At 47.2% G+C, this 60,948-nt stretch overlaps 3 protein-coding genes across 4 annotated transcripts in view; all 3 read left to right on the top strand.

Moving 5' to 3' along the window:
• TAF6 (TATA-box binding protein associated factor 6) overlaps positions 1–6,446 on the top strand; it is a 10,394-nt gene extending 3,948 nt beyond the window's left edge. The window contains exons 5-15 of one of the 2 annotated variants that reach the window (XM_088446154.1): positions 1–13; positions 158–274; positions 358–500; positions 591–668; positions 2,373–2,474; positions 2,608–2,790; positions 3,571–3,645; positions 3,735–3,860; positions 4,910–5,083; positions 5,247–5,450; positions 6,121–6,446. The exon at positions 1–13 is cut by the window's left edge and continues 44 nt beyond it. In XM_088446154.1, the coding sequence (XP_088302280.1) occupies positions 1–13; positions 158–274; positions 358–500; positions 591–668; positions 2,373–2,474; positions 2,608–2,790; positions 3,571–3,645; positions 3,735–3,860; positions 4,910–5,083; positions 5,247–5,450; positions 6,121–6,345 (1,440 nt within the window). In that variant the 3' untranslated portion in view covers positions 6,346–6,446. The remainder of the gene's footprint in view (positions 14–157; positions 275–357; positions 501–590; positions 669–2,372; positions 2,475–2,607; positions 2,791–3,570; positions 3,646–3,734; positions 3,861–4,909; positions 5,084–5,246; positions 5,451–6,120) is intronic. The other variant, XM_088446155.1, reaches the window with a different exon arrangement.
• A 22,022-nt stretch (positions 6,447–28,468) lies between these two features.
• On the top strand, positions 28,469–41,744 carry LOC148507462 (calpain-5-like). Its single transcript, XM_088446156.1, has 12 exons — positions 28,469–28,852; positions 33,142–33,276; positions 34,694–34,905; positions 35,015–35,204; positions 35,363–35,556; positions 35,693–35,770; positions 36,024–36,219; positions 36,492–36,614; positions 38,087–38,283; positions 39,642–39,763; positions 39,839–39,972; positions 41,574–41,744. The coding sequence occupies exons 1-12, from the start codon at positions 28,697–28,699 to the stop codon at positions 41,742–41,744; spliced, it is 1,908 nt and encodes a 635-aa protein (XP_088302282.1). The 5' UTR covers positions 28,469–28,696.
• Positions 41,745–41,885: 141 nt separating this feature from the next.
• LOC148507463 (uncharacterized) lies at positions 41,886–59,551 on the top strand. The gene is made up of 4 exons (XM_088446158.1): positions 41,886–41,960; positions 44,525–44,863; positions 46,672–46,783; positions 56,447–59,551. The coding sequence occupies exons 1-4, from the start codon at positions 41,909–41,911 to the stop codon at positions 57,108–57,110; spliced, it is 1,167 nt and encodes a 388-aa protein (XP_088302284.1). The 5' UTR covers positions 41,886–41,908; the 3' UTR covers positions 57,111–59,551.
• The last annotated feature ends 1,397 nt before the right edge of the window (positions 59,552–60,948 follow it).

A 60,948-nucleotide genomic window follows, 5' to 3' on the forward strand; every position in this document is an offset into this window, starting at 1 on the left:
AACCCTCCTCCAGGTAACGTCCTCTGCAAACAACGCCATGTCATCCTTCTTTTTTGTACTGTTTCTTGTAAAATAGAAAGCGATCTCTTTGATCCCTTCCCGTCTGCATTTCCCTTATCTATCCTACGTTCTTGTAACCATGTTCTTTTCCATGTAGTTCCCAAGGAACAGCAGAAGATCGAAGCCACAGAGCCGCTGAAGGCTGCGAAACCAGGCCAGGAGGAAGGGGGGCTGAAAGGAAAAGGACAGGGGGCGAACTCCGTAGAGGGTAAAGGTCAGCGTTGTGTGTACATGTATCACGGATATCCCATGTTAGCAGATCTCTTATATTTGCCTTGGTCTCACTCTACCACCCAGGCAAGGAGAAGAAGAACTCCATTCTGGAGGGGGCCCCGCTGAAGCTGAAGCCCCGCAGCATCCACGAGCTGTCCGTGGAACAGCAGCTGTACTACAAGGAGATCACGGAGGCCTGCGTCGGCTCCTGCGAAGCCAAGAGAGCTGTATGTAGACACGCAAACGTACACCTCCCACACGCGCGTGCGCCGCGTCATTGCACATCCTTATGCACTGATCCCTTCCGGCTCTTACAGGAAGCTCTGCAGAGCATCGCTACCGACCCGGGCCTGTACCAGATGCTGCCGCGATTTAGCACTTTCATATCAGAGGGGGTGAGTAGGGGGCGAGAGGGCATGACGGGGCGTCATTTCATCACCTCCAATGGCATCATCAATGTTGCACTTTTAAAGAAATATAATTGTCATTTATTTTTATTGACGACCTTTTAGTAGTAGTATTTTAAATTTTTTTTTTTTTTTAATAGAAACGGGTTATGTTTTAAACTATGAAAAAGCGTGTAAAGATGGCAGCGCACACTCGCTAATGCGACATTTTCATGGAAGACTGTAGAGAGAGGGGGTTAGAGGGTATGCAGTCGGGAAGCCGGCGGACCTAATCCCGACAGCCGGCTTCCCACTGCTTTATCCCGGCGAGGGTTAAATGACAAACATCCAAATCTAGACACCTGTCATTTTACCGAGACCGGCGCCCGGCATCCCGATCGAAGTGATGCCGGGCGCGGACAGCCGCAAGGGGGGGAGGGTTAGGTTTAGGGCTCCCGGGGGGACTTAGGGTTAAGCACCTCCCCCAGGAGGTTAGGGTTAGGCTAGGGGGAAGGAGGGTTAGGGTTAGGCACCCCTGGGGGGGACTTAGGTTTAGGCCGGCAGGGAGGGGGGAATTAGGGTAAGGCACTGGGGGGGGAAGATTAGGGTTAGGCACTTAGAGGGGGGGTTAGGCTTAGGCACCCCTAAGGAGGGTTAGGGGAGGGAATTAGGCTAGTGAATACTTATCTTAGGGACGATCGGGACTTTCACCCATATCGGACAGCCGCTGTCGGGATTCCTAACCGATTCCGGTTAGACATGTTGTTTCAGTCCTTTTCCCGTCCTGATTAGCCTCGCCTGCTACACTCTGAATGGAGACCTCTTTCTAGTCCTGTGCTTAATGGTGGGAGGATTCAGTAGGGAAGGAAGTTGGCAACATCAAAACTGTTAAACCCTCGTCACTGCCAGTCACTCATCATTGCCCTAATGTGTCTTTTTTTTTCTGCTTAACTTAATTTTTATACGGATATTGAAAGCAGAATATTCCGACCCGCTCGTCTATATTTCTGAAGCAGTTTTTTTTTTGTTATCTTGGGGGAGATGTACTAAGCTGCAGAGAGAGAGAAAGTACCAACCAATCACCTCCTAACTTTTATTTTTTTAAACACGGACTGTAAAGTGACAGTTAGGAGCTGATTGGCTGGTACTTTATCTCTCTTCACTTTATCTCTCTCCAAGGCTTATGCTGGGTACGCCATGGCCGATATCTCGGCCGTTCATTTGAGCGGCCGATATATCATGCTCGTATCGGCGGCTGTGTACCAGCGATATGTCCGTGAACGGCGTCGTTCACAGAAATATCGTGTCGGCTGTGCAGCGCAGCCGATGTCCGATCTGCAGATGTGTACGGGCAGCCAGCCCGACTGCTCGTACATTTGCGGCAGAGGCCGCCGGTGACGGACATCACAACTGGGTGGGCACATGTAAATGCCCGCCCAGCTGCGCTATCGGGTGCGGCACATCGGGGCCGACAGTTGGTAAGTGTGTATGCACTTACCAATCGTCAGATAGGGGTCGACAATTGTACCCAGCTTAAGTACGTAGACCCCAAACTACCAACCAATCAGCTCCTAACTGTCATTTTGCAAACACCGCCTGTAACATGATAGTTAGGAGCTGATTGGTTAGTACTTTATCTCTCAAAGGCTTGATACATCTCTCCCCTTTGCCTCCTGACTTTCCATTTTTCTCTCTCTTGTTCCGTCCTGTCAGGTGCGAGTGAACGTTGTGCAGAATAACCTGGCGCTGCTCATTTATCTCATGCGCATGGTGAAGGCCCTCATGGACAACCCAACCCTCTACCTGGAGAAATACGTAAGTGCCCCCCCCCCCCCTGGTGTGCAGTCTGCCTCCCGTGTGCACTGCGATGGAGGAGACCTCTTCTGATTGTGCAGCGCTGAGGAAGCTGACGCTGTATTAATGATGACCTCATTCCCCTCCCCTCCAGTTACACGAGTTGATCCCAGCAGTGATGACCTGTATCGTCAGCCGCCAGCTGTGCCTCCGGCCAGACGTGGACAATCACTGGGCTCTGAGGGACTTTGCTGCCCGGCTCATCGCACAGATCTGCAAGAACTTCAGCACCACGACCAACAACATCCAGTCGCGGATAACCAAGACGTTCACCAAGGTCAGGCAGGCGGGGGGGAGGTACCTTATTGCTCATCCTAGCCCATTTCACAAACAGAATAAAAACAAATCCAACAGTGACTTCTATTAATTTAGAAACTTGGAGGAAATGAGGGTTTTATGGAAATGGCAGCGATGTGTCATTTTCTATTGGGAAACCCGTCTCCCAGTTCACAGCCGTCTTATTAGCTGCATCTGATACTCTGTACTGAAAGCAAATTACATTAGACCACCGGACATCAGGAAATTGAGGTGGGTGGGCATCCAGGACATGGGACCCCCCCTCCTGGTAGCGCTAATTGCTTGTGGCTGGTCTCTCTAGTAATTGCCCCCTGGGTGCCATTTCTTTACTCACAGAATTGTCGGTTTAGATAAGATGCGGATGCCGGAGTTGTATTTTTGCAGATAATGGGGGCACTTTAATACATTAAATTGAATGTACCCTGTTGATGATGGCCGTCTCTGAATCTGAAATCTCCTTCTCCCTTGAGCTCCCATTAGTCTCCTGATGCAGCTGCGAGGCCGTAATCACTAATAATTTGAGCTCAGTAGTTGCTATGTGGGAGATGTTGTTGCCCGTCACATGAGAGCAGGAAGACACGGAACACAACATCCTCCAGAGCTTTATCGCTGTCACGCGACACGGGACGAACATTCCACCTTCACTACAACCTTTCACAGAAAGACATTTGCATTTTTCTAACTCAACTGTCAGATGCCCATTGCTGTATTCTCTGCTCCCACCCCCCACCCAATATCTCTTGCTGTCTCTTTATCACAGAGTTGGGTTGATGACCGTACGCCTTGGACCACACGATATGGATCCATCGCCGGCCTGGCAGAACTAGGACCGGATGTGAGTTTTTAGGGGTATTTTTGGAATAGCAAAAAAAAAAATTTGTGTGTACGTTGGTTGTGGCTGATATCTCTGTTCCCTTAACTCAGGTTATCAAAACTGTGATCGTCCCACACTTGGCGGTGGAGGGAGAGCGGCTCCGGGCCATTCTGGAGGGGCCGGTGATATCCAACATTGATAAGATCGGAGCTGACCATGTACAGAGCCTCCTGCTGGTAATGTCCTGCATTGCGCTTTGTATCGGCGTTTGTGTGAGCTCGCAGTGTGCGCATTTGTGTCATCGGTATCTGTGTGTACAGGGCCACCCATTTTGGGTGCCTGTCACTGTTATTTCAAAGATTTACAGTATGAGGAAACATTGGAAAAAAAGGGTCATAGTGTGTAATCAGCAATTATTATTCTAATCTTCGGTAATAAAATTAACGATGCAATATGACCTTTTTCAACCTCCTCTCTCAAGGGAACGTGGCACGGGATCAAAAAGTGACAATTTTTATGTGTGATAGTGGGTGCGTGTTATGTGACAGCATTCCATCACCAGCAAAGATCTATGTTCAGTGTACATCAGTGTTTCCCAGCCCCAGTCCTCAGGGGCCCCTAACAGTGCATGTTTTACAGATCTCCTCAGTGAAATAATTTTCCCCACTTGTGTGGGTCTTTTTTAAAATGTGTCAGACAGTAATGGCTACAGCTGTGCACCAATTAGGAGATCTGGAAAACATGCACTGCAGGGGGGGGGGGGGGCTTGGGGAGACACTGGTGTACATAATACAAATCTAATAAACCGCATCTATTATTTGCCTTTTTTTTTGCAGAACTTTAACTTGCTTTTATGCACTTTGAGTCCTATTTGGAGAATAGTGCTATAAAAATAACATTTATTATTATTATTATTATATAATATATGAAATAAAATAAAGATGAATTGTTGTAGATTATAAATGATCCTTGATCCTTTTTTTTTTTTTACTTGATCCAAGCAGTCAAAGAAATATGACACTGAGAAAGGCTTAGTAAAGAGATATGCTCTGATAACACAGGGCAGGCAGTAAGCGCCTATCAAGGTATTCTTCCAGGGTTCTCCAACTTTATAATGTCACAGCACTTTGCCCTATCGATAATAGTGTCCTCTGGTATTAACTGTGTGTGTCTGTGTGTGAGTTCACGATTGTTGTGCTGACCTTAGTTTGGGTTGTGTGTGTGTGTGTGTGTGTGTTGTTACTGTACAGGAGTGATGTGTATTTTAATTATTCTCGTCTTATAGAAACACACAGCTCCGGTGCTCGTCAAGCAGCGCGCTGCCCCGGACATACCCGAAGCGTACCGGGCGGATTACGGCTTTCTGGGTGCTACGCTCTGCTCTCACGTGTTAAAGGCCAGAGCGCAGAGCGCTCTGCAGGGGCCACAGGTGAACCGGACAACGCTGACGGTCACTCAGGTAACACCCTGCGTCATCTCACGTGGTCTAGTGCATGTAGTGTAACCTTCGGGGAGGGGGGGGGGCTGTGTTAGTAGCCATGATGGCGTTGTGTCATATGTTATCGTGTCTCTTCTCAATCCCCAATACTCACCATGTTCTTTTTTGTCTTCTCCTCTCCCAGCCTCGTCCCACTCTCACCCTCTCCCAGACGCCCTCCGGCTCCATCACACCATCCCCTCGCCCATCGGGAATAATTAAGGTGACAGGGTCCTTAACTTTGCCGGTACAGACCTTAGTAAGTGCCCGTCCTGCAACTCCAACCCAGCCTTCGCCACCGCCCACCAAGTACATCGTGGTGTCTTCAGCCGGGAGCACCGGGACCCAGGTAACTGTACATTTTCTCCCCCATGAAACACTTCTGTTTCCTTACAAACCTCAGCTACTTTTCTCCCCGACCCTCCACCTTGAATTGTGTTCCTGTACCCTTTTATGCCAATAATCCCCCCTTTTTTTTATGCAGGACCCTCTTCATCTTGTGTGATCTTCCCTTTTCTTGTATTATGCACTTTTGAGCTTAGCCTGGGCGCCCCATCTTGCTCTCGCTTTATCCTAGGCACCCCACGCGCGCTTAGCCAGAACGCTCTACAACTAGCTCGCGCTTTGGGCTCCCGGGCCCGGCACAAGCTTTGCCTGCATGCTCCACAGCTAGCTCACGCTTGGCCTAGGCTTCCCGCGCCCAGCTCGTTTCCTCTGTGCTGCGTTACTAATCTTTCTCTAATCTTCATTCTAGCGCCCCGCACCTGTCACGACCCATGCAGTTCCCCTCGCCGCCTGCGGGTGTCGCTCTCTGATCTTGTGTTTCTAGCGCACACTGGTCTGTATCTTAGTAGTTTGTTGCTTCAGCTGAGCGTGCTAGAAGCACCAAAGCAGAGAGTGACACCCCCAGGCAGGAAACGGGTACTGCACGGAGTGTGACGGGTGCAGTGGGCTAGAATGAATACTGTTTCTCGTTGCATCACCCGCAGCCTTTGATCTCTCGTTCTCTGTTCTTCTAGGTGCTAACGCCCACCGGAGGCCCTTCCTCCTCCACTTCCTGCCCGCCAGGAGTCCAGCCCATTGTGAAGCTTGTGTCAGGTGGTCAGACCAGCGGTGTGGGGGGATCCGCAGCAGGGGGCAGCAGCGGGATGCAGAAATATATTGTCGTGTCGCTTCCACCCGCTGGAGAAAGCAAGACCCCGCAGCCATCTCCCCCCTCCACTACAGATGCCTCCAAGTTGTGACAGAGACCCCTGTGATGTGTGCGTGCTGCGCGTGTGTGTACGAATGTGTCCGGGTGCAAAACAGTAAATATAAACATTTTATTAATAAAATATAGAAAATATTTTTTTTCCGTCTTTTAAAATGTATAATAACAGAATTGGCAAATGCACTTTACATGGGGTTTGGCTGGCAAGATGGTTTTGTAGGAAATCCGTACAAAGGGCCTGATTCAGAGCCGCTCGTAAGCGGTCGCTCGTTCTTTCCGACCGATGTTCGCCCAACTGCGCATGCGTACGGATTTTAATATGCATGCGTGAACCAGTCAGTGCGGCCGAAAATCGTGTGCTCGCTAAATAGTGAATGCCTGCTATTTTGAGTGACAGAATGAGGCGTATGTGGGTGGTAACAGGGGAAGGTGCTTGAAAACGGGGAGTGGAGATCCAAACGCAGGCGTGCCTAAAGGTCAAAAGGGTGTGCATAATTACTAAAGCAGCGTCATCGACCACGTCACTTGGTTGTCTTTTAGTCAGAACTGCTCGCATAATTGTTGTAGGAAAAACCAACCACAAGAATAGCGAGCAGTTCATACGCCGTCCGATGTACTCGATTAATATATAGCGGACATGACGTATGATGCGAGCGGCCAGGGGGCGTTTTTTTCAAAATTACGTTCGCATGTTTTGTTCGCTCGTTCAGACATAGAGGCGTGAACAGACCGCAAAGAGCGAACGGTTAATTTAAATAGCCACCCCCTTTTTCATGACGAGCGAGCGCAAATAGCGCCCGGCTCTGAATCAGGCCCAAAGTCTGTTAAATGTCAGATACTCATTGTATCAGCTTCTATACAGGGAATATATGATCCCATGTACCTTGTGTACTGCCAGTAGGGGGACAGTCCTGTGCCAGCTGCCCATTCATTGCATGAGGACTGGCGCAGTTTAAAAATGAATTTATGAACCCTTCCTATTTCTAGTAGGTGAGAAAAGCTGGGTTTAATTTAAACAACAACTTTGTTAGGGGATTGTCTGCTCTTTCTATGTGTTATCAGGATTTTATTTTCGGAATTGTGCCTTCAAAAGTCGTATAAAAAAACTCATCCAGGTATTTTTTTTTTATATTTTAAGAGTTTTTTTTTTTTTTATTATTATTATTATTTATAACATTAAAAATCAAGCTAGAGATCTAGCTGAGTTATTACGTACATAAATAGAATAGTAAGTTTCCAGTAATGTTGTAAAAATAAGATATATTCAGAGACCGTTTTACATTTATTTATGAATTTGGCTGCAAAATAATAATTTTGAAACTGATTTTGATTATGATCTGGAAAATCTTTTTTTTTTTTCACATTAACTTTCCAGCGCCAGCTCATTTTTCCTGATTTTAAGTGGCCGGTAATAGGCCCAAAGCAGATCCAATCCCTGTAATGTTCACAGCAGCACAATGTATTTCAGGAGATGAGTGTGCTTGAGACTGTGACCTATACTATCCAGTAACTGTGTCAGCACAGATCTGCATTTAACAGGCAGTGACCATGATGTGAGCAGGAGAATGGAGGCAGCAGGAAGCCACAGACTACTTATATAGTTGATGGAGCAGGGTTCCCCAGCAGCACAGAGTATATCAGGAGATGAGTGATTTGTTGGTGAGGACAGATCTGCATTTAACAGGCAGTGACCATGATGTGAGCAGGAGAATGGAGGCAGCAGGAAGCCACAGACTACTTATATAGTTGATGGAGCAGGGTTCCCCAGCAGCACAGAGTATATCAGGAGATGAGTGATTTGTTAGTGAGGACAGGGCTGCATGTGACAGGGCAGTGACATGATCTGAGGAGGCAGCAGGAAGCCACAGTGAGAGTTGTATAGTGGAAGGAGCAGGGTCCCCAGCAGCACAGAGTATATCAGGAGATGAGTGGATGTGTTAGTGAGGACAGGGCTCCAGGGCACCTCAACTTTTATTCATGGTGTTTGTGTGGTACAGTGTTGTAAGTCTGTGTGTAAATGTAAAATAGTTAATTTTTTACTTTCCCAATCATGGAACAGCTGCCATCTGCTTGGAGAACTGTAGTCATTTAATGTCCTTTTGATAAGATCTTTATTAAGGGGCAGAGTTCATTTGTACAGAGCTGAAAACAAATATGATATACAGCATTAATTGCTGGTTTTTCAGTGGTATTAGTAAAACATTTAGCTGTGTGATTAGATGGGTAAGGTTACAGCTTTCCCTGTAACTTGTAAAATGTGACTGGTCCGTAAAAATGTAGAGTATGGTAAATAATTCTAGGAACCCCCAATACAATATCAGTGACGTAGCATGAATGGTTCCGGAGGGATTGGGATGTAGTGGGTTGAGGCTTGGCTGTGTGAACGTCATGTATAGACAGTGAATATTGAAGTCTACGTATAGTGCAGTAGGGAGAAAGGTTTGTATATATGTTAAAACCAACTTAAGACTTGCCCAGCCGGAGGTTATCTGAGTAAATGATGACAATGTGGAGTCCTTATGGGTAGCTGGAGAAGAACCACCATTGAAGACTGATTAGATTGGGGTTTGTTATCAGTCATGTAGCATAAATGAATGCACTGAAATGCTAATATCCCATATTGAAAGAGACCCAATAAAATATGTATAGCCATCCTTTTACAAAGCATAGTCGCTATCGGAGCGGCATCACAGCCCGGAGGGTCCTGCTACGATTTTGTCCACTGCCGTCTCCCGTGTTTGCAATAAATACATATCGAGTGTAGCCTAAGGGTGATAATGACATGTGAAAGTGAGAAGGAAGCTCTTGTAATTTAGGTTCTTGGTTCTCATTGAAATGTAAAATAGAAGACACAACCCCATCCCAAATGAAAAACCGGTCATAATGTAGCGTCCATAGAGGGCCAGTTTTGCCCATTGCCCCTCCTCCCAAATGAGCAACTCCTAAAGCATGCCCACATCGAGGATGGCAAAATTCAGAGCAAGTCTGGTCCCCATTGCTGTGCCAAGGATCTGAAAATGTGGTCAAATAAAAATATATATGTGAGAATATAGTCAATGGATTGAATATGAACTGCGCTTGTCCTCCTAAGATCATCATCAGCTAATTAATATTCTTCCACCGTTCTAATTCTGTCCTGAGACATTTACGTCACAAGCAAAAATAATGGGCCTCTTCACTACAGAAGGGACTAAAGGTGGGACTCTACACCTACAGAAGGGTCTTAACGTGGGCCTCTACACTACAGAAGGGACTAAAGGTGGGCCTCTACACTACAGAAGGGTCTAAAGGTGTGGGCCTCTACACTACAGAAGGGACTAAAGGTGGTCTCTACACTACAGAAGGGACTAAAGGTGGGCCTCTACACTACAGAAGGGACTAAAGGTGGGCCTCTACACTACAGAAGGGACTAAAGGTGGGCCTCTACACTACAGAAGGGACTAAAGGTGGTCTCTACACTACAGAAGGGACTAAAGGTGGGCCTCTACACTACAGAAGGGAGTAAAGGTGGTCTCTACACTACAGAAGGGACTAAAGGTGGGCCTCTACACTACAGAAGGGAGTAAAGGTGGTCTCTACGGTACAGAAGGGACTAAAGGTGGGCTTCTACATTACAGAGGGGACTAAAGGTGGGCCTCTACACTACAGAAGGGAGTAAAGGTGGTCTGTACACTACAGAAGGGATTAAAGGTGGGCCTCTACACTACAGAATGGACTAAAGGTGGGCATCTACACTACAGAAGGGACTAAAGGTGGGCCTCTACATTTACAGTTGGGACTAAAGGTGAACCTCTACACTACAGAAGGGACTAAAGGTGGGCCTCTACACTACAGAAGGGACTAAAGGTGGTCTCTACACTACAGAAGGGACTAAAGGTGGGCCTCTACACTACAGAAGGGAGTAAAGGTGGTCTCTACACTACAGAAGGGACTAAAGGTGGGCCTCTACACTACAGAAGGGAGTAAAGGTGGTCTCTACGGTACAGAAGGGACTAAAGGTGGGCTTCTACATTACAGAGGGGACTAAAGGTGGGCCTCTTCACTACAGAAGGGAGTAAAGGTGGTCTGTACACTACAGAAGGGATTAAAGGTGGGCCTCTACACTACAGAATGGACTAAAGGTGGGCATCTACACTACAGAAGGGACTAAAGGTGGGCCTCTACATTTACAGTTGGGACTAAAGGTGAACCTCTACACTACAGAAGGGACTAAAGGTGGGATTCTACACTACAGAAGGGAGTAAAGGTGGTCTCTACACTACAGAATGGACTAAAGGTGGTCTCTACATTACAGAAGGGACTAAAGGTGGGCCTCTACATTACAGAGGGGACTAAAGGTGGGCCTCTACAGAACGGAGTAAAGGTGGTCTCTACACTATAGAAGGGACTAAAGGTGGTCTCTACACTACAGAAGGGACTAAAGGTGAACTCTACAGAAGGGAGTAAAGGTGGTCTCTTTACACTACAGAAGGGACTAAAGGTGGGCCTCTACACTATAGAAGGGAGTAAAGGTGGTCTCTTTAAACTACAGAGGGGACTAAAGGTGGGCCTCTACACTAGAGAAGGGACTAAAGGTGGTCTCTACATTACAGAAGGGACTAAAGGTGGGCCTCTACACTACAGAAGTGACTAAAGGTGGTCTCTCTACACTACAGAAGGGACTAAAGGTGGTTTCTCTACATTACAGAAGGGACTAAAGGTGGGCTACTACACTACAGAAGGGAGTAAAGGTGGTCTCGCTACACTACAGAATGGACTAAAGGTGGGCCTCTACACTACAGAAGGGACTAAAGGTGGGCCTCTACACTACAGAAGGGACTAAAGGTGGACCTCTACATCTACAGTTGGGACTAAAGGTGGGCCTCTACACCTACAGAAGGGACTAAAGGTGGGCCTCTACCTTACAGAAGGGACTAAAGGTGGTCTCTCTACACTACAGAACCGACTAAAGGTGGTCTCTACATTACAGAAGGGACTAAAGGTGGGCCTCTACATTACAGAGGGGACTAAAGGTGGGCCTCTGCACTACAGAACGGAGTAAAGGTGGTCTCTCTACACTATACAAGGGACTAAAGGTGGGATTCTACACTACAGAGGGGACTAAAGGTGGTCTCTCTACAACATAGAAGGGACTAAAGGTGGGCCTCTACACTATAGAAGGGAGTAAAGGTGGTCTCTCTACACTACAGAAGGGACTAAAGGTGGGCTCTACACTACAGAAGGGAGTAAAGGTGGTCTCTCTAAACTACAGAGGGGACTAAAGGTGGGCCTCTAACCTACAGAAGGGACTAATGGTGGACTCTACACTACAGAAGGGAGTAAAGGTGGTCTCTTTACACTACAGAAGGGACTAAAGGTGGGCCTCTACACTACAGAAGAGAGTAAAGGTGGTCCCTCTACACTACAGAGGGGACTAAAGGTGGGCCTCTACACTACAGAGGGGACTAAATGTGGGCCTCTACACTACAGAAGGGACTAAAGATGGTCTCTCTACACTACAGAAGGGACTAAAGGTGGTTTCTCTACACTACAGAAGGGACTAAAGGTGATTTCTCTACATTACAGAAGTGACTAAAGGTGGGCCTCTACAGTACAGAAGGGACTAAAGGTGGTCTATCTACACAACAGAAGGGACTAAAGGTGGTCTCTCTACATTACAGAAGGGACTAAAGGTGGGCCTCTACACTACAGAAGGGACTAAACTGGACCTCTGTTCACTTTCAACCAGATTAGATGTGAATCTTTACATATTAGACCAGATTAAGTATTTCCAGCAATAACTACATAAAACATCTTGCAACACTGCATTGGACCTTGTGCTTAATTAAACATTCTGCTTCTGTCTGCACCCACTATCGTTCATGTCGCGTGTGTATCAATCTGGCTTGTCTGAGCTCCCTGCTTCTGTCTTCCTTCAGTGTTGTCCATCTGTCTACCATAACCGCTCTGTCTGATTTACCTGCTTGTGCCTGATCCCAGTGTGACTTCATCTATGTTTACGTTATTTGTGGGCTGGATTCAGAGTTGTTTGCAAACCCAATGGTCGTTTTTGGGCAGCTATGGTGACCGTTTTGTATTCTTACGGCGCAGATCTCCTGGCACCGGCAGATGAGTTCCGGCGACCACTCTGAGTAAGCTTAGACTTTCTCAGGTGGCATATGGCTATCACTATACTCTGTCTTCAGACGCAACACTTGGATCTACAATGCCGGCAATAGGCATCTTTCGCCCAATCAGAGCTCGTGGACTGGCAGCCAATCAGCAGTGGCGGCTCCCGAGTGGCTGCCGGTCCGCGAGCTCCGATTAACTTGCAACCAGCACCAGATTCCAATTGTGCAGGCGCCTCTCTTACAAATTATGCCACACAGTATACCTCCCCCCTCCCCCTTATACATTATGCCACACAGTACAACTCCCCCCTTACACATTATGCCACACAGTACAACTCCCCCCTTACACATTATGCCACACAGTATACCTCCCCCCTTCCCCTTATACATTATGCCACACAGTACAACACCCTCCTCCCCCTTACACATTATGCCACACAGTATACCTCCACCCTTCCCCTTATACATTATGCCACACAGTACAACACCCTCCTCCCCCTTACACATTATGCCACACAGTATAACTCACCCCCTCTTCCTTACACATTATGCCATACAGTACAACTCACCCCCTCTTCCTTACACATTATGCCACACAGTCAGGGCCAGATTAACAATGGGGCGGATGGAGCTACAGCTCCAGGCCTCCACATAATAGGCCCATTGTCATGACAACATGATGTTGACTGGCCATCTGCTCGCCACACGGTCAGCCATAAATCATAAGTCATAAAATTGTATTCTATTTACCTCACAAAATGAAGCTTTTTTTTTCTTTTACATATTTACGGAGACATTGGGGCTGAGAGTATAGTTGGTGCACACACCCACATGGCACTGGCCACACCCTCACAGCAGTCACGCCCTCTCTGCTTCTCATAATAGGCTCTTGGTCATTTCCAGCTCCAGGCCCATGTGGCCCTCAATCCGGTGGCCCTCAATCCGGCCCTGCACACAGTACAACTTCTCCCCTTACACATTATGCCACACAGTACAACTCCCCCCTTACACATTATGCCACACAGTACAACTCCCCCCTTACAAATTATGCCACACAGTACAACTTCCCCACTTACACATTATGCCACACAGTACAACTTCCCCCCTTACACACTATACCACACAGTGCAACTCCCCCCTCTCCCTTACACATTATGCCACGCAGTAGAACTCCCTCCTCCCCCTTACACATTATGCCACACAGTACAGATACCCCCCTTACACATTATGCCACACAGTACAACTCCCCCCCTTACACATTATGCCACGCAGTACAACTCCCTCCTCCCCCTTACACATTATGCCACACAGTACAGATACCCTCCTTACACATTATGCCACACAGTACAACTCCCCCCCTTACACATTATGCCACACAGTACAACTCCCCCCCTTACACATTATACCACGCAGTACAACTCCCTCCTCCCCCTTACATATTATGCCACACAGTACAGATACCCCCCTTACACATTATGCCACACAGTACAACTCCCCCCTTACACATTATGCCACACAGTACAACTCCCTCCTCCCCCTTACACATTATGCCACACAGTACAACTCCCTCCTCCCCCTTATACATTATGCCACACAGTACAGATACCCCCCTTACACATTATGCCACACAGTACAACTCCCCCCTTACACATTATGCCACGCAGTACAACTCCCTCCTCCCCTTACACATTATGCCACAAAGTACAGATACCCCTTTACACATTATGCCATACAGTACAACTCCCCCCCTTACACATTATGCCACACAGTACAACTCCCCCCCTTACACATTATACCACGCAGTACAACTCCCTCCTCCCCCTTACACATTATGCCACACAGTACAGATACCCCCCTTACACATTATGCCACACAGTACAACTCCCCCTTACACATTATGCCACACAGTACAACTCCCTCCTCCCCCTTACACATTATGCCACACAGTACAACTCCCTCCTCCCCCTTACACATTATGCCACACAGTACAGATACCCCCCTTACACATTATGCCACACAGTACAGATACCCCCCTTACACATTATGCCACACAGTACAACTCCCCCCCTTACACATTATGCCACACAGTACAACTCCCTCCTCCCCCTTACACATTATGCCACGCAGTACAACTCCCTCCTCCCCCTTACACATTATGCCACACAGTACAGATACCCCCCTTACACATTATGCCCCACAGTACAACTCCCTCCTCCCCCTTATACATTATGCCACACAGTATAGATACCCCTCTTACACATTATGCCACACAGTACAACTCCCCCCCTTATACATTATGCCACACAGTACAACTCCCCCCCTTACACATTATGCCACACAGTACAACGCTTATTATATAGATAAGAGCCTACTGGTATTTCTGTTTTACATGATAAATGATTCCATATTGTCCCTTAATGCACAAAGAAAATGATTTGTGTTTGCGCCCCTTACATCACAGCATGTCCAGGCGCGTAACTTCATAAACAAGTCATGGGTGTCTTCTCTATATAATATATGTGATTCTAAATTCTTGGATACATTTTCCTTCTAGGGCGTCTGTCCCCAGGGGTGTGCTCTTATGTGTGAGCCTCCGCCCCACGTGGTAATCCTGATGTCAGTGACCTGCAGCTACTTTCCGTACCTATTGTATATATCTGTGCGTTACTCTCTGTGTGCCGCACGCTAACGGCAAGCGCTGCCAATGTTCATCATTTGTTATTGCACAATCATGAAATATGTGGTGTGGATTATATGGATTATGTTGTTTTAAACTTGTAATACTTACTGATTGTGCATGACAAACATATACATACATAGGGTTCATTGCTATATTATTAACTGACGGTAGAGCCATCGATGGCCATCACTACTGTGTTATGTCTATGTATCCTATATCTCTGCCTTTTCTTTATATGCTGTCCCGCTCTATGGTGTCTATGTGCGTTCCTCTTCTCCCAGTCTGCAATACAAAACTATGCAGAGATCAATATCATTGCTCTTTGTACCTCTGTCCTGTCCACCCAGCCTCTAGTCTGACGGTAGCACTGTCTTCTGCCTAATCTGTGTATATCACTCACTCCTGTCTATCCCGTATGTACCACTCACTCCTATCTATCCCGTATGTACCACTCACTTTTGTCTATACTACGTGTTTATCACACTACTGTCTGTCCTATCTGTATCACTTCTGTCTATTCTATCTGTACAACTCACTTCTGTCTGTCCTATCTGTATCAGCTACTTCTGTCTGTCCAATCTGTACAACTCACTTCTGTCTGTCCTACAGTATCTGTACAACTCACTTCTGTCTGTCCTACAGTATCTGTACAACTCACTTCTGTCTGTCCTACAGTATCTGTACAACTCCCTTCTGTCTGTCCTATCTGTACAACTCACTTCTGTCTGTCCTATCTGTACAACTCACTTCTGTCTGTCCGATCTGTACAACTCACTTCTGTCTGTCCTATCTGTACAACTCACTTCTATCTGTCCTATCTGTACAACTCACTTCTGTCTGTCCTACAGTATCTGTACAACTCACTTCTGTCTGTCTGTACAACTCACTTCTGTCTGTCCTATCTGTATCAGCTACTTCTGTCTGTCCTATCTGTACAACTCACATCTGTCTGTCCTATCTGTACAACTCACATCTGTCTGTCCTATCTGTACAACTCACTTCTGTCTGTCCTATCTGTACAACTCACATCTGTCTGTCCTATCTGTACAACTCACTTCTGTCTGTCCTATCTGTACAACTCACTTCTGTCTGTCCTATCTGTACAACTCACATCTGTGTCCTACAGTATCTGAACAACTCACATCTGTCTGTCCTACAGTATCTGTACAACTCACTTCTGTCTGTCCTATCTGTACAACTCACTTCTGTCTGTCCAATCTGTACAACTCACTTCTGTCTGTCCTATTTGTACAACTCACTTCTGTCTGTCCTACAGTATCTGTACAACTCACTTCTGTCTGTCCAATCTGTACAACTCACTTCTGTCTGTCCTATCTGTACAACTCACTTCTGTCTGTCCTACAGTATCTGTACAACTCACATCTGTCTGTCCTATCTGTACAACTCACTTCTGTCTGTCCCATCTGTACAACTCACATCTGTCTGTCCCATCTGTACAACTCACTTCTGTCTGTCCAATCTGTATAACTCACATCTGTCTGTCCTATCTGTACAACTCACATCTGTCTGTCCTATCTGTACAACTCACATCTGTCTGTCCTATCTGTACAACTCACATCTGTCTGTCCCATCTGTACAACTCACATCTGTCTGTCCCATCTGTACAACTCACTTCTGTCTGTCCTATCTGTACAACTCACTTCTGTCTGTCCAATCTGTATAACTCACATCTGTTTGTCCTATCTGTACAACTCACATCTGTCTGTCTAATCTGTATAACTCACATCTGTCTGTCCTATCTGTACAGCTCACTTCTGTCTGTCCAATCTGTACAGCTCACATCTGTCTGTCCTATCTGTACAACTCACATCTGTCTGCCCTATCTGTACAACTCACTTCTGTCTGTCCTATCTGTACAACTCACATCTGTCTGTCCTATCTGTACAGCTCACTTCTGTCTGTCAAATCTGTACAGCTCACATCTGTCTGTCCTATCTGTACAACTCACTTCTGTCTGTCCTATCTGTACAACTCACTTCTGTCTGTCCTATCTGTACAACTCACATCTGTCTGTCCTATCTGTACAACTCACTTCTGTCTGTCCTATCTGTACAACTCACATCTGTCTGTCCTATCTGTACAGCTCACTTCTGTCTGTCCTATCTGTACAACTCACTTCTGTCTGTCCTATCTGTACAACTCACTTCTGTCTGTCCTATCTGTACAACTCACATCTGTCTGTCCTATCTGTACAACTCACTTCTGTCTGTCCAATCTGTACAACTCACATCTGTCTGTCCCATCTGTACAACTCACATCTGTCTGTCCTATCTGTACAACTCACTTCTGTCTGTCCTATCTGTACAACTCACTTCTGTCTGTCCAATCTGTACAACTCACTTCTGTCTGTCCTATTTGTACAACTCACATCTGTCTGTCCTACAGTATCTGTACAACTCACTTCTGTCTGTCCAATCTGTACAACTCACTTCTGTCTGTCCAATCTGTACAGCTCACTTCTGTCTGTCCTATCTGTACAACTCACTTCTGTCTGTCCAATCTGTACAACTCACATCTGTCTGTCCCATCTGTACAACTCACATCTGTCTGTCCTATCTGTACAACTCACTTCTGTCTGTCCAATCTGTATAACTCACATCTGTCTGTCCTATCTGTACAGCTCACTTCTGTCTGTCCAATCTGTACAGCTCACTTCTGTCTGTCCTATCTGTACAACTCACATCTGTCTGTCCTATCTGTACAACTCACTTCTGTCTGTCCAATCTGTACAACTCACATCTGTCTGTCCCATCTGTACAACTCATATCTGTCTGTCCCATCTGTACAACTCACTTCTGTCTGTCCTATCTGTACAACTCACATCTGTCAGTCCTATCTGTACAACTCACATCTGTCTGTCCTATCTGTACAACTCACTTCTGTCTGTCCTATCTGTACAACTCACATCTGTCTGTCCTATCTGTACAGCTCACTTCTGTCTGTCCAATCTGTACAGCTCACATCTGTCTGTCCTATCTGTACAACTCACTTCTGTCTGTCCTATCTGTACAACTCACATCTGTCTGTCCAATCTGTACAGCTCACATCTGTCTGTCCTATCTGTACAACTCACTTCTGTCTGTCCTATCTGTACAACTCACATCTGTCTGTCCTATCTGTACAACTCATATCTGTCTATCCCATCTGTACAACTCACTTCTGTCTGTCCTATCTGTACATCTCACATCTGTCAGTCCTATCTGTACAACTCACATCTGTCTGTCCTATCTGTACAACTCACTTCTGTCTGTCCTATCTGTACAATTTACATCTGTCTGTCCTATCTGTACAACTCACCTCTGTCTGTCCCATCTGTACAACTCACTTCTGTCTGTCCCATCTGTACAACTCACATCTGTCTGTCCCATCTGTACAACTCACATCTGTCTGTCCCATCTGTACAACTCACTTCTGTCTGTCCTATCTGTACAACTCACATCTGTCTGTCCTATTCTACCTTGTTTCTGTGTATTTTCCTGTACCGCTCACTCCTGTATAACTCACTCCTGTTTCCTCCTGTACCGCTCACTCCTATGTATCCTGTTTGTAACCGCTCACTCCTGTGTATCCTATATATACCGCTCACTTCTGCGTGTCCAATAAGTATCGCTCACTCCTGTGTATCCTTTATGTACAGCTCACTCCTGTGTATCCTCCTGTACCACACTCTGGACCTCATTCAGAGCCACTCGCTAAGCTGCGCTCGCTCGTTAGGAGCGATTTTCGCCCGTCTGCACATGCGTCTAAGTTGCAGTGCGCGTGCGCAAACTAGCGTCTGCGATGTACAATTGAGCGCTCGTAGTACACAGACAGGACGCTGCTTTGAGTGACAGATTGCGCCGTTTGTAGGTGGTAACAGGGGAAGGTGCTTGTGAACCGGGCAGTGGTTGTGCGAACACAGGCGTGTCTGACCAGCAGAACGCCCTTTAATGGGCGTGCATAATAGCAAAGTAGCATCATTGCACACGTGACTTGGTTGTTTTTTAGCCTGAACTGCTCGCAGTGCATGGGGTAGCTTAGGTCAACCCCAAGTGCTGCGAGCAGCTCCAATGGCCCTTGTTGTTAACGATTAATCAGACTATTCCCGGAGATGACGTGTGCTGCGAGTGACAGGTGGGAGGTTTTATAGTCCAGCGTACGCTAACTGCCGTTGCTCACTAAAACATAGAGGGCATCCTTACAGCGCAAAGAGCGAGCGCTTCATTTGCATGCCCGGACCCTTTTTGCGAACGAGCGATCGCATCTTGCGAGCGGCTCTGAATGAGGTTCTCTGTGTATTTTATATGTACCGCTCACTCCTATGTATCCTCATGTACCGCTCACTCCTGTGTATCCTCATGTACCGCTCACTCCTGTGTATCCTATATGTACTGCTCTCCTGTGTATCCTATATGTACCGCTCACTCCTGTGTATCCTATATGTATCGCTCACTCCTGTGTATCCTATATGTATCGCTCACTCCTGTGTATCCTATATGTACAGCTCACTCCTGTGTATCCTATATGTACAGCTCACTCCTGTGTATCCTATATGTACCGCTCTCCTGTGTATCCTATATGTACCACTCACTCCGGTGTATCCTATATGTACAGCTCACTCCTGTGTATCCTATGTGTACCGCTCACTCCTGTATATCCTATATGTACCACTCACTCCGGTGTATCCTATATGTACCGCTCACTCCGGTGTATCCTATATGTACTGCTCTCCTGTGTATCCTATATGTACCGCTCACTCCTGTGTATCCTATATGTACCGCTCTCCTGTGTATCCTATATGTACTGCTCACTCCTGTGTATCCTATATGTACCACTCACTCCTGTGTATCCTATATGTACAGCTCACTCCTGTGTATCCTATATGTACCGCTCACTCCGGTGTATCCTATATGTACCGCTCACTCCTGTGTATCCTATATGTACTGCTCTCCTGTGTATCCTATATGTACAGCTCACTCCTGTGTATCCTATATGTACTGCTCTCCTGGGTATCCTATATGTACCGCTCACTCCTGTGTATCCTATATGTACTGCTCTCCTGGGTATCCTGTATGTACCGCTCACTCCTGTGTATCCTATATGTACCGCTCACTCCTGTGTATCCTATATGTACCGCTCTCCTGGGTATCCTATATGTACTGCTCTCCTGTGTATCCTATATGTACAGCTCACTCCTGTGTATCCTATATGTACTGCTCTCCTGGGTATCCTATATGTACTGCTCTCCTGTGTATCCTATATGTACCGCTCACTCCTGTGTATCCTATATGTACCGCTCACTCCTGTGTATCCTATATGTACTGCTCACTCCTGTGTATCCTATATGTACTGCTCTCCTGTGTATCCTATATGTACCGCTCACTCCGGTGTATCCTATATGTACCGCTCACTCCTGTGTATCCTATATGTACCGCTCACTCCTGTGTATCCTGTATGTACTGCTCTCCTGTGTATCCTATATGTACCGCTCACTCCGGTGTATCCTACATGTACTGCTCTCCTGGGTATCCTATATGTACCGCTCACTCCTGTGTATCCTGTATGTACCGCTCACTCCTGTGTATCCTGTATGTACTGCTCTCCTGTGTATCCTATATGTACCACTCACTCCGGTGTATCCTATATGTACTGCTCTCCTGTGTATCCTATATGTACAGCTCACTCCTGTGTATCCTATATGTACCACTCACTCCTGTGTATCCTATATGTACTGCTCTCCTGTGTATCGTATATGTACAGCTCACTCCTGTGTATCCTATATGTACTGCTCACTCCTGTGTATCCTATATGTACCGCTTACTCCTGTGTATCCTATATGTACCGCTCACTCCTGTGTATCCTATATGTACCGGTCACTCCTGTGTATCCTATATGTACTGCTCTCCTGTGTATCCTATATGTACCGCTCACTCCTGTGTATCCTATATGTACCGCTCACTCCTGTGTATCCTATATGTACTGCTCACTCCTGTGTATCCTATATGTACTGCTCTCCTGTGTATCCTATATGTACCGCTTACTCCTGTGTATCCTATATGTACCGCTCACTCCTGTGTATCCTATATGTACCACTCACTCCTGTGTATCCTATATGTACCGCTCACTCCTGTGTATCCTGTATGTACTGCTCTCCTGTGTATCCTATATGTACCGCTCACTCCTGTGTATCCTATATGTACCGCTCACTCCTGTGTATCCTATATGTACTGCTCACTCCTGTGTATCCTATATGTACTGCTCTCCTGTGTATCCTATATGTACCGCTCACTCCTGTGTATCCTATATGTACTGCTCACTCCTGTGTATCCTATATGTACTGCTCTCCTGTGTATCCTATATGTACCGCTTACTCCTGTGTATCCTATATGTACCGCTCACTCCTGTGTATCCTATATGTACCGCTCACTCCTGTGTATCCTATATGTACCGCTTACTCCTGTGTATCCTATATGTACCGCTCACTCCTGTGTATCCTATATGTACTGCTCACTCCTGTGTATCCTGTATGTACCGCTCACTCCTGTGTATCCTGTATGTACCGCTCACTCCTGGGTATCCTGTATGTACTGCTCTCCTGGGTATCCTGTATGTACCACTCACTCCTGTGTATCCTATATGTACCGCTCACTCCTGTGTATCCTGTATGTACTGCTCACTCCTGTGTATCCTATATGTACCGCTCACTCCTGTGTATCCTATATGTACTGCTCACTCCTGTGTATCCTATATGTACTGCTCACTCCTGTGTGTCCTATATGTATCGCTCACTCCTGTGTATCCTATATGTACCGCTCACTCCTGTGTATCCTATATGTATCGCTCACTCCTGTGTATCCTGTATGTACCACTCACTCCTGTGTATCCTATATGTACCGCTCACTCCTGTGTATCCTATATGTACCGCTCTCCTGTGTATCCTATATGTACCGCTCTCTTGTTTATCCTATATGTACTGCTCTCCTGTGTATCCTACTTGTACCGCTCACTCCTGTGTATCCTATATGTACTGCTCTCCTGTGTGTCCTATATGTATCACACACTCCTATGTATCCTATATGTACTGCTCTCCTGTGTGTCCTATATGTATCACACACTCCTGTGTATCCTATATGTACCGCTCTCCTGTGTATCCTATATGTACTGCTCTCCTGTGTATCCTATATGTATCGCTCACTCCTGTGTATCCTCATGTACCGCTCTCCTGTGTATCCTATATGTACCGCTCTCCTGTGTATCCTATATGTACCGCTCTCCTGTGTATACTATATGTACCACTCACTCCTGTGTATCCTATATGTACCGCTCTTCTGGGTATCCTGTATGTACCGCTCTCCTGTGTATCCTATATGTACTGCTCTCCTGTGTATCCTATATGTACCGCTCACTCCTGTGTATCCTCATGTACCGCTCTCCTGTGTATCCTATATGTACCGCTCTCCTGTGTATCCTATATGTACCGCTCTCCTGTGTATCCTATATGTACCACTCACTCCTGTGTATCCTATATGTACCGCTCACTCCTGTGTATCCTGTATGTACTGCTCTCCTGTGTATCCTATATGTACCGCTCACTCCGGTGTATCCTATATGTACTGCTCTCCTGGGTATCCTATATGTACCGCTCACTCCTGTGTATCCTGTATGTTCCGCTCACTCCTGTGTATCCTGTATGTACTGCTCTCCTGTGTATCCTATATGCACAGCTCACTCCTGTGTATCCTATATGTACCACTCACTCCTGTGTATCCTATATGTACTGCTCTCCTGTGTATCCTATATGTACAGCTCACTCCTGTGTATCCTATATGTACTGCTCACTCCTGTGTATCCTATATGTACCGCTTACTCCTGTGTATCCTATATGTACCGCTCACTCCTGTGTATCCTATATGTACCGCTCTCCTGTGTGTCCTATATGTACTGCTCTCCTGTGTATCCTATATGTACTGCTCTCCTGTGTATCCTATATGTACCGCTCACTCCTGTGTATCCTATATGTACTGCTCTCCTGTGTATCCTGTATGTACCGCTCACTCCTGTGTATCCTATATGTACTGCTCTCCTGTGTATCCTATATGTACAGCTCACTCCTGTGTATCCTATATGTACTGCTCTCCTGTGTATCCTATATGTACCGCTCACTCCTGTGTATCCTATATGTACCGCTCTCCTGTGTATCCTATATGTACCGCTCTCTTGTGTATCCTATATGTACTGCTCTCCTGTGTATCCTACTTGTACCGCTCACTCCTGTGTATCCTATATGTACTGCTCTCCTGTGTGTCCTATATGTATCACACACTCCTGTGTATCCTATATGTACTGCTCTCCTGTGTGTCCTATATGTATCACACACTCCTGTGTATCCTATATGTACCGCTCTCCTGTGTATCCTATATGTACTGCTCTCCTGTGTATCCTATATGTATCGCTCACTCCTGTGTATCCTCATGTACCGCTCTCCTGTGTATCCTATATGTACCGCTCTCCTGTGTATCCTATATGTACCGCTCTCCTGTGTATCCTATATGTACCACTCACTCCTGTGTATCCTATATGTACCGCTCTCCTGGGTATCCTGTATGTACCGCTCTCCTGTGTATCCTATATGTACTGCTCTCCTGTGTATCCTATATGTACCACTCACTCCTGTGTATCCTCATGTACCGCTCTCCTGTGTATCCTATATGTACCGCTCTCCTGTGTATCCTATATGTACCGCTCTCCTGTGTATCCTATATGTACCACTCACTCCTGTGTATCCTATATGTACCGCTCACTCCTGTGTATCCTATATGTACCGCTCACTCCTGTGTATCCTATATGTACCGCTCACTCCTGTGTATCCTGTATGTACTGCTCTCCTGTGTATCCTATATGTACCGCTCACTCCGGTGTATCCTACATGTACTGCTCTCCTGGGTATCCTATATGTACCGCTCACTCCTGTGTATCCTGTATGTACCGCTCACTCCTGTGTATCCTATATGTACTGCTCTCCTGGGTATCCTATATGTACTGCTCTCCTGTGTATCCTATATGTACTGCTCTCCTGTGTATCCTATATGTACAGCTCACTCCTGTGTATCCTATATGTACTGCTCACTCCTGTGTATCCTATATGTACCGCTTACTCCTGTGTATCCTATATGTACCGCTCACTCCTGTGTATCCTATATGTACCGCTCTCCTGTGTGTCCTATATGTACTGCTCTCCTGTGTATCCTATATGTACTGCTCTCCTGTGTATCCTATATGTACCGCTCACTCCTGTGTATCCTATATGTACTGCTCTCCTGTGTATCCTATATGTACCGCTCACTCCTGTGTATCCTATATGTACTGCTCTCCTGTGTATCCTATATGTACAGCTCACTCCTGTGTATCCTATATGTACTGCTCTCCTGGGTATCCTATATGTACTGCTCTCCTGTGTATCCTATATGTACCGCTCACTCCTGTGTATCCTTTATGTACCGCTCACTCCTGTGTATCCTATATGTACCGCTCACTCCTGTGTATCCTGTATGTACAGCACACTCCTGTGTATCCTATATGTACTGCTCTCCTGTGTATCCTATATGTACCGCTCACTCCTGTGTATCCTATATGTACCGCTCACTCCTGTGTATCCTATATGTACTGCTCACTCCTGTGTATCCTATATGTACTGCTCTCCTGGGTATCCTATATGTACCGCTCTCCTGTGTATCCTATATGTACCGCTCACTCCTGTGTATCCTATATGTACCGCTCACTCCTGTGTATCCTGTATGTACTGCTCTCCTGGGTATCCTGTATGTACCACTCACTCCTGTGTATCCTATATGTACCGCTCACTCCTGTGTATCCTGTATGTACTGCTCTCCTGTGTATCCTATATGTACTGCTCTCCTGTGTGTCCTATATGTATCGCTCACTCCTGTGTATCCTATATGTATCGCTCACTCCTGTGTATCCTGTGTGTACCACTCACTCCTGTGTATCCTATATGTACCGCTCACTCCTCTGTATCCTATATGTATCGCTCACTCCTGTGTATCCTATATGTACCGCTCTCCTGGGTATCCTGTATGTACCGCTCACTCCTGTGTATCCTATATGTACTGCTCTCCTGTGTATCCTACTTGTACCGCTCACTCCTGTGTATCCTATATGTACTGCTCTCCTGTGTGTCCTATATGTATCACACACTCCTGTGTATCCTATATGTACCGCTCTCCTGGGTATCCTGTATGTACCGCTCACTCCTGGGTATCCTGTATGTACCGCTCTCCTGTGTATCCTATATGTACTGCTCTCCTGTGTATCCTATATGTATCGCTCAATCCTGTGTATCCTATATGTACCGCTCTCCTGGGTATCCTGTATGTACTGCTCTCCTGGGTATCCTGTATGTACCGCTCTCCTGTGTATCCTATATGTACTGCTCTCCTGTGTATCCTATATGTACCGCTCACTCCTGTGTATCCTCATGTACCGCTCTCCTGTGTATCCTATATGTACCGCTCTCCTGTGTATCCTATATGTACCACTCACTCCGGTGTATCCTATATGTACTGCTCTCCTGTGTATCCTATATGTACCACTCACTCCGGTGTATCCTATATGTACAGCACACTCCTGTGTATCCTATATGTACTGCTCTCCTGTGTATCCTATATGTACTGCTCTCCTGTGTATCCTATATGTACCGCTCACTCCTGTGTATCCTATATGTACTGCTCTCCTGTGTATCCTATATGTACAGCTCTCCTGTGTATCTTATATGTACTGCTCTCCTGGGTATCCTATATGTACTGCTCTCCTGTGTATCCTATATGTACCGCTCACTCCTGTGTATCCTATATGTACAGCTCACTCCTATGTATCCTATATGTACCGCTCACTCCTGTGTATCCTATATGTACAGCTCACTCCTATGTATCCTATATGTACTGCTCACTCCTGAGGATCCTATATGTACCGCTCACTCCTGTGTATCCTGTATGTACCGCTCACTCCTGTGTATCCTATATGTATCGCTCACTCCTGTGTATCCTATATGTACCGCTCTCCTGGGTATCCTGTATGTACCGCTCACTCCTGTGTATCCTATATGTACCGCTCACTCCTGTGTATCCTATATGTACCGCTCTCCTGGGTATCCTGTATGTACCGCTCTCCTGTGTATCCTATATGTACTGCTCTCCTGTGTATCCTATATGTATCACTCACTCCTGTGTATCCTATATGTACTGCTCTCCTGTGTGTCCTACTTGTACCGCTCACTCCTGTGTATCCTATATGTACTGCTCTCCTGTGTGTCCTATATGTATCACACACTCCTGTGTATCCTATATGTACCGCTCACTCCTGTGTATACTATATGTACCGCTCACTCCTGTGTATACTATATGAACCGCACACTCCTGTGTATCCTGTATGTACCGCTCACTCCTGTGTATCCTGTATGTACCGCTCACTTCTGTGTTTCCTATATGTACTGCTCACTCCTGTGTATTCTATATGTACCGCTCACTCCTGTCTATCCTATATGGTCCGCTCACTCCTGTGTATCCTATATATACTGCTCACTCCTGTATATCCTATATGTACTGCTCTCCTGTGTATCATATATGTACCGCTCACTCCTGTGTGTCCTATATATACCGCTCACTCCTGAGTATCCTGTCTGTACCGCTCACTCCTGTGTATTCTATATGTACCGCTCACTCCTGTGTTTCATATATGTACCGCTCACTCCTGTGTATTCTATATGTACCGCTCACTCCTGTGTATCCTATCTGTACCGCTCACTCCTGTGTATCCTATATGTACTGCTCACTCCTGTGTATTCTATATGTACCGCTCACTCCTGTGTATCCTATATGTACTGCTCACTCCTGTGTATCATATATGTACTGCTCTCCTGTGTATCCTATATGTACCGCTCACTCCGGTGTATCCTATATGTACTGCTCACTCCTGTGTATCCTACATGTACCGCTCACTTCTGTGTATCCTATATGTACCTTACTGCTCCTCAGTATCCTATAAGTACCACTCACTCTCGTGTATCCTATATGTACCGTACACTCCGGTGTATCCTATATGTACTGCTCTCCTGTGTATCCTATATGTAACGCTCACTCCGGTGTATCCTATATGTACCGCTCACTCCTGTGTATCCTATGTGTACCACTCACTCCTGTGTATCCTATATGTACTGGTCTCCTGTGTGTCCTATATGTACCAATCTCTCCGGTGTATTCTATATGTACCGCTCACTCCTGTGTATCCTATGTGTACCGCTCAGTCCTGTGTATCCTATATGTACCGCTCACTCCTGTGTATCCTATGTGTACCGCTCACTCCTGTGTATCCTATATGTACTGGTCTCCTGTGTGTCCTATATGTACCAATCTCTCTTGTGTATTCTATATGTACTGCTCTTCTGTATATCCTATATGTAACGCTCACTCCTGTGTATCCTATGTGTACCGCTCACTCCTGTGTATCCTATGTGTACCGCTCACTCCTGTGTATCCTATATGTACTGGTCTCCTGTGTGTCCTATATGTACCAATCTCTCCGGTGTATTCTATATGTACTGCTCTTCTGTATATCCTATATGTAACGCTCACTCCTGTGTATCCTATGTGTACCGCTCACTCCTGTGTATCCTATGTGTACCGCTCACTCCTGTGTATCCTATGTGTACCGCTCACTCCTGTGTATCCTATATGTACCGCTCACTCCTGTGTATCCTATGTGTACTGCTCTCCTGTGTATCCTATATGTACTGGTCTCCTGTGTGTCCTATATGTACCAATCTCTCCGGTGTATTCTATATGTACTGCTCTTCTGTATATCCTATATGTACCGTTCACTCCTGTATATCCTATATGTGCGCTCTCCTGTGTTTCCTGTATGTACAGCTCACTCCTGTGTATCCTATATGTCCGCTCTCTTGTGCATCCTATATGTACCGCTCACTCCTGTGTATCCTATATGTGCGCTCTCTTGTGTATCCTATATGTACCACTCTCTCCTGTGTATTCTATATGTACCGCTCACTCCGGTGTATCCTATATGTGCGCTCTCTTGTGTATCCTATATGTACCACTCTCTCCTGTGTACTCTATATGTACCGCTCACTCCTGTGTACTCTATATGTACCGCTCACTCCTGTATATTTTGTTCCTCCCGTTCTGCCCTCTCTCTTAGTGAATACTGGTTCCTCTTCCCTTCTCTCTCAGGGTGTTGTTGAATTCACTTGAATAACTGGAACGGCAAGTTTTGTCCCTCACCAATCACCACACCTACACACTCGTAGCTCTCACACAGAGCTGCACAAGCTGTAATACAGGTCCAGCAAGGGAGAGACTTAGCTCCAGAATGGCATGGTGGATGCCCACAGTCAGGTTTCTCTGGTACAGCTGAAGCATGATTGTGGCTCCTTTGGTGCTGGCATAGCAAATTGCAGAGTGGACCCACTTCAACAGGACCCATGGAGTGGTAGAAGGCAACACTGGCATATTACACCTCATTCATACATCTCTGTGACTGTATGGTGGTAGGACCTCCACGCCATGGTTCTGCATTACCAGGAGCAGCGCTACCACCACCTCAAAAACCAGTGCTGCCAGCAGAGGCACTTATTTGAGGACCCAAAGTTCCCAGCCAGCGACAGCTCCCTTTACTACAGCAGACGCCCCCCCAGAGTGGTGGAATGGAAGCGCCCACAGGTAACATTACCTCAGCTATTCGGGAAAGTCCACCAATATTCATAAGTTTGTGGCTGTGTAAAAGCACCTAACCAGCACAATGGCCGTGGTGGGCCAGGTGAATGTGCGTTAGCCATCCAATCAGTGTTCTCAATTCACACAAAAAAAATGGCTACAGGGGTGTAAATCAGAATTCTTAGATGGATGGGCCTTTGCATTGCACTTGGGGCCTGATTCAGACCCGCTCGCAAGCGGGTCGCTCCGGGGCTCGCTACAAACGGGGCGGCTGCCGATGTTGATCGACAGCTTGCCCCGTTTTGTAGGCGGGGTGGGGGGGGGGTGGCTGGACAAACGGAGGCATTCCTGAAGGAACGCCTGCCGTTTGTGGGCGGCCCTACTGACATCACCAGTGATGTCAGTAGTGAGCTTCCGGCTCTATTAGAGCCGGAAGCTCACTGGGGCTTGCGGCAGACGAGACCCTACCACAAGGGACCACTCACAGCTTAGCGAGCGGCCATGAGGCCGGACTCAAAAAAAAAAAAAAAAAAGGCCCTCCAGACCTGTGAGCTGCCTCCGGCAACGAGCGGGTCTGTATCAGGGCCTTGGGTTGAACAGCTGGGATAATCGTATCATTTAAGATTAGTAGTCGTTAGGATGACCTATACTTTTTTATATGCCTTTAGGTAGGCCTGCTGGCTACATAGAGTGGAGGCATGTATTTTGTGGGCTGAACCACTGTTCAGCCTCCCGGTTCACTAGGAATTAGTGATATCACTGAGGCACCACACCGCCTCCTAGTGAACGGAGAGGTGGCATTCTCGTGAATACTTGTTCAGCCGATAAAATAAATAACTGCATTGTGTATAGGAGATGGGGGCCCCTCAGTGTGGGGTACCCAGAATTTTGGCAAAAAATACCCCCATCAAAGTAATGTGAGTCTGGCAATAAAGTCAATATGCTTTTATGCAATTTCCCATAAAAACGTGCAATTGTCATAACCTGCACCTGAAATACATCCTACACTGCTGCCAAACGTCTTGGGGATACTCACAAAACAATATTAGGATGTTAAGTACATGTAAATATGACTGTTTTTATATCAACCTATAACCTCATACACATCCTCGCTGCCCCTCACAGTCTTGGGGGTCTATTTACTAAGCAGTGTTAGGAGACAGAGTGAAAAGTGATAAGGTGCCAGCCAATCAGCTCCTAACTGTCATTTTTCAAACACAGACTGTGACTTAGCAGTTAGGAGCTGATTGGCTGGTACTTTATCACTTTTCACTCTGTCTCCTAACACTGCTTAGTAAATAGACCCCTCTAGCTGTGTACACACTACACAATATCTCTAACAAATTGGCGGATTCCGACACATCGGACGACAAATCGTTAAAAAAGGTGTAGTTGGGCACTGGATCGCCCAGTGTGTATGGACCGCCCGACAGCCGGTTTGTGTGTCGGATCGCTGGGTGCACACATTGTTTAGTGTGTACCCAGCTTTATCAGGTTGTCTGGTGCAAGTATAACACCCTATCTGTGGTGACGATTAAGTATTAGGGGTCTATTTACTAAGCAGTGTTAGGAGACAGAGTGAAGAGTGATAAGAAAGTGATAAGGTGCCAGCCAATCACCTCCCAACTGTCATCTCACAGGCTGTGTTTGAAAAATGACAGTTGGGAACTGATTGGCTGGTACCTTATCACTTTTCACTCTGTCTCCTAACACTGCTTAGTAAATAGATCCCTTAGCGTGTTGCTGGATGGATCATCCCTGTTGTCTTCTGGACTTTCTACACCCCTGCAGAGAGGCAGGTTGTCCCCAATTAAACCTTAAACTTTATACAATTTAGTAAGGAATTTTGAATACAATTTTATCAAACACCAGAAGCTTTATTTAGCAGTAATGTTTCCACAATCGACTCCACTGGACCCCACTCTCCGCAAGTAAGAAGATATTTTCATACAATGCACATATTTCAATTTAGTTACATTGGCAACATTGCAATTCAACTATATATAGTTAAAATGAACACAATAAACTAGTTTTGCCACATTATAACTCTAAAGGGGGGCATCCACTACACGATTTTAGCAGGCGATTGAACGATAACGACGTAGTTATAGTTCAATCGTTTAAAAATCGTTTATAAATCGTGCAGTGTTTGGTCGTTAACGATCAATGATGCGCGCTCCCGCTGGTCGTTTGATCGTCTTGTCAGTCGACTGAACATGCACTTACTCCCGCACTACTTACCCCCTCCTGAGCCTGGCGCGCCATTCCATCTCTCATTGAACTTACTGAAGCTGGGAGGAGGCGTGGCCATGGTTCGGGGATGTAGTCATAGCCACGCCTCCACCAAGCTTCTAAGAGAGCTGATGTCATTTTCTAATCGCGAGCCAATCGGGACTCGCTGGTCCGCGAGTTCCTATTGGCTCATGACCGACTCCTGATTAAAAATAACAATGGCGCTGTATTTGACTATAGTGGGGGCGGGGGATTGCTTGCTTGGCCATTGGGCCTCATAGCAAGCGCACCCCTTGCACCCTCTATAGTTACGCCAGTGGGTGCTGTGTTCACCTCCTTAACTGGAGCGCTGCCTCCAATGTCCTTAGTAGGCTATTCCCCAAAAGCTGCAGCAGACAGTACTCTCCTAGCTACTTCAGGCTGACTCCAAAAATGCGACCCTCCCCTTCACCGCAGCCGCCTGTCAGCTAAATCACCCGCAGCAGCTCCATTTCCTGCATAGAGCATGTCTTCTTGGCGCCTGCGTCCTGCTCCTGAGTCTGTTACCTCGTACCGCAAGTACCAACTGCCACTCCTTTCCAACTGTCACCTGCCTGACACTGGTCATGTAACCTGCTGCTGGCCTCCAGAGCAGCTGCAGAGACTGCTGGGAATTGTCCGCACAGTGTTAATTAGGCATAATACCTTGCATAACGGGGTATTAAACAAGTGTTGAACATTAGTCTTGATTAGCGGCACACATATGAATCACACTTTGATGAAGTAGCCTATCGCAGTACACTTGGGTTAACTGATAATCACACACATGGAAAAGCAAATTGTATTTTAACTTTTATCTCACATACACTCTCTCTCTCACACACAAGTATTTTAATTGTGAATGGCAAAAGTACTTATGGTACTATGGTTGACAAAGCTGTCTGTCCAAGATCACACCATTATGTGAGGCCAAATGACCTTTTCCTGTCCACAGTCAGTGCAGATGTTTGGAGTGTAGTTGCCAAAAAAAATAGGGATATGTGAGTAGGCAGGGAGATATAGGAGTAGGCAAGGAGATATGGGAGGAGGTAGAGATATATGGGAGGCAGAGATATATGGGAGGAGGCAGAGGGATATGGCAGTAGGCCTTTGGGATACGGCAGCAGGCATGGAGATATGGCAGTAAGCAGGGAGATATAGCAGTAGGCAGAGGGATATGGGAGTAGGCTGTGAGATATGGCAGTAGACAGGGAGATATGGCAGTAAGCAGGGAGATATGGCAGCAGGCAGAGGGATATGGCAGTAGGCAAGGAGATGTGGCAGTAGGCAGGGGATATGGCAATAAGCACTGGAATATGGCAGTAAGCAGGGAGATGTGGCAGTAGGCAGGGGATATGGCAGTAAGCATTGGGATATGGCAGGAAGTAGGGGGATATGGCAGTAGGCATTGTGATATGGTAGTAGGCAGGGAGATATGGCAGTAGGCAGGGGGATATGGCAGGAAGTAGGCGGATATGGCAGTAGGCAGGGTATATGGCAGTAAGCATTGGGATATGGCAGGAAGTAGGGGGATATGGCAGTAGGCATTGTGATATGGTAGTGGGCAGGGAGATATGGCAGTAGGCAGGGGGATATGGCAGGAAGTAGGCGGATATGGCAGTAGGCATTGTGATATGGTAGTAGGCAGGAGGACAGGAGGGAAGCATTGTTCAAAGGAAGAGAAATACAAGAACACGAGGACATGCACTGACACTGGTGGGAGGTAGGCTCAGAGGAAATTTGAGGAAAAATGACTTCACAGGAAGGGTAGTGGATAAGTGGAATAGCCTCCCATCAGATGTGGTTGAAGCTAAAATGGTGGAACAATTGAAACACGCTTGGGATAAGCATAAGAATATCCTTAAGGAGCAAATAAGGTTGAAGTTGCCTAAAGGATACATGCAAAGGGGCAGACTGGATGGGCCAAGTGGTTCTTATCTGCCGTCAAATTCTCTGTTTCTATGATATGTCAGTAGTATGTAATTTATTCTGTATATAAGGCAGGGGCAAGAACCTGACAGTAATAATGCCATTCTTCCTCTCAGGAACTTGTCCAGTCACCCCGTCTGTTTTCTGACACGGGAATCAGTCCACGGGACCTACAGCAAGGCAGTCTGGGCAACTGCTGGTTTGTAGCAGCTGTTTCTTGTCTGGCTGGGGATCCATCAATTTGGAAGAAGGTAAGTACCTCCACCTGATGGAACACTACATGGAGCCATTGCTTCCCATGGCAGATATAGGACATTACGCCACAGCTTTATATATACATGGTAGAAATACAGCATTAGACTATAGCTCTCATTTTCACACACATATTAGCTAACAAATTATTTACATCAAAATGCAGTGGAATAAAATACGTGGGTCATAAGAACAGACACTTGCACCAGAACCGTGGTGTGTGGGTGTTACTCTATATCCGCACCGTAGTCCCAATTTTGGCAGAGCTGATTTACCTGACTATAAAGGGGTGGGGGCTGCTAAGTTAGTGCTATGGTCTCACAGTTTGGGTGGCTAAGGTGCATGGTCTAAGAAATAAGGGGCAATTCTACAGCAGTTGCAGGAGGTACGCCAGCTTTGGGGTGTAGTGGCCGGAGCAGGGCCAGACAATGTTGTCCATCCGCTACAATAGCTGCAAGTTTCTGACCTTGCCCGAGAGTCAGCATTTTGTTCCTGATTCAGCGTTTACCCACGCAGTCTCACTGCGAAGACATGCTAACGATTGCAATCGCAATGCCATACGCAGCCTACCATAAGAACGCCCCCTTTACCTTACACACATCCGTGATAATTGGTAACATCGAGTACCATCGCAGCCTCACGCACACTTGCACAAGGTCTGACCTTACTGAGGAATTGCTAACCTCATCGCACGCTGTGAAAGGCCAAGCTGCTTATGGCTAGTTTATGCACGCCCCTGCAATGGCGTACAAATGCACTGGCATGCTTGCGTTTCGCCGACCAACCCCCGTCACTCACCCCAAACTGTACTTCCTGTCATTCACTCTGCGATGGATGTGAATACCCTCTGAAAATTATGGGTCTGCGTAGCCACCGTTCGCAGTGCAGTCCTCGCGCACTGCGATGCATATGCGTGCGCAGTACGCAACAATCGGACGATTGCGTGGATAATCGCAGTGGCGATCACTGCTGAACCAGGCCCATAGAGTAATGTAGTGTGGTAGAGTCCACCTGTAGCACTGTAGTAACACAGAACCTGGACTGCCACAACAGTGGAAAACATTATGTAAGTAAAAGTGGAGTGTCTTGGATAAGGAAGAAGGCTTTGCAGAGAATAAGTGGTGTTGGACATTAATACGGCTGTCCCCTAGTTAAACTGCTAACCACAACTATACTAACAAATAATATTAATAACGGGAACAAAGATCTAGGTAGCGGTATCACCTTATGCCACAGCTACACTATTTTGGAACAGGATCCTGCAGACACATGTTGAACATAAATATAACGTATATTATTTGCTTTTAGTTCTTTAATATCCTTTATGTGGAAAACTCGCTTCTATTCTACTTACTGTGCTTTAAGATCCAACTTCATATGACTAAGTCTTCTTTTCTCAATCTACTCCCAACCAAGGTGATACCTTCTCCCCAGGAGCAAGACTGGCCTCGTCCGGGTGGCGCCCCTCACGTTGGGATCTTCAGGTTTCGCTTCTGGCGCTTTGGCCGCTGGCTGGAAGTTGTGATTGATGACCGCTTGCCCACATCTGGAGGGGAGTTAATCTTTTGCAGACCTGGTCGGGATGGGGAAGTGTTCTGGTGTTCACTGCTTGAAAAAGCTTATGCCAAGTAAGGGACACCTAACATCAACTGTGTGTCCTCCAGTGTCTGCTATGCTCCTGTCTCTTCCCTAACTTAGCATCCTTTTGTTCTTCTACCTTGTCGTCTTCTCTTCCAGGCTCATAGGAAGTTATGAGTCTTTGGATGGGGGAAGTACCGGAGAAGCTCTTATTGACTTCACTGGAGGAGTTTCTGAGGCCATTGATCTTCTTGAAAGAAACCTTGGGGCAGAGGAAGACAAGAAGAAGCTTTTCAAGGCTGTGTTGAAGGCTCACTCGCGGGCATCCCTCATATGCTCCTCCATTAGGGTACAATTTACCAAATCATCTCTTGTACTTCAAAGTCTAACCCGTTCTGACATTTAGCTTGCAGTACCTTCACTGAGAGATTATAAGGGTGCTATCTCAGTAACATTGGAAGTATTTGTTCTTTTGATAAACCGAGACCTATGTTTCTCCCTCATCAGCCAAGTCCAAGTCAGGGTTTTGAAGAGGTCCTCTCCAGCGGCCTGGTAACGGGCCATGCTTACAGCATCACCTCCGTCAAAAGCATCACTCTGCACTCAGGGCTCTTGTCACTTTTTCGGACACACAAGCTGCGCCTCATTCGTCTGCAAAACCCGTGGGGGAGCGGAGAGTGGAAGGGGCCCTGGAGCGATGGGTAAGAGATACCTTCTTATTGTGTCAGTATATAATACCAAGGGTATTTGTGTTCTCCTCTCTGTGGGGACTCAATGACATTATAAAGAATTCAAAGTTAAGGGCACGAGCAAGAGCTGCCGAGTCTGTTTCCGTAGGTCTGAAGAGTGGAAGAAGGTGAGCCGAAGCAAGAAAGAGAAGATGGGGGTCACTGTGAATGATGATGGAGAGTTTTGGTAAATATAGACCCAGAAAGAATCTTAGGTGGGCAGTGTTCCTCCTCCACCCGTCTAGGCTCAACACTCATCTGTCTCCATTCTATTTATTTTCCTCATTACTTGCTACCACCCCAACCCTTAGCAGATATGTCCGTAGGTAGCCCCAGACTCATTGTTTCTCTTTCGCTGACTCCCCCTATCTCCTCCATTGCCTCACTCCTCCCTTCTGCTCGCTCATCAAACCCTCACTCACCTTGTCATCCATTCCTAGGATGAGCTGGGATGACTTTTGCACTCACTTCACCGATATCACTGTCTGCCGCCGAGTGAACACTCACTTTCTGAGCCCTCACAAGACATGGAAAGAGGAGACCACTTTTTCTGCCTGGAGGCAACATCCAGACCCTCTGAAGGATAGGAGTGGTGGTTGTCCTAATAACAAGGCCACCTACCTGCACAACCCACAGGTACACAACTATAACCTGCCTACTCTGTGGTAAATTACCTTCACAATAGCAATTGCCTATCGGCACATTCCATAGGAAGACATGCCGATTGTCATATTGGCACTCACCTGCACCTAGCTCAGGAACATACCTTCCAAGCGACAACCCATGTACAGATATATTTCCTTACAGGCATAAAGCTACACATCTGCAACAAAGTCCTGCTGAAATAACACAACTGCGTTTGAATAAATAAATTATATATATATATAATGTCCCTTTTTCTATTGCAGTTCTGCTTTGATGTGACATTAGACCATGACTCTGTCCTCATCTCCCTGGAGCAGGAAGACCAGAGGACTCAGCGCAGCGCTGGTGGTGGGGATAACCTGCCCATTGGATTCTTTGTCTTTAAGGTGACATATAGTATAATCATTCCATGTGATCTCCTCCCTCTCATCACTGGTGAACATATACAATTACTAAATGTTTGAACGTTAACATTTTTGCAGACTCCTGAGCTGAAACATGAGATTTCAGTTCCTATTATATTTTTTATTGTTTTTATTACTACAATTATTAGTTATTATTTAATGTGTACATTTACCTCTGGGTGTCATTAAATTCTACAACAAAATTGCAGCTTATCCATTCCCCATGGGCCAGTGACATCACTGAGAATGCAGCCTATCCATTCCCCATAAGCCAGTAACATCACTGAGAATGTACTGTACCCTATACATTCCCCATGGGCCAGTGACATCACTGATAATGCAGCTTATCCATTCCCCATGGGCCAGTGACATCACTGAGAATGCAGTCTATCCATTCCCCATAAGCCAGTGACATCACTGAGAATGCAGCCTATCCATTCCCCATAAGCCAGTGACATCACTGAGAATGCAGCCTATCCATTCCCCATGGGCCAGTGACATCACTGAGAATGCAGCCTATCCATTCCCCATAAGCCAGTGACATCACTGATAATGCAGCCTATCCATTCCCCATGGGCCAGTGACATCACTGAGAATGCAGGCTATCCATTCCCCATGGGCCAGACATCACTGATAATGCACCCTATCCATTTCCCATGGGCCAGTGACATCACTGAGAATGCAGCCTATCCATTCCCCATAAGCCAGTGACATCACTGAGAATGCAGCCTATCCATTCCCCATAAGCCAGTGACATCACTGAGAATGCAGCCTATCCAGTCCCCATGGGCCAGTGACATCACTGAGAATGCAGCCTATCCATTCCCCATGGGCCAGTGACATCACTGATAATGCAGCCTATCCATTCCCCATGGGCCAGTGACATCACTGAGAATGCAGCCTATCCATTCCCCATGGGCCAGTGACATCACTGAGAATGCAGCCTATCCATTCCCCATGGGCCAGTGACATCACTGAGAATGCATCCTATCCGTTCACTTGGAACCAGTGACATCACTGAAATGCAGCCTATCCAGTCACTAGGAGCCAGTGACATCACTGAAAATGCAGCCTATCCAATCACTAGGGACCAGTGACAATACTGAGAATGTAGCCTATTCAATCACTAGGGACCAGTGACAATACTGAGAATGTAGCCTATTCACTTGCTTGAAACCAGTCACATAACTGCTGCATAACATTTCAATATTGGTTAGTCCACAAAATGGCTGCCTTAATTCTATAGGCAACATTGCTTGCCCACCCAGCTGCACTATACAGTGATGCCCAGCTAAGACGTCCCTTGACAACCATCTCCATGGTGCAGTAGTCAGCACCACCCACCTTCCTTAACATTCTATGCTTGGCTGTCTCAGCTGCAGGTTAAGCATTGTGACTAATTTGCCTTTCCCTATATTTGTACACTTATTTTCGTTGTCCCTTCTCACTGTCAGGTGGAGGTGAATCGCAAATATCGATTACACTGCATCGCCGCCAAGGCTTCCTCCTCTACATACATAAATTCCCGCAGTGTCTTGGTGCACACTGAGCTGCAACGAGGACGCTATGTGATCTTACCAACCACTTTCCAGCCTGGCCAGGCTGGCGCCTTCCTCCTGCGGGTTTATACAGACCGGGCCAGCCACCTCAGGTACAGTATAGAAAATAAAGCCCATGAGACTTATTACAGCTGTCATATCAGTCATTTATGAAGAACATAAAGCAGCCTTAGATCTGCCATGTGCATAGATTTCCACCAGGGGGCACACTTTCATGGGGCAAGATGATGGTGTTTGTGGAGGAGAGGTAGGTAAGGTTACATTGGAGAGGTTTGGCAGAATTAAGGTTCTTCTACTGAATAAAAGGATATATAGGCTGCAGAAAATAGGGGAATACATTCCTCCCGGATCATTTTTCCTATCTCACAGAAATCCTGATTTTGGTTCGACTGTCCCGATTTTCTGGTCCCGCAAATGGGCAGGGACTAAGGACCTCATTCAGAGGCGGTTGTTAGTTGCAAGCGGTCACACTGAATCAGTTAACACCCACAGCTCTAGCGACTGACATGAGGGATGGTCGCGATGGTCAAGACCATCTCGACCATTGGGGCTTACGACCAGACCCTAAGGTTGGGTCTGGGCACTCGTAAGCCCCAGGGAGCTTCCTGCTCTGATCGAGCGGGAACGCCTCCGTTTGGGCAGGCACGCCCCCTGCCCGCCTCCCAAATGGGGCGAGCTGTCACTCACCATCGATAGTTCGCCCCGTCTGCTGCGAGACCCCAAGCGACGGAGCGTTCCGTCGCTAGCTGGGTCTCACGCATGCGCACGAGGGAGCCGGCTCCATCGTGCGCGTGCCCAGTGGGGCAACATCGAGTCGGTTGCCAGTGCTCAGCGCTTGAATGACCCCCTAAGAGTTTGAGTGTGGCTTAAAAATGTAAACCTGAGTACGGTTTGGGTGAGGTTTAGGTACTTCGGTTTGCGTCTTCTTTTGTACCAATTATGGTCTTTTATATAATTGGTATGACAGAGTTAATCACAAAATAAGTAGGAGGACCACAAGCACTTACATTAAGCGTATCTTACACTTACTGTGTGGAATGGCTGTAAGGCTTGGTCACTGTTTAACCTGCAGTATGATTTTATCCATCTTCCGGGCAGCTGTAACTATTCATGAGTATTAATGAGACGGATACACGCCTACGTACTAGCAGAAGCATGATCGCTGCACTCCAGGCAAACATTCCGTGATGTCATCAAACTGTCAGCTTTCACTCTATTGGTTCTGAATGATCACATGTGGCAATAATGTGGCTGAGCTGTGCTGTGAATGTTAGATTGATCAGAACTGCTTGATAGGAACATTACTGCTCAAAACAAGGTCTCATTTACAGTATAAGTATATCTGTAATGTCTTTGTATTTTGTGGGAGGAAGCTTGGGGACTTGTCACAAGGAGAAGTGAAATCATTCAGCAGTAAACGGGTGTAATCCAATTGGGTTTTTGTCCACAGGGAGCTGACGCAAGATGTCCCGGAGCCCTCCTGCCTATCGTTCTGCCTTGGGGTCCCGAGAGTTGTCACTTCTATCACTGTTCATGCGGCGTCCGGCCTGGCGGTGCCCAGCAATGACAGCGGTAAGTCCCTGGGCAGTAATATTTTCTGGCTGTACGATATATGAAAGGGAGTTACTCTGATGTCCTTTCTGATAGATCCCGCTGTCTATGCCACGGTTCACTGTGAGGGACATAAGGCGAGATCACGCACAGTCAAGGGCCGAAACCCAGAGTTTGACCTGAAGGCGATATTCTACCGAAAGCAGCAAGGACGACCCCTCATTGTACAGGTCAGTGTGTTCTATACTCTACTCTTATCTATCCACCACCTCTTATTATTACAGATGTATGGTATATATTGGCTTTCTTTGTATACTATTAGTGTGCATTCTAGCCACTGCACCTGGCACAACATGTCGCAGTTCCTCTTTCCTGCCTGGGGTTGTTGCTCTCTGCTCTGGTGCTTCTAGCACACTCAGCTGATGCAACAAACTGCTGAGATACAGACCAGAGTGTGCTAGAAGCACCAGAGCAAAGAACAAAACCCCAGGCTGGAAAGAGGAACTGCACAGGGTGTGATATGTGTAGGGTGCTAGAATGAACACTATACTATACTGAAGGGATTACCCCTTAGTGGTATCCAATGCCGGCAGCAGTTCTTGGCAGTGGGAGTGTATTGATGGGGGAAGGGAGTGTTCAGTGCCAATGATGTCGGCATCTATTGGTTGTGAGCTCACAATACCTCTCATACATTAGGGGAGGGTATGAGTGTGCGTTCTAATGAATAAACAGTAGTTTGGTGTGGATATCAAGTGTTGTGAGTGGTTCACTGGGTTATCACCAGGCACCAAAAGTTATACAGAGCGGGGGGCCTGTGGCTTCGGCAATGTCCAGAGCTCATTACTGCCCATAATATTCATTAGATGCTGCCATGGGAGCCGCTATCTATTTTCATCTCATGGAGAATCCCAAGTATCCTTGCATGTGCCCCTGGTAAAGTCATGGCACTCTTCATATTACACACTCAAAGACAGCCAGTGCCAATCGCTAGCATCACAGCGGGTCCAGCAGTCTCTAACACATGGAAATGGTCAAACCACGCTATAATATTCCTAGATAATGATGGCAGGAACGGACCTCCATGAACCTGGGTAATCGGCATTAAGGAGACTGGTTCCTGCACCTAATTTCTATCCAATTGGACAGTTTGGTGAATTTATTGACAGGGGGAACTTTGGACCTGATTCGGAGCCGTTTGCTAAGGCGCGATCGCTCGCTGCCGGGTGATTGTTGCTCAGTGCGCATGCCTATAATTCGCAGTGCGCGTGCGCAAGCCTGTCTCAGCGATGGGGAATCGTGCGCTCGTAGCACACAGACTGCCCGCTGCTTTGAGTGACAGATAGTGCCATTTGTGGGTGGTAACAGGGGAAGGTGATTGTAAACAGGGGAGTGGTGTTGCGGACCCAGGCGTGTCACATTGACAAAACACTGTTTAAAAGGGCGTGCATAATTAGCAAAGTAGCGTCATTGTACACGTCACCTGCATATATTTCAGCCAGCGCAGATCGCAGTGCTTGAGGCGGGGTAAGGCTACCTCAAGGGCTGCGAGCAGCTCCGATGGCTCTCGATGTTACCGATTAATCCTACCGATTAATCCTGCAATTCCAGGAGATGACGTGTGTTGCGAGTGGAAAGGGGGCGTCTTTATACACTAGCGAGTGCTCAGTGCCGTAGCTCGCTAAGACATAGAGGGCGTCCTTACGCCTCCGGCCCCTTTTTGCCAGCGAGCGGCCGCTTCTTGCGAGCAGGTCTGAATGAGCTCCTTTGTGCTACAGCCGTGCCCCAGTTTAAAGACAAAGAAAAACTGTGGTGTTAATGTCTTGCGTTTCAGGTCTGGCTGTCTCGGTGGGCGAGGGACACTCTACTGGGCACTGCGTCCATTTCCTGCGCTGTGGGAGAGTCCAACCAAACATCTGTCCTCAGGCTACAGGGGAAAGACGGGATGACGGCTGGGTACATCATGACTGAGGCGTCCAGCAGCTCAGACCTCACAGCTCTCTGACTGCTCAGTGTCATTATTCTGTCACTCTCATCTTTCCCCTCCGCCTACTCTCTCTCTATCAGTCTGCCACTCTTCCTTTCTCTCCCCCTCTTTCCTGTTCTGCTATACGTTCTCTCAGCGCTTCCTCTCCAGCGCACAGGACCTCTCACCTACTCTGCCTCGCCATGGGGAGGCTGCTGCTTACAGTCCTCTTCCTTCTCGGAGGTACTTGTCCAGGTAAGTGATGGACGGAAGAGGAAAGGTGTACTTAATAGGGGGTAGCAACTATGGAGCCATAGAGCCATGAGGCAGGCAAGGCACTGGCATCACTCCTCTGATAGGTCTGCTGGGTCTAATAACTGGGTCAGGTAAATGACATGCGGTTATAATAATACTGTGACATTATATGTAACTCATACGATGTTCCTTGTGCATACAGGGGATTCTCTTATACATGTCACTTTCTTAGTTGCAGATTGATCCTTGTGTATAATTACCAACACCTGGGAGGGGGAGGGGGAAAGGCGGGGGGGGGGGCGGGGGGAGGAGCTTTTACCTGTTGACAAAAGTTGATTGGGGGAGGGAAGGGGCACGGGGAGGGTCTAATATCCTCATATTCATTATTCCGCCTATATTTGAGGAAAGGTCTATTGTGCAACAGTAACTGATATGGTTGGGGCGTCGCGCAATAAGGCGCAGATGTATTTCACGAACCATCGTGCGGTTTCCCGTTAGTGCATCTGAGGGTCTAATGACAACCAAGCACTACACACAGTATAATATAAATAATATATATTAGGGTGTGATACATTTACGTGATCCTTTTATCTATGACTGTATGATAATATCCTATTCTTCATTTAATTAAATTTTTAAACACGTACATTATCTCATTATATATACAGTATAGTCTGTAGATTATTAAGTGAGGGCGATTATGCACGCCGTACTGCAGCGAAAATATGCTAATGTTTGCAATCGCAAATCCAGCTCAGCGACCTTACTCAGAAATCGCTAACCTCATCGTACGCAGTGAGTACACAAGCTGCGTATGGCGTCGCAGTGGCTAATTTATGCACGCCCATGCAATGGCGGTCAAATGGACAGGCGCGCATGCGTTTCTCCAAACCACTCTGCCGTCACCACCCCCCAAACGCTGATGCCCCGTCACTCACTCTGCGATGGCTTTCTTTCTGCGTGCGCGATCGCAATGCTATCTCACGCCCGTGCACTGCAGTGCATTCGCAGTACGCACCATCGGCCGATCTGCATACGCTCTTGCAGTTGCGATCCCTTCTGAATGGGGCCCTGAGTTGCAGCATTGCAGATCTATGTTGTAGTATTGATTTCAGGAGGTAAATTGATGGACCTTTTGCAATGGATGCGGCTGCCTTTGCATTATTATTACGAATTGGAACCTAGGGCCGCATGTTACAACATTGGGACGCGACCCAGCATTCTCCCATGGACACCAATGACACCACCCACCCGCCCTTTGTCACAAATGACCTCCATCCTTTTTGTTCTTGTCACTTATGGCCCCCACCTGGACTCTTCCCCTGTCCCATATGACGTACTAAGCCTTGTACATAGATAAAGTACCAACCAATCAGCTCCTAACTGTCATTTTTCAAACACAACCTGTAACATGATAGCTGTTTGGTTGGGACTTTGGCCCTCATTCAGAGGAGCTCGCAAGAAGCGAGCGCTCGTTCTGAATGAGGGCGGCCGCTTGTATTTTTAAGTGCGGCCTCCTGGTCGCTAGCTAAGCTGTGGGTTACCACCCACAGCTTTAGCGACCGACCAGGTTGATGGTCACGATGGTCAAGACCATCGTGACCATCGGGGCTTGCGACGAGACAAGATTGGGTCTTGGCAACCGCAAGCCCCAGGGAGCTTCCTGCTCTGATCGAGCAGGAAGCTCCCCACTGACATCACTGCTGATGTCAGTGCGGCCGCCCACAAAACGGCAGTTGTTATTTAAGGAAAACCTCCATTTGTGAATCCACCCCCCCCATCACGCCTACAAAATGGTCCGAGCTGTCGATCAACATCGACAGCCGGCCCTTTTGTTGTGAGCTTTGGAGCGAGAGAATTTCTCTTCCGCTCCGGGGCTTGCGCACATGCAGTGCAGCCGCTGCGCATGCGCAGGGCCTAAACATCGACCCGGTTGCGTGCGCTCAGCGCTTGTGACCGCGTCCGAATAAGGGCCTTTATCTCCATCCATTTTTATCTCTCTCCGTAGCTTAGTACATAGACCCCAAGGTCACATATGCCCATTACGATCCCAACTGTCACCGCCCAACTTTAATTCCGCTCCCCAGCTTTCTACCTGCTGCAGTGTCTGGTGGTGCAGGGTTGTAGGCTCCCTCTCTTATCTCATCATTGCTGCTGCTCCATGTGGGGGCGTGACCGCCAATGATCTCTGCAGGTGATGTCACCAGAAGTATGCGATGACCACGCAGAAGATGTATTCCACCACTGGAGCAGCAATGGTGGAGTACATTGCTCCATCAAAACCGGCAGCAGGGTAAGAGTATCTGGAGGGTCCAGTGGAAGAGGAGAGACTCATGTTCGTTCCCCCTTCCCCCACACCTCTCAGCAATTCTCCTGCATGGTCTTAGAAGCCCTGCTGGGGAGGCACTAGTCTACCTTTAACCACATAATTTAGTGTAATTTAGTAGAGTGGACTCTGATTCCATCCAGTGGCTGTATACGGTTTGCGAATAGTGTAAACAAGGTAACGTGGAAGTTTTATAGTGCTGCTGAAAATTAATATTGTCCTCCTCCTTCCTGTACAGTACAGCTGCCATCTTCCCTGCTTGTCCTGAACTCCACCCAAAGATCCCCCGACTCCTACCTCATCTCCTGCAACACCCAGGTCCCGGAGGAACGGGTGACGCAGGTGCACTGGAAGGCGCGACACAACGATGGCACATACAGCATCATCGCTGTACAGAACCCGCATTGGGGGAACCACACACAGCTCCCTTACAACGAGGTGGTGAAACTGCACAAAATGGACGCCACAACCTACACCATGGAGATGACCGTGGTGGAAAGAGTGGTGTGCTGTGAAGTGGTCGCTTATCCATCAGGAAAGGTCCACGAGAGCTGCCTTAACATGGAAGAAGACTCAGGTAAGATGGCCCATGACCTACTCTCTCCAGTGAGTTGTGTTTAGAGAGACAAAAAGTGTAACTGGAAAAGGAATGAAAATGGTGAAAACAAAAATGTTTGATGAGATATATATATATATAAAAAAATAAAAAAAGAGCTACTTACCTACCTTCCATGTTCTGTACACCAGGGCTGGTGGGGTCCCTGTTGAACCTATTCGATCCACACCACCCTCCACTTCCTACATGGTCTGTTTGAAGCAAGCCGAGAGGCAACCAAGGCCCTTCCATGCAGGAGGAAGAGGAATTTTTTAACTTATTTCAACAGGCCAAGCAGGAAGGGGATAGCGGGCTGCAGTGTCAGACCATTGGTGGAACCAAGGACCACAGCAGATGTGGAAGGTAAGCAAAAACAAAATGAGATACGTTCGGGATAGCCTTTATACTTACCCTGTCGGGATCTCCATATGCCGGCCTTCCGGCGTCGGTATTTCATCGGCTGGGCTGACGTCTGGCGATATAACATACCCTTAATACCTGCTGCAAGTTATTATGGTCTACTTAGGATCCTGAGAATGCACTCTCTCAAACAAGAAACATATATGGAAATTTCTGCGATTGCTCTCTATTAATAAACAGGAGGCTTGTTTTAAGTTTCACCAAATAATGGTTTTTAATATAAAAAACATATACATATACTAAAAACACAGATAGACACTGATTCTGCATAAAAGGACGGCAAATCTCACACTATACATGTAATCTAAATTCACATATATTTTTCCTTTTGCATCACTTTGGAATCCAAACCACGCTACAACTTAGGCCCTCATTCAGAGCCGTACGCTCTGAGCAGAGCGCACGCTCTGAATGAGGGCCGGCCTCCATGAAAATGGAGCGTCCTTCTGGACGCTCGTATAGCTGTGGGTCACCACCCACAGGCTATACGAGCGTGCATTTTGATGGCCGCGATGGTCGAGACCATCGCGACCATCGAAATTGCGAGCCGGAGCCTGCGGTTGAGGTTTTCAACCGCAAGCTCCGGAGTGATTTTGGCTCTATCAGAGCCAAAATCACTCCCACTGACATCACTAGTGATGCCTACCAAAGGGGGCCTGCCTGCCAAAGGGGGCGTGCTGTCAATCAACATTGACAGCACGCCCCCATTGATCGGACACAACGAGCGAAGGACTTTCCTTCGCTCGTCGCGTCTGGCGCATGCGCACGACGGAGCTCCCTCCGTCGTGTGCATGCTCAGTCCAGAACATCGACCCACTTGCGAGCGGACAGCCGCTCGCGAGTGGGTCTGAATCAGGCCCTTAGTTATGAATTGTTTAGTTAGCAATTTGTTGCCAATCTACAGTTCTCACAAAAAAGCAAGCAAGCCGGTCAGTAGTTAGCAGCGGGTTAGTATGCAGTTCGTGAACCCTGGCGTCACAGGAGTTCACTTAGTAACTTTATGAACAACCTCCTAATGGTTAGGTTACCTCAGTCTGTATATGCCGGGATCCAAGGATGTCTGTAGGATTGTGAAGTCAATGCGTTTCGTCCCGTAGATAACCGGGACTTTCTCATCTGTCTATTGTTTTCTCTAAATGACAGGACATGTCTTACATTGAAACAGGATTAAAAGTTAAGTTTTAATTCTTAAGACTGCCCCCACTGTATTACTGTGTTGGGTATCCTATGCTCTAATCTTACTGCGGTTTTGTATGCACCGGATGCTCGTACAGGATAATTACACTGTAACCTGTGCAGGAACCTACCCCCCTTCTGTTCTTGAGAAATAAATCCTGCATGGTGACCTTGTCCTGTTCTCTGTCCCCCAGATGGCTATAAGATCCACAGTGCAGTGCTGGGGACACTACTCGTCGGTGGATTCTTCACCCTTGGCTCATTCGTCCTTTTGCTCCACATCTGTTGGATGAAGAAGAACGCCCGGTAAGAAGTCAGGCCTTTCCATGGAAATATATAATACTGGTGACGGATCAAGGACCAAATGTCCCATCTAGTCGGTTCCACATCGTGTTTTCATCAGCTACATTTGGCAAAAAGTGTTCCAAACATCTACTGTTCCTTCAGTCACTTCTAGGGGTATATTTACTAAAGTGAGAGTTTTTAGAAATGATGTTACCCATAGCAACCAATCAGATTCTACTGAACATTTAACTATCCCCTTCTAGAAGATAATAGCTAAAAGGGTCTATTTACTAAGAAGTGTTAGGAGACAAAGTGAAAGGAGATAAGGTACCAGCCAATCAGCTCCTAGCTGTCATTTTTCAAACACAGCCTGTGACATGGCAGTTAGGAGCTGATTGGCTGGTACCTTATCTCATTTCACTTTGTCTCCTAACACTGCTTAGTAAATAGACCCCATAATCTGATTGGTTGCTATGGGCGACACCTCTTCTAAAAACTCTCACTATAGTTTATGTACTCCCTAGACTCCCCACACCCAGGTTAGGCAGTCATTGGGGAATGATGGAAATGACACACACGCCTACAATAAGGCCGGGGACGTAAATCAGTACCTTAGACCACTCTCCACACCACCGCATGAGAGGACATTCTGTCCAAGTTTTAGCAGAAGACAATCTTCCCCAAAATCCAAATACTAAAGGGGTTATATAATAGGGTCCAGGTTTTCAGACACAGGCCCTGATTCAGACCCGCTCACTGCCGCAGGCAGCTCGCAGGGTCTGTGGGCGTGTTTTTTTTTTTTTCACTGGCCGCTCGCAAACCTGTGAGAGACCTCCCACAGCTTGTGCGATTGGCCAGGAGGCCGTTGCGATAATCGCGACCATCGGCCTTGCGACAAGACCCTGTGGTAGGGTCTCGGCTACCGCAAGGCCGAGTGGACTTCCTGATCTAATAGAGCAGGAAGTCCATTACTGACATCAGTAGTGATGTCAATAGGGCCGCCCACAAACGCCAAGCGTTCCTAATGGAACGCCTGCGTTTGTGCTACCCACCTACAAAACGGGTCGTCTTGTAGCGAGCCCCGTAGCGTCTGGGGCCCATTTATCAACTATCGCTTTTGCAACGCAATCAGGGCATGCCAGTAACGCCCCCAATCGCATTGCAAAAAGCCATCCTATCGGCCGGACGTATCAGCTGGGACATGCAGGGAGACGGGCTCCGAAAGGAGGGGGTGGTGCGCATGCGTAGTTCCGAGGACTGCACATGCACATCCGCCATAGCCGGGGAGGGTTCCGGCAGATCCCTCCGCCGGCTAATAGTGCACGGTGTAGCCCATAGGCTACAGCGGCTAACGCCACCTTCAGATGGCCAATATCTGGGATGCATCACATTCCGGATGTTGGTAAATTTGGCAGCATCGCATCCCCCATAGAAAGCTATGGGGGAGGCGGCTCCCAGCGGTAATGTAGGGATCACAGCAGGTATCGGAGATACCGGCTGTGGTCCCTCCTTAATACATCCGGGGAATACTTAGTATTGGAGGTAAATCCCGGAAAACGGGTGTTTTCGGGGATTTCACCTCAAATACACTTTGATAAATGGGCCCCTTAGTACTGTGTACATACACAATATGTATACGGATTGCACTGGCTCACTGAAGTGAAGGATTTTACTGGGGGTCTGCAGCTCCTAGGTAATATCCACCAGTATAAAATTATATATATATGTGATTGAGTGCTGTGGATTAAGGACCTCATTCAGAGTCTCTCGCTAGTGCTGTGCGCTCGCAAGCGGTCCGATGGTTTGTGTACGCGCATGCTTCGTTCTGCGCGTGCGCTCACTACTCTGTGCAATCGCAGGCCGCTCGCTCGCCCAGCAAAGACAGCCCAGTGAAATGAGTGACAGGAGAGGCCGTTTGTGGGTGGTAACGGGCAGGACACTAATAACGGGGGAGTGGAGGTGCGAACGTAGGCGTGCCAGAGTGTTTCAGCGCCGTTCTAGAGGCGTGCATAATTAACACGCAGCGTCATAGTACACGTCACCTGCCTGTTTTTTTACACTGAAGTCCTCGCAGTGCTTGCGGTAGGGTAAGGCAACCACAAGCGCTGCGATCGCTTCCAATTGTCCTCGATGTACCAATGTTTTAATACACTTCCTGGAGATGGCGTGCGCTGGTGGGCGGCTCTGCCTGTGCGATTGGATGTACGCTGGCCGCTTGCTAAGACATGGTGGGCGTGCTTATGCCTTGGCGAGCGATCGCTTCCCGTGTATATATATATATATATATATATATATGGCGTGCATTTACTACACACATATATATATATATATATATATATATATATATATAACAATGGGGTGTGCAGCCACCACACATATATATATAACCATGGGGCGTGCAGCTACCACGCATATATATATAGTGTTCACTCTAGGACCGGCAGCAGGCAGGGCGTCGGATCTAGAGATAGGGCACTTCTGCCCGCGAGTGGCCGAAAATGGGGCGTGGCCAAAAAAGGGGGCGTGTCTTTATGACGTGTTCCATTTTCGTCACTCCAGAGGGCGTGTCGGCTCTTACGGACATGACGGGCAGCCCCCAAGTGCCGCCATTTTGACCACCCGCGGGACACTGCGACCCGCGGGTGGAGACAGAACCCACAGGCTGTCTCAGCGGGGTGCCGCACTGGAGTGCAGGGTGCTTTCTGCCCTTCAGAAATAGGGCAGGACGCGGCGCCCCGCTGAAACAGCCTAGCGGAAATGCTATATATATATATATGTGTGTGTGCGGTAGCTGCACTCCCCATTGCTATATATAGTTACGTGGTTCATCGGACGCGGAAATACAATTTTCAGACAATTTCTGCTCCCTGACAGAAATGTGTGCGCCAGCGAAGCGTAACCCGTCACCTCGCTGTGTTATTATCAGCACAGATACCGGCTGTCTGACGGGCCACCTCTCAGTAACTGATGCCTCCTATTGTGTAAGACAAGCTCTCTGTACTAGAGGATGACATATATAGCAGATCATTTGCATATGTAACACACAGGATAGTTTGTCCGCTCAGAGAACATCCTATGACAGCAGTAACCACACACCGGGCCTCGCTGCGAGCTGCTCTGCATTTCCTGCTTGTTGCTCTGTACACGCTTACACATGCTGCATAATTATCACACACATCCCCCATCCCCACCCAGCGCCCTTTGTGTGGCTTATCTGGATGTATTGGGAGTACATAGTAATTGTCACTAGGAACATATAATAAACTCTGATGGGACAGGATAGAGCAGGACAGATTAGTCTGTATAATAGCTGCAATAGTAACCAGTTATTATATCACTGTATCACAGATAATCAGTATTATTATACAGAGCAATGTACTATTAAGCTGGGTACACGTGGGACCACAGGTGATGGTTGGTCAGTGTGTGTGAACAACCATCGTCTGCAGAGATATCTGGGCCTGATTCAGAGCCGCTCGTAAGCGGCCGCTCGTTTGCTCCGAGCGATGTTCGCACATCTGCGCATGTGTATGGGTTGTAATACGCATGCGCGAACCAGTCAGTGCGGTCGGAATTCGTGTGCTTGGTAAAATAGCGAGTGCCTGCTAATTTGAGTGACAGGATGAGGCGTTTGTGGGTGGTAACAGGGGAAGGTGCTTGAAAACGGGGAGTGGAGATCCGAACGCAGGCGTGCCAAACGGTCAAAACGGGCAATTTAAGGGTGTGCATAATTAACAATGCAGCGTCATCGACCACGTCACTTGGTTGTCTTTTAGCCTGAACTGCTCGCATGATTGCGGTAGGAAAATCCTACCACAAGAATAGCGAGCAGTTCATACGCCTTTCGATGTACTCGATTAATCTAATAAATAGCGGAGATGACGTATGATGCGAGCGGCCAGGGGGCGTTTTTTCAAAATAGCGAGCGCATGTTTCGTTCGCTCGTTCAGACATAGAGGCGTCAACAGACCGCAAAGAGCGAGCGCTTAATTTAAATATCCGGCCCCTTTTTCAGAACGACCGTCCGCAAATAGCGTCCGGCTCTGAATCAGGCCCTCTGTCAGGTGTGTACCCGCCTTTATACTGAGCACTGGGATTGTTATCGCTGTATAAATGTCTCAGGGGGAGATGTATTCAATCTTCTAAAAAAGACAGGTGGAGGCGTTGCCCATAGCAGCCAATCAACTTCGACCAATAATCTTATAGACTGTACTAGATGACAGTCAGAAGCTGATTGGTTGCTACACCTCCACCTGTCCTTTTTAGAAGAAGATTTGTTAAATCAGTATGTTATGTACAGAGCGGTGTGATCACTGTCAGTGTATAATACAGGGTACTGTGATTATTATCAGTGTATAAATACTTATTACTACAACTCAGAACAGTGAGATCACCACACACTCATAGGCACCCACACTCACACATTCACAGGCACAGACTCACAGGCACCCACACTCACAGACACACACACATTCACAGGCACACACTCACAGGCACCCACCTCACAGACTCACAGGCACACACATTCACAAATACACACACATTCACAGGCACAGACTCACAGGCACCCACACTCACAGACACACACACATTCACAGGCACAGACTCACAAGCACCCACACTCACTGACACACACACACTCACAGGCACACACTCACAGACACACACTCACAGACACACACATATTCACAGGCACTCACAGACACAGATACTTGTGACATTCACAGGCACAGACTCACAGACACCAACACTCACAGATACATACTCACAGGCACCCACACTCAGACACACACACATTCACAGGCACAGACTTACAGGCACCCATACTCACAGACACACACTTACAGACACACACACATTCACAGGCACACACTCACAGACACAAACTCACAGGCACCCACACTCACAGACACACACACATTCACAGGCACAGACTCACAGGCACACACACATTCACAGGCACACACTCACAGGCACCCACAGTCACAAACACACACACATTCACAGGCACAGACTCACAGGCACCCACACTCACAAACACACACACATTCACAGGCACACACTCACAGGCACCCACACTCACAAACACACACACATTCACAGGCACACACTCACAGGCACCCACACTCACAGACTCACAGGCACACACATTCACAAACACACACACATTCACAGGCACAGACTCACAGGCACCCACACTCACAGATACTCACAGGCACACACTCACAGACACACACACATTCACAGGCACAGACTCACAAGCACTCACACTCACAGACACACACATTCACAGGCACAGACTCACAGGCACCCACACACATTCACAGGCACAGACTCACAAGCACCCACACTCACTGACACACACACATTCACAGGCACACACTCACAGACACACACTCACAGACACACACATATTCACAGGCACTCACAGACACAGATACATGTGACATTCACAGGCACAGACTCACAGACACCAACACTCACAGATACATACTCACAGGCACCCACACTCAGACACACACACATTCACAGGCACAGACTTACAGGCACCCACACTCACAGACAAACACTTAAAGACACACACACATTCACAGGCACACACTCACAGACACAAACTCACAGGCACCCACACTCACAGACACACACTCACAGGCACCCACACTCACAGACACACACACATTCACAGGCACAGACTCACAGGCACACACACATTCACAGGCACAGACTCACAGGCACCCACGCTCACAAACACACACACATTCACAGGCACAGACTCACAGGCACCCACACTCACAGGCACAGACTCACAAGCACTTACACTCACAGACACACACACATTCACAGGCACAGACTCACAGGCACCCACACACATTCACAGGCACAGACTCACAAGCACCCACACTCACTAACACACACACATTCACAGGCACACACTCACAGACACACACTCATAGACACACACACATTCACAGGCACTCACAGACACTCACACTCACAGACACTCACAGACACAGATACATGTGACATTCACAGGCACAGACTCACAGACACCAACACTCACAGATACATACTCACAGGCACCCACACTCAGACACACACACATTCACAGACAGACTTACAGGCACCCACACTCACAGACACAAACTCACAGACACAGATACATGTGACATTCACAGGCACAGACTCACAGACACATACTCACAGGCACAGACTCCCCTGCACCCACACTCACAGACACACACACATTCACAGGCACAGACTCAAAGGCACAGACGCACAAGCACCCACACTCACAGACACACAGACATTCACAGGCACAGACTCCCCTGCACCCACACTCACAGACACACAGACATTCACAGGCACAGACTCCCCTGCACCCACACTCACAGACACACACACATTCACAGGCACAGACTCCCCTGCACTCACACTCACAGACACACACACTTTCACAGGCACAGACTCAAAGGCACCCACACTCACAGACTCACAGGCACAGACTCACAAGCACCCACACTCACAGACACACACATTCACAGCCACAGACTCACAAGCACCCACACTCACAGACACACACACATTCACAGGCACAGACTTACAGGCACCCACACTCACAGACTCACAGGCACAGACTCACAAGCTCCCACAGTTACAGACACACACATTCACAGGCACAGACTCACAGGCACAGACTCACAAGCACCCACACTCACAGAAACACACATTCACAGACTCACAGATGCCCACACTCACAGACACACACCCATTCAGAGGCACAGACTCACAAGCACCCATACTCACAGACACACACACATTAACAGGCACAGACTCACAGGCACATACTCGCACTCACAGACACACACACATTCACAGGCACAGACTCACAGGAACCCACACTCACAGACACACATTCACAGGCTCACAGGCACACACACATTCACAGGCACAAACTCACAGGCACCCACACTCACAGACACACACATTCACAGACACTCACACTCACAGGCTCCCACACACACACACACAGATAAATATGTACAGGCACCCACACTCACAGACACACACACACTCACAGGCACAGACGCACATACACTCACAGACACACTCACAGGCACCCACACTCACAGGCACAAACACACACACTCACAGACACATACTCACTGGCACAGACACACACACACTCACAGGCACAGACACACACACACTCACAGAAACACAGACACAGAGTCACAGGCACAGAAACACACACAGATACATACGCACAGACACTCACAGGCACAGAAACACACACTCACAGATACATACTCACAGGCACACACACACACACTCACAGATCAGAGCCGAATTTAGACCTCATTGGGCCCTAGGCAAGATACCGATTTGGGGCCTCCCTCCTTCCAACAATCTATAGTACCATATTTTCATTAAAAAAACAAAACACTGCAACTCATCATTTACCATGAGTTATGCTGGTTATAAAGTGGGTACACACTGGAAGATGTGTAACGGGACAATATGTTGGCCCATCAGGCCGACATATTGTACCACGGATACACATCAGAAGAATGTAATGAACTATGGAACGATCACTTGTTCCTTCCTTTTATTAACATGAATGGGGCCGCATGCAGTATCGTCCAGCACTTCAAACCTGCCGATGTTCCATGCGACCATGTGGGCGCGCATATTGTGTGTATACACTGAGCGATACGTCGTTACAATGTCGCCAAATCATAACGACATCATCCCAGTGTATGTCCAGCATTATACTAACTAAAAATAACACAGAGGGGGCGCTATATAATAAAGGAAGAAACCGGCTTAAAAATACAGAGTGCAAACAATATTAGAAATAACTTTTTATAGGCCCTTAAAGACTGCTGCTACCACTTAGAGGAGCTGACCCTCTGGCAATCAATATACAAAAAACACAGAAATGCAGCGCTATCCGAAAGAGACCTGAAATCACTCTAAACACATGTGAAAAAAGCAATTCAATATTCACTAACGACGGGAATTGTACAATATAATCAAGAAAATAAAAATGCAAGAAACATCAGTGTGTAGGCACTACATCAAAAAACAGACCTAGTACAACTGTATTAAAGATAAAAAAGAGTTTAATGTCAGTGGTATACAGAAAAAAAGAACACACATGAAGATATATGAAGATTAGGATTAAAATAAAAACGATAGTAAAAAATTAAATCTAGATAGGTGGTTAACTGAAGTGTTACTAGAAAAAACATGAAGTGTTAAAAGACCCAAAATAACAAGTTAATTCTCATTTATTCAGATTACAATTGATTTTTCATATGTGTATGTTATAGATATAATAGTAATTAAATTTTTACCTGTTCTTTTGGGTCGTGTTTCACAGAGGCACAGGCAGTCACGGAGCCGCGGGCAAACGCCAGAATCAACGAGGTTACTGGCCCGGGCCCCGTTATGGAGACTCTGTGAAATATTAAAATTACAAGAAGAGAAGCCTAAGTGATAGTCAAGGATGGATTTCAGGAGGCCAGGGGCCCCGTGTGATCCACCGGGCCCTAGTCGGGTGCCTAGGTTGTCTAGTGGTAAATCCGGCCTTGTCACAGGCACACTCTCAGTTACACACACACACACAGGTGCACACACACTCACATTAACAGACACACTATCACAGGCACAGACTCACAGGCACCCACACTCAAAGACACACACTCAAAGGCACAGACTCACAAGCACCCACACTCAAAGACACACACTCAAAGGCACAGACTCACAAGCACCCACACTCAAAGACACACACTCAAAGGCACAGACTCAAAGGCACAGACTCACAGACACACACACATTAACAGACACACTATCACAGGCACAGACTCACAAGCACCCAAACTCACAGACACACACACATTCACAGGCACAGACACAGACTCACAAGCACCCACACTCACAGACACACACACATTCACAGACTCAAAGGCACAGACTCACAAACACCCACACTCACAGACACACACATTCACAGGCACAGACTCACAGGCACCCACACTCACAGGCACAGACTCACAAGCACCCACACTCACAGACACACATTCACAGGCACAGACTCACAAGCACCCACACTCAGACACAGACACACAGGCACCCACACTCACAGGCACAGACTCACAAGCACCCACACTCACAGACACACAGGCACCCACACTCACAGGCACAGATTCACAAGCACCCACACTCACAGACACAGACTCACAGACACACAGGCCCCCACACTCACAGGCACAGACTCACAAGCACCCACACTCACAGACACACATTCACAGGCACAGACTCACAAGCACCCACACTCACAGACACAGACTCACAGACACACAGGCACCCACACTCACAGGCACAGACTCACAAGCACCCACACTCACAGACACACATTCACAGGCACAGACTCACAAGCACAGACTCACAGACACACACACACTCAGAAACCTACACTCACAAACACATACTTACAGACACACAGGCGCACACACTCACAGGCACACACTCACTCACAGACGCACTCTCAGGCACACACACACACACAGACACTGGTAATGTTATTATACGTAATGTTGGGATCATAATCTGTCTATAGATACTCATTATCATCATATACTGTAGGTCATAAATGTATTTATCTGTTTTTATTTCTTATAGTGTACTCAACGTAAGAGGTGCCAACCAGCAAGTGTGGAGTAGAAACCAAAGATCCCATGTCCCATACAGAAGATCTGGACCAGCAATAAACCTTGCATATGAGCCTCCGCTACACTCTGAGACACCCCCACCGATGACACATCCACACCAAAAACGTCCAAGAAACTGGCTACCTGCTGAGGATCCAGCCCAGAGAACCCAACAATATTGTGTAGCCCCACCCCTGAGTAATCAGTGGCTTATTGACGATCCTTCTGCAGTGCATCCCACCACTCACATTGCTCCTCCCCCGAGGAGCCACATGATACCTGAGATCCCACAAACACCTAGCAAAACATACAGCAATGTTAACCGTCTCAAGAAACCATACCAAAAAGTACCCCGTTTAAGCACTCTCCAAAATGAGTCAACAGTTAATCGGCAACATCATCCTGAGCAATTCCCTTATGCAGTTTCGAATGAGCCATCATTCATACCTCCCGGCCACTCAACATCTTCTCCATGGCTTTGCGATGAAGCGCTCTACTCTCCCGAAACTGCACCATTGCAGCCCCCCAGATTACGTGTCCCAAGGACACCAGAGTCTCCCTTCTCCACTGCTAATCCCATGTATCACAGTGGCAAAGGATGGGCTTGTCATCCGAACAATGTCCAATTAAGTTAAGAAACAATCCACAGTGTCTTGAAAAACTTTTTGACTTTTGCCTGCAGATCCAATACGTCAGTCACTGCACATAAATTATATTACCTATGGATTAATATACCAGGAAGCAGGAGACACATCCAAATAAACTATGAAGGCATATATACAGTATATAATATTATACTGCATGCCTTGTTTTGGCTTGCATAGTAGTATTAGCCACTTCAGGCAGATGCTTGGCCAGTTGGACAACATCCAATGTCTCCTACTGGTTTCTTCCTATGTCTAATTAAAATGTCACTCATTTGCTTACCTATACTCGTCACAAATTAGTTTAGGTATAGCCCCTTTCTATTCTCTGACCAGAAGTCTTCACTCCAGAACAGCGATAGATAAAACCCTGGATGACACTTTCAGGTGTGTATTATCTTACTAGAAGTTGTACTGAAAGGGACGAGAAATGAAGAGTGGAGATATCTCTCAGACGTTGCGCATGTTTGAAAACCGCGATTAATATCGGAAGATTGCAAATGCACCTAATTATAACAAAGGGTACGCTTTCATTCTGGATTTTTATAATGTCCCTATAAATGCAAGATAGCGTGTTCGGCAGGAAATACATGAGGTGCAAAGAGTAAAAATGTCACTCTAAATAGTCCAGACTGCCTTCCACTATAGGACCACTTTAATCCCTCCATATGTAGTTCCAACGCTTCCTTTTTTCTTCGTAAAATGAATCAGTGAATGAATATTGAGACTGTCGTCAATACACGTTGAGCATTTGAAGGTCTTCATTACATTGGTGGAAATGATTAAGAGACAGGGGCCTATTCATCATCGAAGGCCGTATGGCCTCCGATGATGAAGTTTTGAGCTCGCTGCGAGCGACTTAAGTATCCAACTCGCAGCGGGGGAGAAGTGACCAAATGATGAATTGCTATGGTGATTGGATAACTGCCCCGAAAAGTATCGCAGCTACAGAAGTAGCTGCATTACTTATCTGTTCCTCGGGTCATGCATGAGCAAAGCCGCCGGATAGCTGGTGAGGAGCCAGCGGAGGGATTCGCTAGGAGCCGGCGGAGGGATCCGATCGGAGCCGGCGGAGGAATCCGCTCGGATCCCTCTTTGCAACCCCAGAAGGACTGGGGATCCGAGAACAAGCACCGTCTGAAGATGGCGCTTGTTCTAGGCAGCATAATTTTCGGAATTTGCGGAACACCAAAGGGGCCCTGTCGGACCCCTCATGATTACCGGTCCATTTATCGTTAAATGAATAGGCCCCGTAGTCTGGTTTTCACCATACGTGTTATAGTGACAGGGCGGGCGCTTCCATTAGGCAGCTGCCTATGGGCGCTGGGACCTGAGGCTGCCTTGGAGAGGGCATGGTCTTGACTCTCCCAGAAGCCACCCCTGCCGGCCCTGTGAAACCGGCCTACCCCAGTGGTGGGCGCCCATCTACACCCACTTCCAGATCTCTCTCCTGCCCCTGTAGCCTCCATAGGCTCAAAGCAGTTTACACCATCTTAAGATGCTGCAAACTACCGGTACTAAACTCCAAAAAAGCTTTGCTTTTTGGAGTTTAGTACATAGGGGTCAGATCGTAGTCCCCATTGAACTCACCTGCATTGTGCTATTAGTACATAGGAACACTACGTGTTCCTACATGTGCTCCTACATGTGTTATGCAGTTTCTGCATAATTTTATGAAATAAACGGCTTGAATACATAGGACCCTGTGTCTCTCTTGGGGCCTGATATAGAGGTGTACAGTAATGCAGTAGCGTGAATTTATGCTAATATTGCAGTACACCCATCTCAAGGGCTAAATGAGTACTGGGGGGAAGAGGGGGGACGCAGGCAGAAATTTGGCCTAGGGTGCCTAGAAGCCTAGCACCGGCCCTGTATAGTGACATATATGCTGGTAGAAAAAAACAGCCCTACCTCGCTTACTAGGGGATTTCCCTTCAGGGAGTAACGCCCAGGACCGACCAGCAGTCCAATCAGACGATGCCACCTCACAGATGTCTTGTTGTGACATAGAAACGCTGTGTACATTGCATGAAACTTATCACATTGATGTAACACCAGAGACAAGCAGAACACCGGAAACGCACTTTTACACTTTCCTGTATCTCTGCTAAAGGCGACATTACCTGCACAAAGCATGTTATCCGGACGTAGGGAAGAACTGTTCACTACTACACACATGGTGACCAGGCCAAGAAAAAGTTAGACGGACTATGATTACATATAAAACATCTACGCTGCGGCCCAAAACGCTAGTACATGGCTTATTTTCTCCTAATATACCTGTTTGTCTACAGCTTGCATGTAAACTGCAAAGTCCTCTGCACTAGTATTAGACATTGTATTATTGCTGTACAGTATTATTGTGTTATTTTATTTTCTACCCAACTGTATTTTCTGTATAAAACTGACCATTGCTGTACTAATAAATACACAGGAACATTTTTATAATCTGCGTTCGGATTGGTCCATTCATATATACAGTACCTGGTTCTACCTTAACAGAGAAGTCGTTTTCGTGTCATGTTTTGCGTCAATGCCACCAGGCCTTAAACCAGCCCTCCAGTGCACTCGGCCTCCTCCTAATACCTCTCCCCACCAGGACCCAGGTGGAGACAGGTGGACATCATTGGGAATGAGATGAGATTACAGTGCAGGACAAATACGGTTTATATACATTGCTGCAATAGTGATTAAAGCACTCACAATAAGCAGCCGGGAGTCAACAGTCACGTGTTAGGTGCCCTTGTAGGGAGTAAGGAGCAGAAGAAAGTATAAGGAGAAGCACATGAGGGAAGAGGGCCCTGCTCGTGAGAGCTTACATTCTAAAGGGGAGGGGCAGACAGACAGGCGTGACACAGAAGAACTTCTCCACTCATCAGGTCTGCTCTCTTGTGACTGCATGTAAAATGTTGTCGATCATGCATGTTTTTACCATGAAGTCCTGGACAAGGTCTATAGACACATGGTGGGGACACGGGAGGTCAGGCTCTCCTGTTGTTGGAACATTAGCCAATGTTGCGCACGCAATCATTTGGCGACATGGATGATAATTCTAGGATTTACACTGAACATGGCGTTCCTCTTTTGGCCTGGACATTTTGCCTGAGCAATATGGCTGTAAGTGGCCCCAGCCCTATCCCAACCGCGCCACAGAATGGATTAAATTCACCGGAGGGCCTGATTCAGAACTGGATGTAATTCCGTCTCCCTGCTGTAAAGATCAGTGTTTTACTGCGCGTGTTTAGTAAAGTGAGGAGGAACCCAGAATAAAGCCTGCAGAGTAGTATAGAGGGTCTGCAAGTGTAACATGCCTGCAGTGGCCCAGGTCAGATGTTAAGGGGACATTGTCCCCCTTTGCAACTCTGCTGAGAGTGACAAATGTCCCCCTGAGTGGCAGCCGGTGCTCCCCCCTGTGCAGGCATCGCTCGTCCCCCACAATTTGGCCACGCCCCCCAGTACCTGGACCCGTGGAAACTCTCGGCGCCCCTGAGTATGTACCATACATGGGATAAGTGTGCAGATGCTTATTTTCTTAACTTCTGAAAGGATTTCACTGAACTCGGATTTAAAAACTGAACTCGGGTTTTGGATTGCCTGCTAACTGGTCAAAATGACGTCATTTTAGCTGTTTTTTCTATTTATTTATTTATTTTTTTAAATACAGATCCAAAACGTGAGGGTGGTGTTGCAAAACCAAAACACGAAGGTGAATCCGGTTCCAAAACCAGGGGGACGGCGCACATCTCTAATTAAAAATTAAAAATAAATGAATATTTGTTGATATTGTCAACAAATTTACACAGTAAAAAAAATAGAATAAAAAATGACA

The sequence above is a fragment of the Taudactylus pleione genome, unplaced genomic scaffold, assembly GCF_031769625.1.
Source record: "Taudactylus pleione unplaced genomic scaffold, aTauple2 ptg000393l, whole genome shotgun sequence".
Lineage (NCBI taxonomy): Eukaryota > Metazoa > Chordata > Amphibia > Anura > Myobatrachidae > Taudactylus > Taudactylus pleione.

What these genes read in the sequence shown, in the direction of transcription:
- LOC148507463 (XM_088446158.1), top strand. Translation starts at nt 41,909, where the DNA reads ATGGGGAGGCTGCTGCTTACAGTCCTCTTCCTTCTCGGAGGTACTTGT. An exon ending in TCTCGGAGGTACTTGTCCAG is followed by an intron (nt 41,961 to 44,524) that starts GTAAGTGATGGA and finishes CTTCCTGTACAG; the next exon opens with TACAGCTGCCATCTTCCCTG. An exon ending in TGGATGAAGAAGAACGCCCG is followed by an intron (nt 46,784 to 56,446) that starts GTAAGAAGTCAG and finishes TATTTCTTATAG; the next exon opens with TGTACTCAACGTAAGAGGTG.
- LOC148507462 (XM_088446156.1), top strand. Translation starts at nt 28,697, where the DNA reads ATGGTTCTGCATTACCAGGAGCAGCGCTACCACCACCTCAAAAACCAG. An exon ending in ATCCATCAATTTGGAAGAAG is followed by an intron (nt 33,277 to 34,693) that starts GTAAGTACCTCC and finishes CTCCCAACCAAG; the next exon opens with GTGATACCTTCTCCCCAGGA. An exon ending in AAGGGGCCCTGGAGCGATGG is followed by an intron (nt 35,557 to 35,692) that starts GTAAGAGATACC and finishes CTGTTTCCGTAG; the next exon opens with GTCTGAAGAGTGGAAGAAGG.